The sequence below is a fragment of the Grammomys surdaster genome, unplaced genomic scaffold (genome assembly GCF_004785775.1).
Source record: "Grammomys surdaster isolate TR1022 unplaced genomic scaffold, NIH_TR_1.0 191, whole genome shotgun sequence".
Classification (NCBI taxonomy): Eukaryota; Metazoa; Chordata; class Mammalia; order Rodentia; family Muridae; genus Grammomys; species Grammomys surdaster.
Genome location: NW_021604636.1, coordinates 4,681,577 through 4,753,665, shown reverse-complemented (window position 1 = coordinate 4,753,665; position 72,089 = coordinate 4,681,577). Strand labels below are relative to the sequence as shown.

The window sequence follows — 72,089 nt, the reverse complement described above, 5'->3', positions numbered from 1 at the left end:
AACACCAGTGTCCGAATTTGCCTGGTGTTTCATAGGTTCTGGTGTCATAAGGGAGCAGACTGAGGTTTTGTTTTTTGTTTTTACAGGAAATAGTTATGATACACAAGGTGTCCTCACGTGTCAGGTACCTGTGGTCACAGAAGAATCTGCAAAAGAAACTTCTGGTGAAGTGTCCTCTGTGTTCCAGGTCTCTGTCTCCAGACTTGTCTCATCGACAGCAGGCAGAAGGGGCTCACTAGCTGCAGGCCCATCTCTGTGAGACGAATTATCCAAGTCTGTGAATCGTAAGTATCAGATGTAAATGACAGGATAACACAGGTTTCCACACAATGTGTACAGATGCCATTGGTGTTCTTAAAATACAGCGGGGTCTGTTCCCCAGACACTGTACTTTCTAACTTTGACATTTCCAAAGACTTTGTTATTTCGGTGTAACACAAAGAGACGTATTTTTACTTTTAACGAGACTCCAGTTGAGTATTTGTGTAACAATCACATTTTAGATGGAAAGACAGGCTAGGCAAATACTAATCGAATCACAAGGAAGTGAGATGACTTCCTGTCTGACCGTTGTCTTTGGGAAGTTGCTCACTGACTTGATGACTCCGAACTCTATTTAAGGCTGAATTAATGGAGATGCAAATTGGGTGGCTTTCTTTAGCCTTTACTTGCCATTTTGTTCCTGCCTCCATGTTCATGAGATGTACATCTGCTTTAATGTCAGACTGAACCCATGTGTTCTGGATTCCTGGGATTTCTTATTTTAATTGAAAGGAATCTATTTCCTCCACTTTCCTGTTACCTTTCCTGCTCTTTGGCCTCAGCATACAGGAGTATTTAAGCTGCAACCTGTTGGCCATGTGGACCATCAGCTGCATGAGGGAGCCTATGAATACAGGCCAACACAAACATGTAAACCTACTCAATACATGATGAGATTGTGGGGGTCGATTTATGTTTTCTTTGGAGCTCTAGGTCAGGATCCTCTAGGCCTGTGTTTTGTCAATCACAGTGTGGTGTTACAATGTTAAAAGGCTGGACACTCCAGGGAGGGAGGCCAAGAAGATCAAGTCCTTGTGAAACTTCGATATATCAGAGGAATTTCAAGCCATAAATACAATTCTTAAAAAAAGAAAGAAAAAGAATATGTATATATTATATATGCATATAGTTGTAATTATATATATATATTAAGAATTGTATTTATATATTAAGAATTGAACATGAATATATATGTATATATAAGAACAATATATACACATATAAGAATATATATAACATATATATACACACACACACACACACACACATATATATAATTTTTTGCAGATTATCTCACTCTAAACAGCAAGGGAAAAGAACCCATTCAGACTGGCATGGAGAATTTCCTAAAGAAAATTAATATGGCTTCAGATAAAGCTAAAGTGACAATGTTTATAACTAGCTACTGGCTATTAGAGTACTGCCATGCCCCTTTAAGACACTGGCCACTCTAAAGTGTCAGATCCCACAGCTCAAAGACATCAGGCCACTCTACCAACACCTAATTCATGGTCCTACCCTGTACAATACCTGACTGCTGAGCCTCCTTGCCACAGTGTAGACCTTCCTGCCACCCCCCAACAGCTAGAAAAGTCAGAGGATTTCCTGAAGGCTCTCTTCCCTCTGCCTCTCCCTGTCTCATTCTACCTTTATTCCGACCTTAACCTGCTCTTCTTTTTTTTTTTTTTTAACTTGCTCTTCTTAATGAAACCATTCTATGATTCAAAGGCAAGTGTGTCTTCCCTTTAAAGCCTATGCTGTTTCTCATACACTGGCCTGTTGTCTTCTTACAGTCCCTGACCTCAAGACCCAGTCTTTCTACTTGTAAACCTCACTCCTGAACAGCAATTATGTGTCAATTCCTTTGAGTATCCCACATAGTGAAGAATCTCTTCTTTTTCTTTATTTAACAGTTACTAAGTTTTAAAATTACAACAGTCCTGAACTAGAGAGATGGCTCAGTGATTTAGAATGTTTGCTACTCTTCCAGAGGGCACAGCTTTGATTCCCAGCACCCACATGACAGCTCAGAATTGTCTGTAACACTAGGGTCTGCTGCTTTTTTTTCTGGCCTCCTGGAGTACCAGGGATGCAAATGGGGCACAGACATACACACAGGCCAAACACTCATACAGATTAAAATTAAATAAACAATAAATGAATAATAAATGTAAAATGGTCCATTTACTTTATAGTTACCGCAAATCCATTTACATATATTAAATAATTTACTTCTCAAAATAACCTAGCTGGTAAGTGATACTATTGTACCCATTTCACAGACAAGTAAGGTGAAACTCAAGGAGGTCTAGTAGATGACCAAAGGTGACAGGTCCAGGGAAAGAGCCAGAAGCACATAAACATACGGATCTCAAGCCTGGGGTCCTCTACCATGGCACCATACCGTAGCCTGTGTATTTTAAAAAGAAGAAATTTAGACCTCCCTCACAATTCTCTACGCAGTCGACTGTCATGGTGCTTCCGGTTGATCCCTCTTCTTAGCTTCCTCCCCTTTCTCACTGTGTCCTCAATGATAAGAAAAAAAAAGATGCTTGTTTTTGTTCCTCATCTTAAAAACCCACGATCATAGCATGAGCTAAAATTTCTCCAGATCTTCTGTATTATGAGTAATGACTCTTCATTTTCTTTTTACATCTTACCACAACTGAGCAGAGAGAAACAAAACCACTTCTCTGCCATTCTTATCAATCAACCCAGAAAGGTTGCTACCGGCAGAGACGGTGGATAAAGAACTTGTCAAACAAGTGCGAAGACCTGAGTTCAAATCCCAAAAGCCCACAGGAAGCAAGGAGGAATAGGGCACGTCTGTTATAATGGTACTGTTCGGAGCTAGATGGGACGCAGAGGCAGGAGAATACAGGGAGTCTTTGGGGGCAGCTAGCCTGGTGTATGCAGACAGAATAACAAAGAAAGCCTACCCCAGACCAGGTATGAGAGGACAGACACCCAATGCGGTCCTGTAATCCCTACATGGTTCCTGTGGCACACAGACCCCTGCACACGCAGAGGGATACATAGACAGACACAAGTGAGTCTGCTCCCTACACACAGAGAGGAAGAGAGGAAGAGCGAGAGGGAGAGGGAGAGGAAGGGGGAGACTGACTCAGGAAACTCCTACCTGACTTTTTTCAATTTTTCACATTTTAATTATAGTAATTACATTACTTTTCCTCTTTCCTCCTTCTGACCCTTCCTATGTCTACCGCTTCTAACCCCTCCCACGGCCCCGCCCACTTCCTCTCAAACTCATGACCTCCTTCTCTCTGACTTTTACTGTTACACTTAAACACACACATGCAGCCATATAAAATACTACTTGACCGATGAGCCTACTTGGTTTTGGTTGAGAGTCTGTGATTTCAGAGCTAACTACTTTGTATTAGATAATAAATTTGGGGGTGCATTGCTGGGAGATACAAATTCTCCCTCTCTTAGCAGCCATTAGCTGCTGATAGTTTTTTTCCCCCTGTCAGGAGTGGGACCCCATGAGACCTCTCCCTCCTGTTGGTGTTATCACTGTCTGGGTCTTGTTTAGGCAGCCATATTGTTGGGGTCCCACGGCTGTGACCTCCCTGTCCTTTCTAAGAGACAGTCTCACAGCAGACTTCCTGGTTCTCTACCTCTTACATTCTTCATGTTCCCTGAGCTGAGGAGCAAGAGCTGTAGTTCAGACGTATCCATTGTGACCCTGCTCCCCTCGAGCGGCTGATGTCCGATGACGTGTTGCCCCTTGCAATGCTCTCCGGTGCAAAGAGAAGCTATCATCATCATCATCATCATCATCATCATCATCATCATCAGTAGTCATAGTAGTAGTGTTACTTTTAATTTTTACAGTCCAGTCGTTACTCCCATCCCTGTCTGCCCTCCCACAGTTCCTCCTCCCCACAGTCTCCAAGAAGATGTCCTTACCCACCCCACTCCACACCCCTATCCCACTCCTACCCCACCCCATCCCACCCCTTCAAAATGTTGATTCTAAACCCCCTGATATTTGATACTATATTTTGAGGCCTTGTTGAAATCTCAGTCACATTGCATACAAAATCTTCCCGATAACATGGGAAATACCTGCGTTGTCTTCTGGGCAGCCCACACCTGTCAGCTCTTGGAATAGTGCCTCATTTCCAGTTTGGCGAAGAACATCCAGGAAGGTAGAAAACCAGTTTTCTTTCTGCACGATCCTTCTCAGCAGTTCTCTTACACCTGACTCATTTCCACTGTTTCCCGCAGCAGAAATCTATTATTTCAACAGAAAAGAAGGAAAAGAAAAAAAACCTCTGAACATATTAATAGGAAAAATATTCCAAAGAAAAACCAACGGGTAAGGCATACATGTAAACACAGGCTTACATCCAAATGCTAAAGAATACCACAGTGTTGCATGTAGCTATTTGACAGGCTATCAGGAAAAACAAATCATTGAGCCAAAACAATGTTTTTCAATGCAGAAAAAAAATTGTAAAGTAGGCTGATGAGGTGGCTCTGTGGTTAGGGGTGCTTGCTGCTAAGTCACCATGTGCTGAGTTCAACTCCCAGCCCCCCACATTATGGAAGGAGCAAGCCAGTTCTCACAAGCTGTCCCCTGACCTCTACACACACATCACAGCACATTTCCTCCACAGTTTCCTATTTCAAACTAAAATTCAAAGCAAAAACTTTAATAAAAAGGAAGCACTAAAATAATTGACAGATTAATAAATGCTTGGATGAAGCTCCTATAACCAAAGCCAAGAAAAAGTATCTTCAGTGTGTGTCCCTGTTGTATCGTGTGTGTGTGTGTGTGTGTGTGTGGTGTGTGGATATGTGCATGTGTGCACACAGATGTGCTTGCCTGTGCATGCACATGTAAACATCAGACCTCTGCTGTCTTTGTTTATTCAGTTCTTTCTATTTGGGGGTCGAATTGATCTAGGAACTTGGTATTTTGGCTAAACTGGCTGCTCAGTGAGGCATCAGCTCTGCCTATCTCTGTCCACCAGAATGTAAGACATTTATTTTCAATATATTTTGGGCTTGTTGTTTTCTTTCAACCTCATTGATGAAGTTTATAAATGAGGAACTGGACATTTTGTGTCCTCTTCCTTGACTGTTACCACTCTGGAACTAAGTAGCTATTGATGCAGATTTACCTTCTTGCCTATTTAATATGTGCAATATTTATTATTGCAATGACATAATTTCTCCAACTTTTTGGGCATTCAATATCATTAGAACTCAGTTCCCCTATCCTTTTTAGGTATGTAACCACCATTTGCTTTCTCTTCTATAGTAATCTAAGAAATCATTTTAAAATACACATCATCTGCACAGTCATGATCATAGCACATATCTCCAGATCCTAACAGAGTAATAAACATTTGGAGGAAATGATGACTTAGGCCATGCTACAAAGGTCCCAAAGCTAGAAACTTTCAGACACAGAACTTGATCCTAGGCAACAGAGTTTCTGCAGTGAATGCTGAATTCTTGAGTTATAATTCCAGCTAAAAATGTTCTCCAATTCTAAGTTCACATTCTGGCAAGAAGTGGTTAAAATGACTATCTCATCTGATTCATCTTATCCATTTCAGGCCATCTCCCCCAAAAGTATTTTCTAAGAAGTTTCTTTCTTAACCCTTCTGTTTACTCTAACTTCAGTAATAACACAATAGAATAAAAAAAATCTTTGTCTGTTCTGGAATTTTCAAGATTTTTATTGTTTTCTGGTAATCTGAAACACAATTGCTACACACATACATAAGACTGATGATAGATTCTTATTTTAACTCAACACCCCCATTTTCTATCATTATACCCTTTCATCAGCTTTAACTCTGACAGAAATAACCAGGATTTTTCTAAAGCTTTGTAATTAATATTCTTGTTAGATTCTAAGAGTATCTAATACCCAAATTTCCTTCAACCATTATTCTATCATTCTTATGTTTCACAGCAGAATCTGAGATTTCATACTTTCTGTACTCAGGCATATGAGAAGGTTTTGATGTTGTACTGTCTCCCAAGGGTCTTTGTTATGTGAATGACAAATTACATATACTATCTGTGGTTTTTTGTTTTGTTTCTGATAGCTTCATCGGTGATCTCAGTTTTTAATGTTTTTCTGTTTTGGTGCTGGAAAACACATCATCTGAAATCGTGCCCTGGCTGCTGGTGACCACATTTCTTTGCTTCTCAGCCTCCGTAGTGCCAAAGGTGGGGCAACGTATGAGTGAGTGATGACATTAGAATAGGTCACCATTACAGCAGCTGCCATCATCTCAGTGAACAGCATGGGGAGGCTTGTAATCATATGTGCCCACCTACCTATTCTGATGACTCTGTTTCTTAAAATATTGCAGTGACATTTAGATCTAAGCAGATAAGCCTAATAATTTCAATTGTCAGGAGGTTTGTATCTATTTACAACTCTAACAGTACAATGATTCCATCCCTAACTAGAAGTTTTCCTTGTGAACTGAAAAAAATGTTCATAGATCCCCAAAAAAAGCTAATTTATGGAGTAAAAATCATGGGTGAATTTGTGGGTAGAACAGTTCACTTCTTGAATATTCTGAGTTTGATGTTCTGTTCCTCTTCAACAGAAATCAGTGGAGAAAGCAACACTATTTTCATAAAGTACTGGGATTTCCAAGACAACTGTACAGCTTACTACAAGTTTTTTCTTCCTCTTGTGATAGTTTATGTAGCTATTTAAATATAATAGTGATCTTTTAAATCTAGCAGAGTTCAACTTAGAAAACAAAAAATTAGGAAGCAAAAATTGTGTCCTAAACAAAGAATTTGTTCCTATTTTACTAAGTGAATTGTCAATATTGCTAACATCTTATTCATACCTTTTTACTTTTCGCCCCAATGACCCCTGTTTTTCCTAATTTGCTTAATAATACAATATGTGAAGGGAAAACTTTCTTGGACTTTCAACTTCATATCAGAAGGGCTAGACTCAGTGTCTATCTGGGATATCAAGGTATCTTAGTTCTCTATGTAAATGGAGGGAACATGACCTCCAAGTCTACTCGTGTTCAGTGATGTCATCCAGGGCTTGAATCTCTCTCTCCATAGCTGCTCATGTGGAAATTACTGTGCCGTTGAAGTGTTATGACCTTTGTCTCAGAGATCCATGTGATCGTGATCTGTGTTGATGGATATGCCCAAGTTGGCACTAAGTATCCTAGGGATATTAGGCAATGCAGGAAATTCTGTTACTGTGAGAGATAATTCTAGTTTGATTATCTGTAAAATGACCCTGGTAATGATGTGCTTGTAGGCTTACTAATGCTGCAGACAGTCTGAAACTAGGAAGACTGAAGGCTGGTCAACATTGCAACAGAAACTTTAGGCACACAGTGTCTGTGCTTTTTTTCTTGCCTTCTCACAGGAGCGTGGTGAAGATGTCACCCAAATCATTCATTCTGAAATAATGAATAAATAAGTAAGTTAACTATGTTCTTGGGGTTCATATTCTTAAACCCCTTGGGGCCAGCTAGTGCTGGCAGATACGGGTAAGAAGGAAAAAAATAAAATAACTAATCAAGCAGAAAAAATCTACAAGGTAGCTTCTCAGCCTTTGGCAAAGGCTAACTCAGAAGGTCTACAAAAATAATAGTTACAATAATCCATTTTTAGAAGCCCTGATTAATTAGTTAAGTGAAGTTTAACCTTTAATGTCTGTTTAAAGTTACCAAATTTCAAATCCCCACCAATCATCTCTTTCCCAGCATCTGGCAAAGCAATTCAGCTCATCATACGTTGTCAATTCAATTTTCTTTTTCTTTCTTCTTTTTTTTTTTCAAATAAGTTCAAACACCAATCAAAAGTGATGCATCGGCTAGATTCTAGGTACTCATAAAGTGACAGACAGTTTCTCTTTCAAATCAATTTAATCCAAAGACTTTGAGAAGTGTGCTTTTATGTGGGACATTTACCTAAATCCCTGAAGCTCTACCCTTAGATTACAAAGCTATTAAAGTCCATATAATCTTCATACCAAAAGAACGTTGCTTATTTATGAAACTTTTTCTTTAACACTTCAAAATTAGTATTGAGGTGAGCTTAGAAATTATTGTGTTATTCATTTTCCCAGAGAATCTTAAGATCATGGAACCAAATTTCACAGCAAAATGCAAAGACGGACCCTCATCATCATCAGCATCATCATTACTGATGGTTATCCTTACTATCCTAAATTCTTATGGTTGTGCCATGCCACTTTGTTGTACGTTAAACATTTTGATGAGTCCTGTATCAAAAGAGATTCCTCCTAACATAACACCACCTCTCCACTGTGCTTCATGATTGCATTCAGAGCTGCTCATGTAAGACAGTGCATGAGGAAACCATGACAGACTCCTGCGGCCTCACCACTGCCCCCTGGCTTCAAATCAGTAGCTCTCCCTTCTCTCAGGGATTCCTTAGAAATGTCAAGCTGGGAGGAAGTTTCAGGTTGTTTTTGCTTAACTGCTGCCAGTACACAAAAGTCCTTCTCCCATCCATCTTCTCCTTCGTGTCAAATCCCCTGCATTACTGCTAGCTGCCTCTGAGCTTGCCAGAATCAAGAACTTGGATAAAATGTAGCTGGCAGAAATTCAACCCAGGCAAGACAAAAGTGATGCAGATAGGCAGACGTATTTAGAGTAAATATGGGGAAGTGCTGATTCTCTGGCACTCGGGACATCATACCAGCAAACATAAACAGCTTTGTGGTGTGACTGGACTCTGTTGCTTCTGGACTTCCTAACAGCTACTGTGGCTGGAAATGCCATCTTCCTTCTCCAGCTGGCTTGGAGGCTGCATACTTTCTTCCAAATTACGACTCTGCCACAGTGATGTACACATTTGTCATATCCAGCTGGACCACTATAATACGCTCTAGCCGCTTCTCAATACAAGAAATGATATAAACGCGGCTGACAGCAGTGCAAAGTAATTTACTTGTTAGAGAGACTGGACATCCAAATGCAATGCATAATTTGTCTCTGGATAGCCATAGGTGCTGCTAACTCTGTGAAGTACTGTTGATATCAGTAACTAAAGGCCAAGTCGAATCATATATAGCCAATCAGTCTGATGCCAAGAGTCTACAATGAAGATACAGCCAATGAACCGAACAGAAGAAAACATCAAAATCGTAACAAAGAATACATGAAGCTTTTGACTTACAGTTATGGGACATTTGTCTACATGTTTGTCAAAAAAGACTTTTAAGTTGTATTTAATTTTGTTTTGATTGTGTGTCTATGTGTTGGGGGAGGGGTGGTGGAGGATGTGCATGTGGCTATAGTGTGGGTGGAAGCCATAGGTACCCAATCTCCCTGGATCTCATGAATTTATAGACAGTCGTGTGACACCTGACAGAGCCATTGGGAACTAAATTCTTATCCCCTTCAAGAACAGCACTTACTATTGATCAGAGACATCTCTCCAGCCCCTAAACAAGACTTTCATCTTGCAACACTGGGTAAGCTAGGTACAGAGAGTTCGGTGTTTGCGCCGAACATGGTCAGTCTTCAGTCTTCACAAACTACGAGCATTATGTTAAGTCCCCAGAGAAACTGACACACACAAATGATACTCCGAAAGAGTCACCTGCTCTTTCAACAGTGTGAAAAACTGAGAGGAGTGGCATTTGTTTGTCAGTGGACTGTCTCTGAACTTGAATTCTGGATAATATGAAAACTTTGATCAAAGAAAAGAGAGAAGACATAATTTCTCATCTGGACCAAGACTTAAAGAGTTCAGCAAACTATAAGACATGGAACGGGGACACTGGGAACCTGATAATAAATACTTTAGCTTTAAAGGCTATATTATCCATACCCAACTGTGAAAAGGGAACTATAAAAACATATAAACAATAAGGAAGTGAATTTCAATAAAACTTTATCAACACTTAAAATTGAAAAATCAGACAGCTAAAGACCATTTTTAGCTTCTGGCTCAAAATGCGATACAAGTCTAGATGCAGCGGGTGGGCCATAGCTTACTGACTGATACCCGAGGAATACGGGATCTAAGTCATAAAATTCAGTATCACCTGGAATTGATTAATCATAATTATGACAAGGCCGCTTCTGTTCTTCCTGGGAGACCAAGAGTGAATTAACTTACCTTGTTTTTTCTCATCTGTTAAATGGACTCCCTGTGGGTTTGAACAACAATTCTACAAAATGGGGTGGTTGTGCTGAAAGAAGTCAGAAGCTGCTCTCTATGGAGAAATGCAGAAGCAACCCTGCCTCGCAAAAATCTTCCACAAACCCATCTCCGTCTACAGTGACACCTACCCGATTTCTGTCCTCGACTGTCAGCAGTCCCTTCTCGAAGCAAGCATCCAAGACATCGTTAATCAGAAGCTTGTCCACCAAAGTGGGCTGAAGGAGGTTCAGCAAGTGGAGACACTCATCGTGGGCAGTCTCAGAGGAAGGAGAAGGCAGATCAGTGAGTGTGGGTCTGACATAGCGCGCAGCTAGGGGGTTGCCACTGTGCTCCAGGGCCTCCACAAACACCTGCGTCCATCCCAGGGGCCACTGTCCCTGCTCTAAGGTGCTCAGCAGCAGTTCTGCCGCGCTGGTGTTACCACAGGTGGTGACCTTTTTAAGAATCTGCTCTTTGGTTTCTGCGGGCAGAAAGAGGAGGTAGTCCAGCACCGGCTCCACCTGAATGTACATTTTCACCCTGGGCCTGAAGATTGAGATGAGATTCCTGAAGCTGTCCTCTGCAGAACAGACAATCGACATCGTGAGTTCTCAGGGAAAGAGAGAGAAGTCTCCTGGGCGGGCGGATCCACAGGTGGGAGTGACTGGGTCTTCCGCCTAGCTGCCTGGGAGCCGCAGGTACCAGTTAGCCACCAAGCAGGGGATCGATCGGTGGCACCCGGGAGGTTGCAGATGAGCCAGGAACGCGCTGCAGCTGGCGGGCACAGATCCGGGACCACTCTCCCGCTCTGCCACCGCTGGGACGTTCACCCTCGCAGGGAGCTTTAAGTATTGCCTTCCACCCACAGATCAGTTTCTGTTTCGATTCTCTTCTCTGGACTTTACTGACGTTAACTTCCGGGCCAGAGAATTAGTTTCGTGAGGGTGAAGGAAGCCCGTGGACTCGGCGGGTCAGGTGAGGACTTTGGTCAAGAACACCGTGGGAAAGTGGGAAACAAGAAGGGAAAGCGAATTCTTCTTTGTGTTGAGGAAGCCAGCGTCGCTCTGCACTATTTTATTTGAGGATATCTTTGTCTTCACAGCTGGGTGCTGCTTAGAACAGATTCACTTGTCAGTTAATATGCAGAGGCCAAGGAAGGTCTGGGTGGGGGGGGGGAGCGGGAGGCGGGATGCGGGGCGGGTGATGGTGAAGAATTGCCCTATACCTTGATGTAAATTTGAGTTACTCTCATTTGTGAGGATTGAGGGTAGGGGTTGGGTGGGCCAGATGAAGGGAGGTTTCAGAGTAATGGAGCTCCAGGGGACATTTCTACACCCATCCTGCAGTAGACATCACACCCAGTGGGGTCCCAGGAACTAATTTGTTCTTCCAAGAACTGGGGGTCAAGTATAAAAAAGTGAACTATCCTAAACAGCTTTATTTCCTCATGCTTTGCTTGGTGGTATAATATTTATTCAGCTTTGACCTGGGTCTACCTAGTGACAGATGCATGCTGAATTTAGCCCCACCAACTGTGTTTAGGAGGAAGCCAAGACTGAAGGCTTCCTAGCTCCCAGTATGTAAGGTCCCTGTATTCTTTAGTAGACAGCTCTCTTATAATAAAACAAAACAACAATACAGAACCTTCAACAACTTGTTTTTTTATATAGCTGCCATTCTTTTCTTGGTCTGTACACAGCAAATTTTGGCTGAAGCATCTAGTAACTTAATTAGGAACTAATGCACTGCCTCGTAGTAAACACTAACATTTGTCTATGTCATGAGAGGGAGAAAAGAGGTATTCAGAGTGAGAAGTAAAAACAGCAGCTTTGTTTCAGTTTGAGTCTGTAGATTGCTGTCCACCAAGCAGTCAACTAGACGACCAAATATGGAGGAACACTAACAATTTGAAAAGAACTTCCTGGTCCAGTTATCAGTTAGATGTGTTTAGAAAAGTTAATCTTTCAGAGGAGGCTATTCACTGAAATCTGGGGAGGCCAGGGAGGCCTGGGGATTCTTTGAAAACGATAGGAGAGCTGCAAGATTTCCATAAGCCTCATGACCACATTCAAAATAACCAGAGCCGCACTTTAGGCCACACCCTTGTGTTATCCTCTAGTTACTATTACACAGCTGAGATCCACTCTGAACGACTATAGGCTACATCCTGTAAAATGTTTTATGAGTACCAAGCCACGGTGATTCCTGCCCTGAATAGGAGTTCTGGGATGAATACAGAGGCGGGGCTTTTGTTAAATGTATAGGTGAGGTCGCCCAAGTGATTGGAAATACACCTGGCCTTGCAGGCTTTTCCCATTCTCTTTCTTCATAAAACCCTGATATTTCATTGTTTAATTTATTTAATTTGGGGGATTAATGTGGAGTCCACGTAGAATTCATTTTAGTTATTGAATCTGGAAAAGTTGTCTTTTTCAAGGTATTACCAAAATATAGTATCCAATTCCCCAGCTGCCTATAGATTTTATTTCATACAGTATAACAGAAAATGACCAATAAGCCAAAATCATTTTAGTCTGGGCATTTTTCCCATCTTCTCTTAGTTTCAAACACTCAAGATCCAGAAGCAATTGCTGGTTGGATATGGGGGATGGTGTCATCATTTTAACACCAAAGATCCTGATACATAGAGGGTTCAAGTAGATGGTTCAATGTTGGTATTAAAATGATAGTGGTCATTCATCACATCAAATAGTCACCAAGTATCACCGCATGGCCAGCATTTTTCTAAACAGTGTTAGTAACATGAAGTTCCTACTTTTATTGAGCCCACATACAAAAGGAGAGTGAAGACAGATAACAATAATACTTGTTAAACATCCAATGAGCCAGATCTGGATAACGCTATGAAAAAAAAGCTAAGACCAGGGTGATGGTGCAGGGCTGTGCCACTGCTTAGTTCTGTTTCCTGTGTAGGTGTCAATACCAGTCTCTCGCAATCAACCTCTTATGACATTCATGAAAAGTAATTGTGTGGATGGATAGATGGATGGATGGATAGATAGATGGATAGATAGATATATAGATAGATGGATGATAGATAGATGGATAGATGATAGATAGATAGATGATAGATAGATGATAGATAGATAGATAGATAGATAGATAGATAGATAGATTGATTGATAGATGATAGATAGATGGATAGATGGATGGATAGATAGATGGATGGATGGATAGATTTTTTTTCAAATGAAAGTCACTAGCTGGTTGAAGATTGTGGTATCAGAGGAGAATAGAAAGGGGCCGCTTTTTCTAAGACTCTATCAGTTTTGATAGGACCCCCTTCAAGGAAAAAAGATGGTAAAGAGATAGAACTCCACTCACAATCTCTCCACAGTTATCTTCTTGGACCAGCGAGATAGCTCCATGAGTAAAGGCACATGGTTGGAGGAGAGAGTTGACTCCTGCAAGTCACTGTGGCATGGACACACACACATACACACACACACACACACACACACACACACACAAACACACACGCATTGAATACTTTCTCCACTCATTGTTTTACATGAGGATTTGTCTTCTGCACTGTCTAGCTCACAGGCTTTCCTTTTAACTTTTATTTGATTTCACTTCCTTTGCCACTTCTTTTTGCTCAGTGTTAAGTTTCTTTTTCTTTTCTCCTCTGATCCCTGTTTCCTCTCATCTTGTTCAGAACTGCCTGTTCTTTGGAAAACACCCAAAGATCTATTTCAGCCCCCAATGGTTTCAAGTCACTCTTAAGCATCTTGTCTAAATGATAACACATCATAACACAGGAAGATGCTAGGCTGTAGATTCCTATGATTTCCAGGTTTTCATTCCAATTTTTAACATTAACAAGCAAAGGAAGGAGGGTCAGGATGAATCAGCCAGTGATGGATGGCGCATGGCACCAAGCTCCTGACAACATGGATTTGACGCTGGACCTACATGGCTAAAGAAGATAGCCACTCCCTCTGGCATCTGCATCCTCCTAACTTAACACTCTCTCTCTCTCTCTCTCTCTCTCTCTCTCTCTCTCTCTCTCTCTCTCTCTCACACACACACACACACACGCACACTCACACATTCAATCAATCAATCAATCAATCAACCAATGTAACAAACAAGTGTAGATGGTCATAGCTGCCACAGAATGTAATGGCCGCATAAGACAATAATAATTGTTTTAATTGTTGTTTATTGGTTTTATTTAAAAAATGATATCAAATCCAGTTTTATGAGCCAATCCTCAGTACACTCATCTTCATATTTGTTTATTAAAGAAAGAACCCACTGAGTTAAGTGTTACTCAGTCTTAGCCTAGCAGTATGGGGTCACTGTGTGTGGTGACTGACTTCAGGGTGCCTGAGCTCACATCGCATCATTGTCTTCCTTATTCCTGTGTGATTGGCATATCAGTAAGACGAGGGGCACCAGCACCGTGTCCTGAGGTCGTTCTAAGGTTCTAAGGATGGACTGCAAAGTGCTTACTACTAGGTCTGGAATGTTCATATATCCAGTATCACTCAGTTCTCCAGTGTAAAGTCTATGAAGGAGGTTGTTAACAGACACAGTCATTTAAGTGAGACTTAGCTAGAATCCTGTTGTGTACAGCTCCCGTAGGCTGACTCAGTAGCAGTATTTAGTAAAAGGGATATTGTTCTGTCTTTAAGTTTCCAAAGAAATTAATCTTTGTCAAAGTGTGGTTTCAATTGCTGTGATAAAACACCGTGGGCAAAGGCAGCCTGGGGAGGAATGGGTTGATTTCAGCTTACAGGTCCTGATCAATCTTTCCTGAAAAAATAGTCAGGAGAGGAACCTGAAGGGAGAAGCTGATGCAGAGGCCATGGAGGAATGCTTCTTACTGGCTTGTTCCTCATGGCTTACTTAGTCTGCTTTGTTTTCTTCATTTGTCCTTCCTTCATTTCTTCCTTTCCTGCCCTTCCTTTCCTGCCCTTCCTTTCCTGCCCTTCCTTTCCTGCCCTTCCTTCCTTCCTTTCTTCCTTCCTTTCTTCCTTCCTTTCTTCCTTCCTTCCTTTCTCAATTTTTTCCTTTTTCTTTATTCTTCTCTCATATATATATATACATACATACACAGTTTCCCTCCTTCCCCTCTCTCCAGTGTCTTCCTGCTCTCCCCACCTCCCCTTTCTCTCAGATACATCACCCCTCCATGTCCCCTCAGAAAAGAGCAGGCCTCCTAGGGACATCAACAAAATACACCATAAGAAACTACAGTAAGACCAGGCACAGATTCTCATATAAGGGCTGGATTCAGCAACCCAGTAGGAAGAAAAGGATCCCAAAGGCAGGTAAGAGACAGCTCTTGTTCCTACTGTTGGGGATCACAGAAGAACACAGAGCTACACAACCATAACTCCCATGGCTGGGGATCACACAAGAACACAGTGTTACATAGCCATAACACATATGCAGATGACCTAGGTCAGACCCATACAGGCTCCTTGGTCTCTGTGAGCCCAGGTGAGTAAACAGTTAGTTGATTCTGTGGGTCTTTTTCCTATGCTCTCCTTGAACCCTCTGGCTCCTCCAGTCCTTTCTCCCCTCCTCCACAGGACTTCCCAAGCTCCACCTAATATGAGGCTGTGGGTCTCTGGATCTGCTCCCATCAGTTGCGGGATGAAATCATTCTAATGACAATTATGCTAGGCTCTGGCTCCAGCAAATCCTGAAGGCATGACAAACTATAGGTCAGAGGTTTTGTGGTTGGGTTATACTAACCCTGCCATCTGAAGCCTTGCCTGGTTACAGAGGATGGCCAGTTCAGGCTCCACGTCTAATACTGGGAAAGTCAACTGGAATTGGGAGCATTTGGGGACATGGAGTTTCCCCAAATCTACAAGGGTAACACTAGTGAAGTCTCAGTCAGCTTTCTTATAGAACCCAGGAATAGTTCCTCCCACAATGAAATGGATCTGCCCACAAATCACTAATTAAGAAAAGACTCTACAGGCTTACCTGCTTACTTGGTCTTCTGGAGGCATTTTCTCAGTTGAAGTTCTTCAAATGACTCTAGCTTATGTCCAGTTAACAGAAAAACAGCTACCACAAGCCTCAAAAGAGAAAAAGAAATTCTAGCTAAGTTTATTAGAACTTGATACTCATTACTTAATTATTTTACCATGCAATTGAACTTCTGGTTCATAGTGTGCACATATAAAAAGTTTTCTAGAAAACATTTTTTTTTTTTTGGCAAAGGAATCACATGCCAATGATCTTGTACCAAAGATTCACTTTTCAAATGTGTCCACTACAGCTTTCGGTACCTCTGAAAGCTGTTTCTGTTGAATGTTTCTGTTAAACAGTAGCTGTGCTTCAAATGCTCAGATTGTTTTATCTTAAAGTAAACGCTGAATTGCCTAGAGAGATGGCTCAGTGCTAAAGAACACTGTACTTGCACAGGATGTGAGTTTGGTTCCAGCACCCAGACAGAAGTCCTGGAAGATCTGATGCTCTCTTCTGACATCCATGAGCACCAGGCATGCTTATGTACATATAGGCAAAACACTCATACACATAAAATAAAAGAAAATAATGTATAAATATACAAATATATGCTTACAAGTGAACTGCTATCAAATGTAGTTTGGTTGCCATTAATTTACTCTGTAATACTGGTTAACATTTACCCAATGACACAGCAGGGCTAGATGTTCCAGAATTCATTGACTGAGAAGTAACATTTACCATTGCTTCCTATTTATCCTGTACCAACTGTTGAATATTGCATTTTTATTCACTGCTATTGTCAAAATCTTTAAAGTAAGAGGACTGTAGAATGAGCTACTAAAATATAATGTTTAGATACACTGAACCAACATGCTGAATTCCTAATTCATAATGTTAAGCTGATATTTAAAAAAAAGCACTGTGAGGTGGCGGTGCATGCCTGTTGATCCCAGCAGAGGCAGAGGTAGGAGGATCTCTGTGAGTTTGAGGCCATGCTGGTCTGTACAGTGAGTTCCAGGACAGCCAAGATTATACAGAGAGACTCTTTCTTGAAAAACAAAAACAAAACACCAACAGCAAAAACAAGAAAAAGAAGTAAAAAGAAATAAAGCAGTTAAACATTAGTGTGTTATATATATGAAGAACACTCAAGAACTTGTTGGGGAACTAGGGCTTGGGTTGGTAAAATGCGTGCTACATAAGCATGAAGACCTGAGTTCAGATCCTTTAGAAGCCGTCTAAGATGTCAGGTTTCTCAGTGTGTACCTGTGAGCCCGTACTGGGACAGAGGAGACAGGTGAATCACAGGGGCATCCTTATTGTTTACAGGCCAGCTAACCTAGCCTATTTTGAATAGGAAGACAGTTTTATAGAATTGAAGCACCTTACTTGAACGCTAAAATGAAGGAAGAATTCAAAGAACGCTAGAAATTCATCTCCATTTGTTTCACATATCTGAACATCATACCATTTCTAAGAAAAACGCCCAACAGAGAACTCAGAAGTGCTCCACTCAGTTCCTTCTGGAGTGACACAGTGAGCCAGGGTTCCTAAGCCTATCTTCAGATTGAGCTTTTGTGAACAGATATTCACAATTAACTCTTGCATTCTTCATGACTGGCAGTTCTGTGTTGACCTGCCAATTCCATTGGTGATTCCATTCTCCAGGCAGAGACAAAACCTGGGATTAGAACCTCTTGGGGTTGCCGGGCAGTGGTGGTGCACGCCTTTAATCCCAGCACTTGGGAGGCAGAGGCAGGTGGATTTCTGAGTTCGAGGCCAGCCTGGTCTACAGAGTGAGTTCCAGGACAGCCACGGCTACACAGAGAAACCCTGTCTCGAAAAAAAAAAAAAAAAAAAAAAAAAAAGAACCTCTCGGGGTGAATTAATAACAGAGTTGGCATTTGTGTACCTATATGGGGTGAGGGGAGGTACATGCACATGGGTGGCTGCCAGAGGTCAAGTTCAGATCGTCATTTCTCAGGACTCTCTCCACCTTGCTTCTGCTAGTTGTTTTGAGGCAGAATCTCTTATTTTTTGTTGGAACTTACAGATTTTGCTAGGCTAGACCTGGCTAGTAAAGCCTAGAGAACTGCCCGTTTCAGCTTCCTTGGTACTAGGATTATGTAGTGGGCATAGCGGTATGCCCACTACACAGCAAGTGCTTTTTAACAGAGCCATCACCCAAGCTACTGATACTCATTTTTTAAAAAAGAAAAGAAAACAGAACAGGTAGTTCTGCACCGTTGCTGGCAGCAGAGCATCGTGGGTTCTGAGATACCATCATTCCAGGTAGAAATGTAAGATCACGCACGTGACATTCCTTTGGCCACATCTTTATCAACTTATTAAGGACAGTACTTTGGTTTGTGTGTATTTGTATTTACAGATATTGTATTTAATATGTAATATCGATGTCTAAACATCGAACCATTCATAACCAGCACTCAGTGCTTAGGAATAGGAGATGGAACTCATTTGTATGCTTAAACATTATCCCAAATGGTAAGATCACCAACACAGCACAAAAATGTGCAAAATGGGCTACAAAAAAGATCCTTGTTTATGTTGCATAAAAACTGACACATAGAAGTAGGAATTTGTACTGTATGATGGGTAATTTTCATTTTTTAAATTGAAAACAGAATTTTTTTTGGTTTTACAATATATTCTGGTCAGAGTTCCCCCGCCCACAACTCCTCAAGATCTTCCTCACTTCTCCCCCCACCCAATCCACACCCTAGCTCTCATTAGAAAACAAACAGGCAACTCAAGATAACAAAATAAAACAAAATAAAATAAACTGGAACAAATGGGGAAAAAGGAGTCAAAGAAAAATGCACAATAAACACATACAGATGCTGAGATATACACAGGGCAATTTCAGTCACCAATGAGATTAAGGTAACAAATTCGAAGAACATTAATAAGGTACACATTTGGGTATCTAAAGGGGTTTAACTGAGGAGCAAAGACACTCCTGAATGTAGGCACCAGAGGGGATGGAGCCCCATGTAGACTACAAATGGAGAAGAGGGAGAAAGCCAGCTGATCCCTGTTCTCCCCGATTCTTTGTGTCTTCCCTGGTGCCAACCTCCTCTTACCTCCCTGCCTTCCCTGCAGTGGTGGATGGGATTCTTCTCTACTGTGTGCCAATAGTAAATCCCATTTCTTTTAAGTTGCTTTTTGGTCATGCTTATGGACACAGATGTTTACTCTCAGCTGGGATATTTGGTTGGGGTGACTCAAATGTCTCACAGGGGGCTCATGTTGACAAATGCAAAAACAAGTGTCCAGAGCATTGTTGTTGTGGCATTCAAATCCACTGAGAGAAACCAAAGACTTAGGTCCAATTCTAATTTATTTTAAATTAATTTATTCTTAGTGCTTAGGAATTAGAATAGCCTTGGAGTCAGATAGCATGTGGTGGAGAAGGCAGGGTCTTAAATCAGATACTAGAAAGGTCTGCATTACAACTATTCACAGAATCCACAGCCACAGGTAAGTTTTACAGAAGCAAAGGCAGCTGTTCCTACTGCAGGTCCCATTTTCCTGGACTTATCTCACCTGCAGGCCACTAGGATCTCCCAGGCCTTCCAGAGCTAAAGGTCTGGCCTTAAGGGACGCCCGGCTCCATAGTAAGTGTCCTTAGTCATCAAAAGGACCTGTGTAAATTATCGCAGGTCTAAGCACTTTAATGACTTGAATGAGGTAGATTAAAGCACTTTAATGAGGTAGATTAGTTCCTCTCTGGGCAGGCAGAAACAGAGCTGTCTGGAATAGGGTTGGCTGTCACCTCCCCACATTGATTGGGGGTTGCAGATAAATGTTAGCAAGGGTTGATTCCACAAAAGGAAGTTAATAAGTGATGTGTATTAGATATGATTTGAATACTTAAATCCTCACCAATATTCACAAAAAATACCACATGAAGAGGTAAGTGGGGTATAAAATGGAGTTAGTCGCTTATCAAAGGGTTTAGGGTAAGCTCAGCCCTCTTTACTCTTCAGGTCTGTCTACCACACAAAGTATCAAAACACCATCTAGGAAGCCGAGACTGGGGCTTCTTCAGAAAAGCCTACCAGCTTTATCTTGGATGTCCTAGTATTGCATTAAAAAATGGAGACAAACTAGCCAGGGACTAGTCCTTTAACAGAGGCAGGTAGATCTCTGAGTTCAAGGCTACTCCAGTCAGCAGAGCGAGTTCCAGTACTGCACAGAGACATCCTGTGTCAACAAAACAAATAAGAACAACAGAAGACTGAGACAAACTGTATGTATATATATTCTACACATTCTTTTCTTCATCTTATTTTCTCTGCCTAGCTGATATTATTTGGAAAACTGGGTTGTGCATTTCAGACTTGTTTCTGAATTATATATAGTTAATTTTGACTAACATTATGATTTAAGTGGCTTATATTTTCACTCATTTGTTAATGAACAGGTTGAAGCTTGGAGCTTTCATCTGCCAAACCAATTGGATTAGGCATCACCACACATTTCCTTAGAATAAACAAATCCTTTATATAGGACATAAAATGCATAACTTAATAACAGTCACATCTGGGATACTTGGGAGCGTAAATTCCTTTCTGGCATCTGGGAAAATTAAATCACATATGAATTCTACTGAAAAAGTTACCTAATGTTTAGAAATGGAAGAGAAAGTTGCAAGAGTTAGCAACCTGATTTGACTGGCTATGGAAGAGGACTTCCTGGTATCATGCCTGGATCTTCGTTTCCTCAATCTACTGACTCAGCAAAGAGAATGAACAATGAGCAGCTCAGGTATAGCTCAAAAATGTGCCTCACTTATAGTTAATTAATTCTTATGCCTTCATAATTAATTTTGTTATGCTTTTAGTGATAGTATCAGGACATTGAACTTCCAGAAGAATATAAGGAACAGCCATTCTGTTGCCTGCTTATTGCACCTGAGGTGACCAATATTCCGACCAAAGAGATGCAGCTATGCTTCAGTGGGTGAAGCCTGAGACCCAAACCTCCTCCAAAGAAAACCGGTCACTCTTTTTTTCTTTTTTTTTTAAAGTGTTACACGTTCAGGTTGTATGGTTTTGGAAAAGTGTTTTCAAATTCTGTATGAAAGACCAAATGGAGGATTTTTGTGAAAATGAATTTTTAGATGATCTCACACTTATAAATATATTTACACTCTTCAAAGTAGCAATGTGAGCTTGGCTAGGCAGCTGTCTTTATTCTGTAGGTTTCTCATCGAATCAAGTATTAAGGAATTTGCCAGACACTGAATATGTATGCCACTTGATTGAGGGAAAGGACCCAAGCCCAGGGAGGGATCCAGACACTTTTCAGATGGGTCTTCCCCCCATCAGCTAACTTAATTAACATACCCTCACTGGTATGCTTGGAAGCTTTTCTCTCAGGTGATCCCAGATCAATCTGATGTTTAACATTGCCCATCACATTCTTAGTTTTCTTCTAAATTTCTAACCAGCAATGCATACATTGAGTATTGTTGTAAATATATTTATCTCGGATCTTGCCTAGTTTTTCTTGATTGTCACATGTTCAGATGTTCAAAATCTACTTAAAACTGATAATTTCATTTTATTTATCTTTGCCACAAAATCAGCAAAAACAGTCTCAGGACATGTTTATACTATGTCACCATCCCCCCTCTCCCTTCAGTGATATGGTAATTCTAATTATTTTATGGTCTCAAATTATCTATTTAAAAATACTTGATGATAAAAGATCTATGACTTCGACAGACAACAGTAAACAAGCTGTAGGTGTGGACTGTGAACGAGGTCTGCACAGGCTTCAGGAAGGCTCTGTCCTCTTTATGGACAGCCTCAGCATGCGCATATAAACGTGCTGCATTCGGCTCCCTAGTAATCAAGAGTGTTTACTTTGCATTTATTTTGTGGAATGAACGCAATGAACCAGAGATAAAAGCCTGAAATTTATCTCACACAGTGAATTTAAATGTTCCCAGACCTTCCACAAGGAGGCATGTCCTCCGAGAAGCCGGCAGACACAAAACAACCAATGTCAACTCTTAAGACATTGTCCTGTCCATCCCTTCTCAGTGAGTGAGAACACTTGCCTTCTTATCAGCCTTGCAAGAACTGCTTCTCAGAGATGATGACTCCTCTGCTGCCACCTTGTGGGTCTTCATTATCACATCTTAAAGACACTGAATGGGATTAAGCAAAGCTAACTATATACAGCATAGATTACATTCAGCTAGCTAATAGAAAAAGCAGGTAATTCATGTTTCCTAATAGGACTTAAAGCCATAGTTATGATTTAAAGTGTTATTATTATTATTCTTTTTATAAAAGTCAGTGTAACCTTCTCCTTACTCATATTGTCAATGTTCTGCCCAGTCTTGGAAAAGTACACCTAAATGAAGCTGCTCAGGGCTCAGGTCCTGCTGCTACAGACTCATAAGAAGAAAGGCACTTGTGTGTAAGGGACAGGATGGTAGGTGCTAAGGACGATTTAAGGAGAGATTATTTTAGGATGGACTAAGCCACTGTATTTCTCCCCACACCAGTTATGATTGCAATCGTGGACTTTACTCTAGGCTGATCACCCATCTCCTTGGGATGGGGTAGAGTTCTGTTTACATGCCATTCCTGATTTTATATATATATATATATATATATATATATATATATATATATATATATATATTCTTTTCCAGACATTAGCACTTTAGTTTTCACAACTACCAAGTCTAATCATGAATGAGCCTTCCTTTTTTTTTTCTGCTCAGTAATTATTTTTATGGTTTTGGTAAAACTGCACCAGAATTCCTTAGCCAAAACAACCATTCTCCCTACCCTATCCTCAAACTTTATTCTGTATGATTCATCTGTTTCCCATAAAATAGGAATTTGTAGATCTAGAGCCATGGCTTTCAATCTGTAGGTCGCAATTTCTTTGGTGTCAATTGACCTTTTCACCCGGGTTGCCTATGAAAAACACATTAGGATTCATAACAGTAGCAAAATTACAGTTATGTGCAAGCAACAGAAATAATCTTATGGTTGGGTGTAATCAAGGAACTGTATTAAAGGGTCGAAGTATCAGGATGGTTAAGAACCACTGGTCTAGAGCTTGATTGGTTCAAGCTCTTCCACATGCTCCCCTACCTCCATCCCAGCACTTTAGCTATAGTGATCAGATGAGGTTGGGACCAGAATCCAGTTAGAACCAGAGATAAGAACGAAATTTTCTTGTAGTTATTTTTGACAGTGGGCTGATGCTCAATCAAAACTTGAGAGAGGATTTTTGGGAGGGCCCTGTTGTGTATCTACTGAATGGAGGCAGCAGGGACTTCTGGAGTGATATTCGTATTGGGACAACCGAATATCTGATAGTATAAATAAAGCTTGGGTCAGAAGCCAGTATTTGGACTGGGCTTACATGAGTTATTAAATTTGCTTGTTTATACACACCAAGCTGAACTTTTTGTTACAGCATGAAAGGGACTAGTTAGTCTCCTCATAGCAGTTATCCTCATTTTGCAAAAGCAGAAGCTTAGCTTCAAGGAAGTTGCATGATGTTTCATATCCAGCAGCTGAGCCTGTGCTCAATGGCCAAGTTTCTTAAGTAGTTCTGCAATGTTCCTTCCAGAGTTTGTATAGGAACTGCTGAGAAAACCAATGGACACTTTCTCTTGTCATCAGAATGGGAGTGACTTGACGAAATAAGTATTGAGAAGGATGTAAAATAATCAGCAAAGAAAGAATACTGACACCAAGGGATTGGTGCAAGGTTATTTTCTGTGTGGTATGGCTAACATATCAATTGAGAAAATGGTTTCTATCTTGTTCCTTTCTTAACTTACCCAAGATTCATCTAAAATAATGCTCAGAAAGATAGCTTACATAGAAAATAGACATATAAGTCTTCAATATTTCTTGTCTTTATATCTCTTTTTCATATCTTCCCATTATAACACACACTTGTATCTTCTTTTCATGTAATTGTATTTTCTGATATTACCCAGTTTGGTTTTATTAGACACTTTATGGGCATACTCTCAGATGTTCTGTTGCTAGGTAACATCTTTTTATCTTCCATTTCTTTCCCTCTGTTTGTCCTGAACTGGTTACCATAGTTTTCCATGTAACAGGTGGACCATGTCTTTACTGTAATTTTGTTAGTTGAAATAAGTGTTGGGTTCATTTATTCTCTCTCTCTCTCTCTCTCTCTCTCTCTCTCTCTCTCTCTCTCCATCTCTCTCAACTCTCTTCACTCTCTGTCTCTCCACACCAATTTATAACCTGTTTGCTCAAATCATGCATTTGTATTTAATTCAAATCAGATAGATACAGTAAAAAAACAAAACACCAAACCAGATGCACAGTTCTTACCTTCTGTAATTTATCTGGGCTCTCCCTCATTTCTTACATCCTCACACAATAATCACATAGGCTGAGGCTCTAATTTAAGAATTAGTAAGTTGGGGTAGCATGTTACATTTTAGAAGTTGTTTTTCTTCAGCATTTGACAAGGTCTGGTTGCACCTGAAGGTTACTCTTCCTCATTCTCCGAATTGTTCTAGGTCTAGGACGCTGACCCTGATTGGCTGCTTCCATGAATTTCTTATTCACCTGCCTTCTGATTACAGATCATTGGCCAAAGATCAGAGCAGGAAATGGAATAAAATTTGAGTATCTGTTTAACTAAGGTCACCAATCTGTGTGCCCTCTTCATGCAGAATCTGTAACTCAGTTTTCAGTAACTGCACTCTGGTCTTGTCTTATATCTTCAGCCCAAGGATGGAAGTGGTTTAATGATGCTTAGAGCAAGATATTGGACTATCTCTTACTGTGTCTCTTATTTTTGTAAAAACCTTTGTAATCAGAACGTCATTACAGTCCCTTAATGTGCTTGCCATAGATTTTGTTCTAGCAGAAGGGATAGCAGCTGAGCCTTATGGTTAGAGGCTAGAAAGCAAAGTAAATATCCGAGGTAAGCTAAACTCAGTGTGTGTGGGTTACCATTTTACTGGTACCCCTCAGGGTCCTGTCACCAGCTCTGCATCTGGTTCCTTCGCTACATCAGTACATAAGCCTGCATTTGTAAGAGAAGAACCTAGTTTTTTTCTTTTTATTTAGTTTCAAGTTTTAACTTTAGGCAATTTGAACAATAGGTATCTTATCACGCTATTATCGTAGTTTAAGTCTTTTTAAGAGATCTAAGAATGGGACACTCCACTTAACTAGTCAAAACGTCAGAAGCTCTGTGGGCTGTCATCTTCTTCCCATGAGGAATAATCAAGCCATATCTTGTTAAACAACAACAACAACAAAACAAATAAAAAAAAACCAAACAAAAAAAAACCCAAAACCAAACCAAACCAAACCAACCAACCAAAAAACCCACCAACAACTGGCTAACAGTTCTGATCTGTGTCTTCCTCAGCAAGCCACTTATTAACAGCCCAATTCCTCTCTACAATGTCACTAGGGCTGCTCATTTCATAAGACAGTTATAAAGGTCAAACATGGTAAAACACACAAAGCTGTAGTGTGAACTGAGTGCTATATTAATAGGTGGATAGGAATTTATTCATTCTTACTACCTGGCTATTCCCATAAATGATTGTATAAAGTTGGAGTCATCTTATTTCACATATTCACACATGGCACATGAAGACATTGAAGACCCAGTCTATAATCCATTAAACAATCAGAGCACTTTTTTTTTTGCTGATACCATTTTTAATGCTTTTGTATAGATGCATGAACTTGTTCACTTATATGTAATCAACTCGCTAACAAATGAGCATAAGTACTTGGGAACAAAATGTTTAGCGTACATGGTTCTGCAGATTCAGTTTTGCAAATGGAGGAAACTACAGCATCTGTATACAATGTATTCTCTCAAGCGTGTACTTGGAGTTAAAAGTTACCACAGACATGTTTCCAGCAAGAGCCCAAGCAGCAGATCACTTTCTGATGGTTACTAATTATGGTGTTATAGTTCATGCTAAGCCTTAGTAGTGTACACATATTGTGATCAATATTTCTCAAGAGTTTGCATTGAATCCAAATTGCTTAACAGGGCTAAATAACCAAGGCAAGATGTGTGTATTCAGAAGCCTCATGAAGAGCCCTGTTGACACTTCTCATATGTGCACGATTTGCTAAATTGGCTTAAAGTTTGTGCCTCTGCCAACACAGTACTTAATATTACTAGAATTAGAAGCTGGAAACTGTTGTTGAAAGCTTAGCTTGAGAAAGGTCAGTTTTTCAAACGGCTGACTGGTATAATAAATGGCAAATAGAACTTGTTTTTTGTTATTGTTTTTTTCCCTTTCTCTCTATCTTTAATGGTAGACAATAACCTTTATTTAGCTGCTGAAAAAGAGCCATTGTAAGCTTATGATAAAATTGCAGCTGAGTGGCTTCATTTTATACCATTGTTTGTATTTTCCAGTAGCACATAAAATATACAGATTAATTTTTGGAGAAAGTATGCATAATTGTATCCATACATACATATTTAAGAAATTCATGTGAGTGCACTATAGCAAAATGTAAGTAAATAAATAGCACAGTGGATCCAAGGTGACAATATAATAGTAGACATTATGATTAAGGGCCTCTTCCTCAACCTTCAGATTTTGTATGCCTCAGATTTAAACGTAGGCCCTTTCAAATTCATATGTTTACGTCTTATGCCCTAATGTATTTGGAGACTGAGTCTTTAGGGGTAACTATTTAGTTTTTTCAAGGAGGATTCAGTCCTCCTGTTGGGTTGTTATTGTTATAAGAAGAAGATTTATAGAACTTTCCCCTTCTCTCTCCACTCTCACTCACCAAATAAGCATGGTGTTAGGACACAGTGGCATGTAATTTAAAAAAAAAAAAAACATGCTAAGACTTGGCCAGCCGCTAGCCTCACTTCCTACTTGCCCAGGAGCTACGACCCTGGCTGGCACTGATACCCTGGAGCTGCTGCCCATGCTCTGTCAGCTCCTAGCTTCCTCTTGTTCTCCTAGCTTAACTTCACCAAGCCACCATAGCTGACACAGTTTCTCTCTCTCTCTCTCTCTCTCTCTCTCTCTCTCTCTCTCTCTCTCTCTCTCTCTCTTCACCTTTGATCCATGGATAAAAAACACCCAGACAGCTTTCTTACTTTAGAACTTGCCAGTTAGCACAATTGCTGGGCACAGAATCTCCTGTCTTAGACTTATCAGTTAGCCTGTATCAGCTAGGCTGTATCAGTAAGCCTCCACCAACCTCCTTGGCTATCCTCAGTGGTGGAGCCCACTGGTTCTAGCTTTCCTGAAATCTTACATGATTGTTTCATGCCTCTCATTCTGAAGTCTAGCCAGAAAAAGCCCCACCTCTTTTCCTGTGTCTCTTTTTCCTCCAGGGATCTGGAAGTTCTATGTGTCCCTTCCACCCAGCAATTGGCTCCCAGCCTCCTTTACTGACCGAAATTGGTTCCTTTAGAACCAATTAGGGAACCAGACTTTAGTATCAGCACCTCCCCCTACTGGACACAGAAAGCAGCTGCTGCAACTCAAGGATCAATCCTTCACAAACCGTTGTCCTCAGAGCATCTTGATCAATGCCAGTTTCGAGAATTATCTACTAAGGCTGGAACCTATTTCCTCAGAAACTGGGCTCATAGATCCGCTGTGTGTGTAATCTCTCAAGTGCTACACAGATTTAAAGGTTCACAGAATTACTTTACATAAATGATAGGCTATGCTTCCAATCTACTAAGTCATAGTGCTGTATCCCTTATTGGTTATGTTTATGGGAAATAATGCCAAAAAAGTCATTAATTTTATAGATCACTTTCATTTCTATGATACAATTAATAACACATTTTCATCTTAGGGTCATTTTAGGGTAGTCCTCTACCCTTAAAAATAAGTTGTTGTTATTATTATTATTATGCCTCTTCTCGTAGGAGCCATATCTGAAGAGGAGAATAACATAGTTTATTAAGAGGCTACCACCTTAATGTTACCAGCTAAATTGTCATTCCAAGCAGTCTAAACTCAACAATATATCTGACAATGTATATTTTTGTTCTCACAGATGCTCAGATCTGATAATTCCAGTATTGACTTGGCCCCATCTAAAATAATTGGCTCATTCTTCCATTCTTCAATCTTCAGTGCAGGAAATTCAAAATGATCAGCAGTAAACCCTGCCCCCCCCCTCTCGGCACCAGCGCTGCCATGGTACTGAGCTCTGGTGTAGGCCTGGGGATTAAAGGAAGACACAGACTTGGGTCATTCATTATGAGAGAATGCCAAAGCTTTTACTGAGCAGGTTCAATATATACACCAAGCCAGGGAAGGAAAAACACAAACAGGAACTCAACTGGGGGCCAATGGGCTGTCAAGAGTAAGTTCCCTTCCTGGGGCACCATGCCTACATCAGAATGTTTTGATCTTAGAAAAATAGCAGACTGTTACCTGTTAGACAGCAGCACACAGAAAGTCTCAGCCAGGGCATGGCAGCCCTTTAGGGTCCTACAGGTCTCCCGTTTTTATTTTATAGGCGAATAGCATCTGTCTTAAGTCACCTTCCATCAATATAAATTACCCCATCATTGGGAATCCCTACCAGCCTCAGGGCCCCTGTCTTAGGTAGGTAAGGACTGCGAAGGAGTTGCCTGTCATTGACTAACTATTCTCAGTAAAGGCTGAGCCAAACCTGGGCAGAAGGGTTCTCCTGTGCCAGCAATACGAGCACCTGCTTAGTAACTGCCTGGGACTGGATCTGCTGTCTGCGAAAGTGGCAAAGAAATATTAATTCCACTGTGGCTGCCCCAAAGGCTCGGACTTCCAAAGACAAGGACCTCTAGTGCACCCTTTAAGGAGCCTTCCGGCCAGCTTGAGTCCTGCTAAAAACTTCTCTCCATAGAGAGGCTGCACACAAGTATCATTAATCTTCTGAATATATAAAGATAACTGTTGAGAAACATTAGGAAATTGTTGATTTTTCAAAATTAACTGTAGCTTTTCCAGCAGTCTTGTTGGTGGAAACTATGACCAGTCAGGTCAAGGCACTCATCCCCAATGACATCAGAACTGGGGAGTTCCTCACAAGGCTCCAATAGATCTCCACCTGGGCAAGACTTCATAGTGACAGGGCACACACAATGCTTAGGAATCCAAATAGGACTTTCAGCATCTTCAGGAAAAACATAAACAGAACCTCTCACCTGACTAACACAGGGTCAGGGCCTTTCCATACACCTGATGACAATTCTTTCCATTTCACTAGTCCCAGTACCTTCAGGGCTCCTTTACAATGTCTGTCTGCTGCAGACAATGCATCCTTATCCACTAATAAAAAATTCAAAATATATAAAATAAAGGATAATCTTGCATGAGGTGAGGCAAACTCTTCCTTTTTTGTTTTTTCAAGATAATTTTTCAAAGTTAAATGTGCTCTTCCCACTATAGCCTGGCCTTGTGAATTATAAGGAACCCCAGTCTTATGGATAATATTATAATCATCACAAAATTTACTAATGGACCCACTACCATAGGCTGGGCCATTATCAGTCTTTATTTGGCGGGGAACCCCCAAATATGCAAATATCTGCAGGCAATGGTTCTTAACATCTTTTAATTTTTCCCCACTGTGAGCCGAGGCAAAAATCATACCAGAAAAGGTATCAATGGTAACATGAACGAAGCGTAATTTCCCAAACGAGGAAATATGTGTAACATCCATTTGCCAAACATCATTGGGTGCAAGACCTTGGGGATTCACTCCCAAATTAGGGGAGGAGATAAACTGAGCAGAGTGAGGGCAGTGAGTAATGATTTGAACAGCCTGTTCTCTGGTAATGTCACAGTGAAATTTCAAGGAATTTGGATCAAGATTAAATTTATTATGAATAGCAACAGCCTTATCATAATCAGTGACTAAATTTAAGGCAAGCAAAATTTGTTTGGTATGAAAATCAGCCTCACTATTACCTTGGGCCAAGGGGCCTGGCAACAATGAATGTCCCTAAATAGGACCCACAAACACAGACAAATTTCGCTGCCATAAAAGAGCTTACACCTGCAATAGGCAAGAGCAAATCGAAGACACAGGTGCCACATACGATGCAGTCTCCAAAGGGTTCCATAATTTGAGAAACATATACACTATCAGTATATATATTACAAGCTTCATTTGGGAACAAAGAAAGTGCCAATTGTTCAGCCTTTTGCTCTGCTAATCGTGCAGAGCAATTGGTCATCTGTAAGGTCTCAATTCTACCTTGGGAAACAACTGCAGCTCTACCATTGGAAGATCCATCAGTAGATACTAGGTGAGCCTGATTCAAGGGCTGATTGTAAATAATTTTTGGAAAAACCACTGGGTAGAACTTAAAAAAGTGACACAACTTATTATCTGGATAATTATTATCAAATTGGCTATTAATGGTACAAACAAGGTCCAATCAATGCAATTTTGAGATAAAATTTGGATCTGATACTTATTATAGGGAGTAATAAACATGTCCGATTCTTTACCAAACATTTGTAGGCTTACTTTATGGGCTTTAAACAACAAGGAAACTACTGCCTTTGGGTAAGATAAAACAATCTTGGAGGGTGAAGCTTGCAAATGAACCCATAAAACAGGGCCCTCCTGCCAAAAGGCACTCGTTGGAGAATGCTTTGAGGCAAAAACCACAAATAACCTTTTCCTTGAATAGTCTACATAATTTAAATGAGCCTGTTCAAGAGTTTCTTGTACCATTTTCAAGCATTCCCTATCCTCTTCATTTATTTGTCTGGGGGAAGTGGGTGATGCATCTCCCTTAAGAATAGCAAAGAGAAGTTTTAACTGTCCTGTGCTTAATTGTAAGGAAGGTCTCAACCAATTTATGTCTCCGAACAATGTTTGATAATTATTTACAGTTCTCAGAGTATCTATTCCAATCTGTAACTTCTGAGGATGAATCCCCATTTGTAATAATTCATGTCCTTCCTCATCTCTCCATTTAAGATCTTACTGCTTTTGAGGGGTGCAGCAGCTGTTCCCACTCCTTGTAAGGTGGAAGAGGATCTATCCAGGGGCCAGCTACTAGGCTAAGATGTTTTAGATATCGCAGTAGTATCTGCACCAGTATCCAGAATTCCTTGCATCGGCTTTCCATCAACCCATAGGGTAAGGGTAGGGCAGTCCTCGAGGGTGGAAACCCAGAAGGCAGCAGTCCCTGTGGATCGAAATCCTTCATCACCTCTAGTGTCCTTAATTGTAACATGTTTTGTGGGTAACTGCTGAAAGAGAACTAGCCAAGCAATTCTATCTCCCTGGGGAATAACTATGACTCCCCTATCCACAGTAACCATAATTTTAATTTCTCCAGTATAATCTGAGTCTATCACTCCCAGAAGGATCCTAATTCCCTTCAACAAGGCACTGCTGCATCCTAGGAGAAGGCCTACCTACACTCCCTGAAGGGATAGTGTCATACACTCCAATACCTAATGCTTGAGGGCCCATTTGAGGTGTCAATACTGCTCTGGAAGAGGAGTAGAGGTCCAATCCTGTGCTTCCTGGGTTACCTCTGACAAGGTCTTTGACATAAAGGGGTTGGTTTGAGGCACAAGCGGAACTGGAGAGGGGTAATAGTGATATTCATGGCTCCATATACTTTGGTTTGTGGGCCCTGGAACAAGCCCCGCTGCCAGTTTCCCTGGAATGGGGAGAGGGCGGCCGTCAACTTCTGATTTTGACCTGCATTCATTACCCCAATGATGGCCTTTTCGGCATTGATGGCACAGGCCAGGACCCATAATCCCCTTGTTCCTTGGGCAATCCCTCTTAAAATGTCCAGCTTGGCCACATCCATAGCAAGTTTTATTCTTGCTAGATCTTTTTTGCATGGCAGCTGTGAGTACTTGTCTGATAACAAAATTTCCATTAATTTCCTTGCAAACTCTAATGTAATCATTTAACGTTTTTGATCCATGTGACCTAATGGCTTCTTTGCATCATTTATTAGCATTTTCAAAGGCTAACTGTTTTACTACGAGCATGGCTGTAAGATTTCGGTGCTCAGCTTAGAACAGACCACATTAGACCAGCTGGTTCCACGGGAGGTGTTTATTCAGGGTGGAGGGTGGGAGAGAAGTGGGAGAAGATGGCGGGGGTTAGGGGGAAGAAGAGGAGTGAGCAAGGTAGAGTAGTTCCGCCTATTTGTATTAGTGATGACGTAGCTTTTTTCCCCAGGTACAGGTGAGGTAGCCAGGTGAATTGTGGGAGTGTATATCGGTTGCCTTGGCAAAGATGTAGAAGTCGCCTGTCGCCTGAATTTGACATCACTGAGTTCAAATTATACTAACAATTGCGGTATTAACATCCCCAAACAATTTTTCTGCTAACTGGAGTAGTCTATTCACAAAATCTTGGAAGGGCTCAGAGGGTCCTTGAACCACCTTAGATAATTGACCTCCAGCTGCCTTATTAGGCAGAGTTTTCCAGGCTTTAATGGCTGCAGCAGCAATTTGGGCATAAACAGCAGGATTATAATGAATCTGCTGATGGAGAGCAGCATATTGTCCTGATCCAGTTAGCATTTCCAGATTTCTCTGGGGCTGCTCTGCCTGTGCATTTAATCTTGCTAAGGTAACACATTGCTCCTGATATTCTCCCCTCCACAGTAAATAGCCTCTTCCACTCAATGTCTTGTGGCATAGTTGTTGCCAATCTCCTGGTGTTAAATTAAAGGTTCTATAGGATTCAAAAATTGCCAAAGTAAAGGTTGTCAAAGCCCCATAGGAGGAAACTGCTTCTTTAAGGCTCTTTAATTCCTTAAAAAACAAAGGCACATGCTGCCTAAGCATTTGCCCAGGGTTATTAGGGTGAGGGACTTCCATTATAGGATAAGCATGATTGGAACCTGCTTTAGAAAAAATCACCCCCTTCTTAGGGATGGGCTCCTCTACCCACCAATCCATCAGGGAGCATCCATCATATGCCAGAGAAACAGTGGCCTCTGTAGAATCCACAAAAGTGTTTTTACTAGATGGTTGCTCCCCTTTCCAATCCACTCCCTTTAGGACCTTGCATTTCTTCAACTTTTCCTTTAAATAGGCTATTTCTTTTTCTAAAGTTTCTTCCTCATCCTCAGAGCTGGAACTATTCTCCACTTTATACAAAAATTTTTTAGATGCATCATCCTGTGCTACTACTCCTAGGTGGAACTTACAATCCCCATGGGGTTATCAAAACTCGCATAGCGCTACCTTCAGTTTGATCCTGCACCGCTTCTCCAATATGTTCCACTCACTGTGCTGGCCGGCTTCCTTCAGGAACCATCCAGTCAGGTTCTCTTCACTTTCCCGATCTCAGTGGGACCTCCACTTGACAGCATCAGCGCTGCCACAGTACCTAGGCCTGGGGGATTAAAGGAAGATGCAGACACTGGTCATTTGTTATGAGAGAATGTTATTTGTTATGAGAGAATGCCAAAGCTTTTACTGAGCAGGTTCAATATATACACCAAGCCAGGGAAGGAAAAACACAAACAGGAACTCAACTGGGAGGCAATGGTCTGTCAAGTGTAAGTTCCCTTCCTGGGGCACCATGCCTACATCAGGATGTTTTGATCTTATAAAAACAGCAGACTGTTACCTGTTAGACAGCAGCACACAGAAAGTCTCAGCCAGGGCATGGCAGCCCTTCAGGGTCCTACACTCATCCAGGTTGCTATAATCATGTAAACTTCATTGCCTCCAGAAAATATGTATCCTTTGGGAGGCAGAGGCAGTCGGATTTCTGAGTTTGAGGCCAGCCTGGTCTACAGAGTGAGTTCCAGGACAGCCAGGACTATACAGAGAAACCCTGTCTCGAAGAAACCAAAGAGAGAGAGAGAGAGAGAGAGAGAGAGAGAGAGAGAGAGAGAGAGATAGAGAGAGAGAGAGAGAGAGAGAAGGAAAGAAAATACGTATCCTGTATTGGAAAAATGGATACATTGATTATTTGAGGACTGATTTTTCTTTGTCAAAGCAAGATGCTTTCTTTTCTGTTTGCCTAATTAATTTTTTCTACTGTCATTCTTTATATTCTTTAAATATTTTATTTTTTAGTAATGTAAATAATTTATTATATTTTGAAATTGTATAATTGGAGGTAGAGAGGGAAGGGAAAAATTAAAAGACAATATATAGACAAACTATCTGAATTCTGCCTTCATCTCTGATGCCTTCTGTGTAACTGTGGTTAAGTGAAATTACAAACAACCTCCCTTTTCACTCTAGTAAGACAGAAAAATGACAGTACATGCCTGATGTTGTCCTATATTGAAGAACAACACTTTACAACTTACAGTGTCTGTTACCTGGTGTTCAATCTACTCAGAAAGCCATGTTGCTGAGTAATAAACAGCTTATGAAAAGAAAAGCATGTGATTTAGGGAACATACATACACACATATGTATATTCAGTGGATATGTATACTTAGTAGTTACCAGAAAATATGGAATATTCTTCATAATGTTATAAATAATATTTCATATTAATATGGAATATTCCATAATAATATGGAATAGTCTTCATAAGATACTATTGCCTATACAATGCTAACTGAATCACAAAGACAAGTTATTACTATTTAAAAACACCCATGGGCTTAAGTGACATTTTCAAAACACAGTTTATAATGCTGCAAAATTTGTACTTTAAATTTTGGAATTAAAAAGCCTGCTATAGGCTGTGAATTTGAAAACCATTTCTGTATCTACCTCCACCTCCTTTTCTCCAAGGAAGATACATTGTCAGTATTTGGTATTTTGTCCTACTTGCAAGCTAACAACAAGCTTACCAGTTTTCATACAAGTTGGCAGAAGCATAGGATTCCTGGGTCAGAAACAAAGGGCTTCATTACTGAAAGTACAATAGGGGCCTGGGCAAAGCTCCCTTGGGCCAGTGGGAGTGTCCCTGAGAGCACTCAATTATGTAAGCATTGGGTTTTCTATCAAACTGGAGGAAGTCTATGTTTGGGTAAGTTTAGTTTCTAAAAGCTGTTAGCAAAGGAGTCCAAATTTTGTCCTGGAGGGAAAATACTGTCTTTGAAAGTGGACATCTAGACATGTAATGGATCTATGGAGATCTGGCTTCCAGGATACAGAAAGGCAATGTCTCAGTGAAAGTGTTTTGATAAAAAGAAGGTATAGAATTCTGATCTTAAATTTGGATTAGTATTGCAATTACAAACAACCCTTCCGAAGCACTTTGAATATGCAGTTTGTCAATTAGAATACAACTTGGCATAGATTTCTTCTGCTAATAGAATCACCTGGTATCTACTGAGTTACACTCTCATTCATTTTATCAAGCAGGTTTTTATTCTTCTTTTTTTAATAGGTCCCAATAGTAGCTAAAGAAGTAGCTACTGCTGCAGAAACTGGCACTTTCTCAATAGTAGGGTGGATATTAGCAACTTACTTCTTTCTGCCTCTTCTGATAAAATTGTTTCACAAGGTCCAGAACGTTCTTCCGGCTGTAGTACAGTAAAGCGATTGTTAAATTACTCAGCGCTGCAAGGCTGATTTCCTCTGTTAATACTTAATATTCTTTTGATAGTCCTATTTCTTTTTAACGTTAGGCCTTTTCTTTTTCAGAAAGAAATCAAAATGCTATCCCTTTTGTTTATAAGCTAATTCTAAAGCTGCCCTGTTCTTCTGAATTCTAGACTTCGAGAAACAAAATTCACGAATTTCAGAGGAAAGTAGGCTTGTCGTTCTTTTTTTTTTTTTTTTTTTTTTTGGCCAAATGATAAAAACCAAGATGTTCTCTTGATGTTTATAATCAGATAGCATGTATTAAGAGTTTTCTCAAAAGTTGAATCACTGGTGTAAAGTTACTAAATAATATGGAGGACGCCATGTAACCAATGTAAACAATATTCTAAAAAAATAGAAGTGTATTTTTGTGCAGTATTCGGGACATACAAATATTTTTAAATCTATTAAAAAACCAAATTCGATACCCTGTATTTTTATTTGCTACTTTTGGCAACTATGGCCACCATTTATCTACAAAACTTCAAATAACCTTTCTCACATTAGGCATCAAGTGCGGCATAGGTACGGTCACGGTTTCAAAGCTCTGACGCTGTATCCACACTATATAAAACCGTGAGTAACTACAAAGTTGCAACTATCTGGTCCAAAGAATATACGCATAGGTTAAAAGACGTCATCACCTGGTCGGTTTGGGGTTTCTACGGAGAAAAGAAACTCTAGGAGTTGATGGCCTGGAGAAGCTTTCCTCAGAGGGTGGGGAAATAACTCTGGAGGAGGCTTCTGGTAAGAACTTGAAAGAACCAGTAAGAGAGATGGACTAGAATCCATGAGACAGGCTGCAGCCAATCACAGGTGAGAGGGGCGGGGCTTGCTCAGACAGGGGCGGGCTCGGGGTCGGGGGTGGGATTCCGGGCGGGGCGGAGCAGAGGTGCGCAGCACTGCGCTCGGACCTTCCGCACCTGTCGCACACTTGCAGTTTCCTCGCAGCAGCGCTGACGCTGACTTACTGGTGACGCGTGACTTTCGATCGCCTGGTCATGGCCTACCCGGGATATGGAGGGGCGGTAAGTCCTCGCGAGCTGTGGCGACCCCGCGGGCCGCATCAGCGTGCGGAGTTCACCCTGTGGCCCTGGCAGTGCCCTCTGGTACCAGGCGTCGCTCGGACACAGTGAGGTGCTAAAAGTTGGGGCTGGGCGGGGCCCTGCACCCAGGGGAGAACCGCGAGCTGGAGTCTGGTCCAGAGCCTCAAGAAACGTCCTTGTCCAGCGGGTGGTGTGAAGTGTTTGTGTTTTCTAGATGTAAAAACATCTAAATTCTAAATTCTAAAAAGAATGGAGGAGCAAAATACCACGTCTTGTTCCAGTTACCTTTTGTGATTTATTCCCCCAACTTAAGTAGTTTTTCCTAGCTATCTTCATCCTGAGTTGAGTTTTTATTTATTTGTTTTTATAACCATATCTTGTCTTTTAAATTGCTTATGAAAAACAATTGAGATGTACTTTAAGTGCCTTCTAAACTTTTCTATAGTACCAGATTTTCTAGACTTTGCTTTTGGAGGGGGACGGGTTGTTCTCTCTTCTGTAACGTTATCCCCAGTAACTCACAGGGTTACAAGTAATGATTGCAACCTGTGGGTAGACCTTTCCTCTTTCGAAAGAAGCTAAACCTTTCACTCCTCTCAATGATCTGCACAGTGAGGCGGGCTATCAAGTGTGGCTGTACAGTGGTCACTGCAGTGCCGACCGAAGAGAGCAGATTTCCTAGGCCTTTTGCTCCTTGTTGTACCCTGAAAAGAGAAATTAATGTTTTGTTACAGATAGGGGTAGACATTGGCATGTGATTATGGGCTTCGAAAAGTAATTCCTGTCCCTGGGAGTAAGTAATTAGTTTTAAAAGTAATTTTTAGTTCTAGGCCTTTAGCTTCAACACACACATGACTGAGACTGGTTTGCTTGTGGTTACTTGCTTGAATTCCAGCTAACATCATGTACTTTACAATTTATATTCCTCATTAGTCATTTAAATGTAGAGAATGTCTGTAAGGTAATGTTATCACTCCACCTTTTAATACCTGTTATATTTAAAAAAAATAGTAAGTGGTTTCTGCTAGGAAATACACTTTATCTAATAAAGTATATATTTCATGAGATGCATTTTCAATAAATTTTCATTTGTTTAATGACTATTTATCAAAGATAGCTGAGGATGTAGCTTGGCTGGTAGAGTGCTTCCTTAACATACTTAGGGCCCTAGGTTGGATCCTCAGAACCACATAAATTGGACATGTTAGTCTGGTCTGAAATCCCAGCACTTGAGAGGTTGGGGCAGGAATACCAGGAGTTCAAGGTCATTTTCAGCTTGAGGCTAATCTGAGCTACAGGAGACCTTGTATAAATTAGTAAACAAGGAATCAAATCCAGCTAGAACCAGCTGAGCATGGTAGCTCACTATGTCACCCTAATAATTTGCAGTCTAAGGCAGAATTGTTGAGAGTTTTAAGGCCAGCCTGTGTCTGCAGTGGGGTCTAGGCTATTTTGTCCCCCAAATGTACAAAGACTAAAATAAAATAAGAATCCTTAAGTTGTATGCTTTTGTATTTTATTATTTCTGTACTAATAAAATTATATCTTGATGTAAAGGAATTTTCTTTCTCATTTTGGTCATAAGAAAGAAAACAAAATAACATATGCATATTGTAGTATGAGAGGAACATCTGTGTTTTTTGTAAATTTTAAGGATTAAGTTACACAGAAAGGTAAGAGATCAAAATCGTTACAATTTTTATATATATTTTTATTTGGGGAAACTATGTTTCTTCAAGAAAAGGTACTAGACCACTGCCTCTAAAGTTTCAGTTCTCTTCTTAATGTATGAGTACACTTGGATATGAAATTTATTTTAAAAACACATATACATAAGTTCTCTGTAGAAGTATAAACACATAAATTTGTTTTATAAACAGTATTTTAAACTGACAAACCTCAGAGGAAAGTATATTACTTGGTGAAAATACGATGAATATCTGAAATAGTTTCTATCGCACATTCAAGCACTGTAATTTTTTTCTATCTTTGCCTTTCATTTCTTAGTTGATTCCTACACATTTGCTAATTATAGACACAGATTTTACCTCAAATCTAGTTCTGAGATTGAGTGCCAGGAAAAGCAAAAGTCCAAATTTTTATGTTGACATTACAGTTTTAATTTTAAAAATTGGTTTAAAATACAATGCCCAGCAAAATGGGGCAATGGTACAAACCAACCCATCAATCAGCCAAACAGAATAACCCAAGCAGCATCATGTATTATATGTGATAATTATTCATCATATGAGAGGTTTATTTTAGGGTGATATCTAGGATAGAGTTGCTCTGTGAGTTCTCTCAATAAAATATACAAAAGTGATTTAAACATATACTACTACCAAAAATAAGAGTACTTCATAAGGGGCACGCAAGTACAGTTTTGCTAGCTTTAAAAGCTGAGAGAAAAATAAAATAGTATAAAACAGTACACCCACCTCTCACATAATTTCCAGGGAACTACCGATGGCATCTATGCAGTATGCCTCTTTTCCTAAGTGCATTAGCTACCTGACAACAGAGGAAGGATGATACTAAAAGTAACGGTACTGAACAGCGTTGTTTGAGACCGGTACACCAGATACGGGAAAAATGCATGGAGTTCAGCAGACAGAGAGCACAGTGTGAAGACACTGTGCTTAGACACAGACACTCCAGAGCAGAAAGATATCCACAAGGAGGGTCAATGTATAAAACCATGGCACACGGATAATAATGTCTAGACACACATATACTGCGGTCTTTAAAGAAAGATGTTCATCTATCTCATTGAACAAGGATAGGGAGAAGTCATTAAAGTTACCTATCATGGTTTACGATAGCACACACACACACACACACACACAAAATTGTAGATACGTGTATTGAATGAGTGTTTAGGTGGAATTATTTGTCATATTTCTCAAGTCAAATTTCTGTGGAGCTGCAACTTCCAGGAAAGAAAAAAGAAAAAGAAAAGAAAAAGCCCTTTTCTCTGTAAGAAAACATATTTTACTAGGAAATGTTTCACTTCCTCCATCCCCAAGATTCATTTCAGACATTCTGTTCTATAGTTCATCTGATGATTTAATTAATAGAATTTTCTATTTCTGAGTGTGTATTTTCAGCTTGCCAGTTGTTTCAACAAACAAACAAGTATCTTTTAGTATTTAAACTAGTGGCTGCAAAATATTTAAGAGAGGATTTAAACTCCAGATCTGAATGATTAAACAGCAAATCAAAACAAGAAAAAAAAATTCCAGGGATTTATTCCCACTGTAAACATAGGTAAAATTTAAATTTCAGATTTCAAGCCAAGTTAAGGAAAGATTCGATCCTCAGGGTCCATTCTTCTATAAAGATCTGGCAATTGATAAGGAGAAAATGTATGTGAATGGTTGCAAGAAAAATGGCTTATTTTTCTAACAGAAACATATCTAACATATTCTTCTTCGTCCCTTAAATTTAATAACTTCATAATTTTCTGCTAAAATTTTAAATAGACAGGAATATCAGATTACACAACAGAAAAATATACATCAAAATTTACCAAAAAACCACTTCTAAGCTATTTTGTTTAAATATTTATTTATTCACTTTACATCTTGTTTACTGTCCCGCCTCCCAGTCATCCCTTCCCCTAACTCTTCCCCCAATCCCCTTTTTCTCTGGGATAGTGGAGGCCCAACCTATGTATCCTCCCTACCTTGGCACATCAAGTGTCTGTGGGGCTGGGTGCATCCTCTCCCACTGAGGCCATACAAGGCAGCTCAAGTAGAAGAACATATCCCACACACAGGCAACAGCTTTTGGGATAGTCCCCACTCCAGTTGTTCAGGATCCACCTGAAGAACAAGCTGCACATCTGCTGCATATGTGCCCATGTCGTGGGGGAGGTATAAGCTATTATTTTAATGGTTAAAGAAATATAAATGGTTGATACCTCTATTAGCATAAACTACGAAAACAATATTTACAAATCTACTATGTATAAATATGTACATAAATAGATAGAGAATGTAGATATGAAAGACTGATTACACAATCTGCTTTTGAACCATGTGTGGGACCAGCAGTTTGTTTCAGGTCTCGATTCAATATGGCCCCTGCATCTTTAAGAACTGAATAATAAAGAAGACCATCCAACGGCAATTTGAGGTGGAAGGTGACTGAGGGGATAGTCCTCAGTTCTTATGATTGAAAGCTTGCTGCAGAGAGCCAGCTCAAAGGGAAGGCTGTGCATGTTGGGGTTGTCATTCAAATGCAGTTCCAGGTTCTCCAGGGTACCAGTTTCTTCAGGAAGAGGAGGAGTGGGTCCTCTCCAATGGTGACAGGATGTGCAAGTGTTAAGGTGATTAATACCACTGGGAAGAGTGGTCCAGTACTTGTTTTCAAAAACAATTTCTGTAAATTCTTAAGCAGTTTCATTGGTCAAGAGTTCCGATTTGTTCTCCCATAGACCCAATTCTCTGAATTTCCTAAGGTTTCCAAGATTGTGGGGAAGCATCTTTGGAAAATTGTTTGATAATACTAGACCCTCATGCAAGACAAGTTTAGACACATCTCCTGAAAACTTGGTGAGCCAATTAGTGCCCAAATTCAGTTCTAACATAATTGTTCAAGTTCCCAAATCTAAAAGAAGTGATTTTAACTGCTTGTCTTCATATTCAACTTAATTAATTTATGATTTACCTCTGGAGAGAATTCCAAAATGAGATCCTGTTGATTTGATTGTGTTTTATGTTGAAGGAATAAATTGTGGAAAACTGAGATGAATCCACTGGATATAATTGGGAGTGATTTCTACCTAAGATCTAACTACTCAATTTTATAAGACTCTTTAGTGAAGAAATGTTATTATTTTTTAATTCAAATTCTTAGATTTACAGCATTTTGCTGATGATCTGGGTATGCCTGACAGTCTATTGTATCTCAGGCCAAGATGGTTTAAACTGGACAGATTTCCTATTGTATGTGGGAGGTCTATTTGTTCATTGTGCTGCAAGTCAAGGTTGGTTATCTGGGTGCAGTTTCCAATCTCCTCTGGAAAGTTTTCAAGTTGATCGTGAGCTACATCCAGCATAAAGAAGTTACGTAACTTGCCAATTTCAACTGTTAGTTTAAAATTCTGTTCTCTTGAGTGCTGAGTTACTGAGTTGAGGCAGGTTTTTCATGTCCTTTCCCAAAGGTATAGAGTGAGGGGCAAATCAAGCCTTTCACCATTGAAGGAATTCCCCTCCGTTTATTATGCTGTAAATCAAGCATCCACAGCTTCTTCAAGAATCAGGCAAACTGGTCAGTGACCTTCCAGTGAGAGGCAAGTGTCCGGAGATTTACTAGACAGCCCATCTCTGCTGGAGGAGCTTGCAATTTGTTACTGTATTAATAATAATAAAGCTGTTAATTGACTCAGCCCTTTGATTGATGGCAGTATATGTATAAATCCCTTGATGTTTCCTCCAGGCAATTGTTAAGCTCCTTTAGGGCTGAATTGCTTTTTTAAGTCCCAGGTGCTGAATTTGGCTGTTTGATGATATTGTTCACTGAAAAAGCCGCTCCTGCCTGGGCAGCACTGAAATCCTTCATCCTCCTGTCCACCTTTCCCTTTGGTTTTAGATTCTTTTTCTTTGTTTTCTCAAAACCTCTCCAGGCTTTTGCCTCTTCTTCTTTCCTTGGTGGATGGTACTTGGGATATTTCTTTGTAGTCTTTTTCTTTGCCTAATGTATCACACATGGTGACTCAAACTGAGGCAAAATACTACATGAGCTTATTTTATTTGTGAGAAATCCAGATGAAGAGACAAAAAAGTCTTACAACCAAAAAAAAAAAAAAAAGCAAGCCTTGGTGGGACTGGAGGGTTCGATTCCCAGCATCCACAAGGATGCTCTCAATTGTCTGTAATTCTAGTTCCTGTGTATCTGAAGCTCACTCTGACTTCTTCAAGCACTGTAGGTGTAGTTCCAGCATACAAGCAGGCAAAAACACATAAAATAAAAATAAATAAATCCAAAAAAGAAGTGTTAGCACGAGGAAAGAATCATCTTGGAGACATGCCCATCGGTGGTGTGTTATATCTCATAGTGCTATGGTCAGTTCTGATAACTCACGACAACGGGTACCATGGTGCTGGAGGTCAGAGATTCATGACCCCTTTCTGAATGTATTTCCTACAGTTACTCCTCCTTCCTTCATGCCTTCCGCTTTGCCACAGCCCGGAGGCACCCAAACGGTCTACCAACAAGTTCCTGAGTCTCGTGTCTGTTTCTCCCTCATTCTTGTAATTCTTTTCTCTTTCTGCCCTCCGGAAGTCTTTGCTGCTCCTGCTGCTAAGATCCAGGGCAAGGCCTCTCTCTCTCTCTCTCTCTCTCTCTCTCTCTCTCTCTCTCTCTCTCTCTCTCTCTCTCTGTTCAGAATTGAGTAATGAACAGTCTTAATGCTTCTTTCTTCTGGACTCGTAAAAATGTGACACAGTGATTTTCCAAGTATTCAACTATATTTCAAATAAAAGAATAGACTATGGCCATCACAAAAGTTAAGTACATGGCCAGCTTCAATAGTGAGACTATGTTTGAACACGTGACCCATTCCAGAATCCTTGAAGTTTCAGATCCTCAAAGGACAGACTATTTTCCTATCTCACAGACAGATAGAAACCAGCATAAAAGATAGGAAGTGCTTAGAATGGGGCCAGACAGCACTGACACCCCCAGTGGTTGTTAGCAGTCCACCAGATTTTCATTTTGTAGATTTTCATGCTGGTTTGGAAGAGGACTTTGATTGGAATCATCTTTTTATTTTCTCCTGGTCACTATACTTTTTGGAATAAAACACAACGAACATTTCATATGGTGAAGGGTGCTTCAGCTCTGTGATGTCCCATGTTTAGGTTACGGTTTCACTGTATATTCCAGATTTCCTACTACGTACATGTCTGAAAATGTACTTGCTAGCTTACTATAGGTGAACCCCTTAGGTTTTACTTTCTGTTTGTGTCTGCTTTTTGTTTTGCTTAAAATCACACTTAAATTCTTCTTTTTAAGCAGTGGTCCTCAACATGTGGATTATGACCTTCTTAGGGGAAATGATCCTTTCACTGGGGTAGCCTAAGACTGTCTCATACCACATACATTTACATAGAAATTCATAACAGTAGCAAAGTTACAATTATGAAGTTGCAATGAAAATAATTTTATAGTGGGATGTCATCCCAATACGAGGCACTGTATTGAAGGATCATAGCGTTGGGAAAGTTGGGAACCACTGTTTTAAAGGTTCTTGGAGGTTGGAGGCTGAAGGGAAGGCTCAGTGGTTAAGAGCACATACTGCTCATGTAGAGGACCCAAGTTCAGTTCCCAGGCAGCTCCCAACTTGTAACTCTAGCTCCAGGGGAATCAAACATTTTTTTTTTTTTTTTGCCTTCTGTAGGTACCTAGTCACGTGTCCAACTCGCTCTCTTACATACATTCCCCAAATTAGAGGCTTGAAACTTCTCTTTTATAGCTTTTTGAAATGTCAAGTAACATGTTGATGAACTGTGTTTTAATACGAGGCTCCTGGTATCTTGAAGTTTAAGCTTTTGTGGTAGATATGTTTGCAAGATTTGGTCACTGGATTTTTAGGTGATCTCTAATAACTTATTTTTTTTTTAATCACTAACCTCTTCTTCTCACTCAACAGTTTGGAAACTTCAGCGGTCAGATTCCAGGGATGCAAATGCAAATGGGCCAGCCAATGCCAGGGGCAGCTCCTAATATGTTCTCTGGTGGCTACCCTGGATACCTGGCATACTCTGACAGCTACTCCCCTGCCGATGACTCCATGTGGACGTATTTCACAGCTGTTGCTGGACAGGTGAGGTGATAAATCTTTTATCAAATACTAGTCAATAAATGATCACTATCCACTTAGTGTATGATTTAAATGTCTATAAAGTTTATGTCTTAAACTTATGTAGAATAATACTGTTCTTATCGAAGATAAGGGTTGTCGTAACTGCTTTATTTTTAAAATTATATTGAGTTTGCTCTTGACAATTTCACGTGAGTAATGTGCATTCTTATCATTATAATCTCTTCCCATTAGTGTCCCATCTCGCCTACAAGCCCTCTTCCACAGGCATGACCTTTGTTGTTGTTACTGTTATTGTTTGTTTGTTTTTGAGACCCACTCAGTTTCAATGTGAGAAGCCTATAAACACCATGGCTAGTATGTTGTTCATTTGACTGAAAGGGGCAACGTTCTCAAAGGAGGGGAATCTGATTCTTCCTGAAGGTGTGATTTCTGTGGTGAGTGGATATCATTTGTCCCTTTCAAGCTCAGGCTAAAGTGCAATTGCAAACAACAGAGCCCTTGAGAGGTAATTGGAGCATAAGGGTCCCATCCTCTTGGAAGGATGAGTATGACTCCTCTCAATAGTTTGAAAGCAAGTCAATCACGTCCCCTCTTTCTTTTTGGACATATGCTTTTATTCTTCAAACACTACCTGGCCTTTTATGCTCATGTGCTACTCACAGAAAGCAGGGGGTCCTCTCTAGAAACAGCCATACCCTTCCTGGCTTCTAAAACTGTAAGCCAAAATATATTTTTTTTAAATAAAAGTACCAATTTCAGGTGTATGGTTATAGCCATAGACAGTGAAATATAAATTAAATATTCACTAGTTGTCTTCTCTGGAATTATATTTATTTTTAAGTCTGTGCGTGTGCATGTGCGTGTGCATGTGCGTGTGCTTGTGTGTGTCTGTGGGTGGACATGACTGGTCATCAAACTTCAGTCTTTAGAAAAGCAGGAAGAGCTTTTAACCATTGAGCCGTCTCTCATGTCTGCTGAATTATATTTATATTTTGAAAGAATTTTTTCATTATGTTTCACATGGAGAAACACTCTACTCTCCTTAAATGACTTTTAAATACAAAACCAAGTCGACTTATGAAAGACAAGAGTGAATACTCACAATTTTCTTGAATACAAAAAAGTTTTAGGACTGTAACTTAATAAGGATGGGAATAATATTCTCGACTTTGGCATCAATTCCATTAACTGTAAGTAAACATATTGCAGTTAAGATATGTCAGATGATGTGGTTCGGGAATCACTTCTGCTGTCAGACATTAATTCAAGTTGAGAAACTGCATGTGTTATCACAGACAAATTTATATCATTTTTAGTTATTAATGGTTTAAGGTGATGGTACATTGCTATGGAGATTATCAGAATGATCATGTTGAGACTTTTCTGTTTTTTAATACAAAAATGAAAGCGAAATGGTGTGCTGTGGTCTTAGCAATTAGTCTCTACTGCTTTGAATACACATGTAGGCCAGCTAGTTATGACCAGCAGATCAGTTTGGGCCTGCCAATTCAGGTCTCTGAATTATTGTTATTGATAGTATGTGATCACAGTGGCTTTGCCTTTACTTTAACTATTAATATATTAATTTATCATAATTAAGTAATTTTATACATACTAGCCTGTAAAATTGGAAGTGAAATTATAAACATCTGCATCTGTTGTTCTTTGAATGTCAACACCCTACAGGCTTGAGTTTCTGTACATTTGGCTAGGGGCTCGTAGTGCTGTTTTGAAGATTGTGGACATAGGACTCAGATAAAGGACCATAGGAATGGGGTTTGAAAGCTACAGACTGGGTCTATGGCCCAGAGCTTTGTGCTTCTTGATTTGTTAAGATATAACAAGCCACATGACAGCCTCCTCCGCTTTGGACACAGCTCAAGTCACCATGTCTTCTTCACCATGATGACCCTGTCCATTTAAACTGTCAATAAAACCTCTAGTTTTTAAAAATAGCTTCTAAAAAGTATTGGGCCATAGTAATAAAGTAATTTATATAGTGTTATACTTATTTGTGTTGGTTTTCACTGCATTTGGTATGAAGGAAATATTATTTATTCATTGAAATATTGTTTCAGTATCACAATTATGATTTTGTAAATATGTATAGCATGGACCTATTTACATATGTATAAAATCTCAATTATATTTTATATATGGATGCAAGCATGTATATAAAAACACATCTATATTGTATGTGTTTATACCCATGTTTCCTAGCTCATAAATCCTTCCCCTAGTCAGGGCATAGAAATAAGAATTTCTCATTTGTAAGGTAAAGTGTAGAAGCTCAGTCTCACCCTGCTTTCTGGTTGTCATAAAGAAATTTCATACCTTATTTTGTATGGTGACTTGTTAGAAGGCCCTCAGTGCAGAACAGTTCTGTGTCCTGTGTATGCTGTGTGAGATGTGGATGCTGTGGACTGTGTGTGAGAACAGAGGAATATGTCTCTCTAAACTGTGATGCAAAATATTAAGAGATGTCTATTTCTTCCTAATATCATTTGGATCAAATTTCTATATTTTTATTGCCTATTTTTTCTTTTGTTGTCCTTTTCAAAATGAATCAAAAGTTATCTGGTAGACTATTTCATTGAGAATAAGTATTACAATATGAAACATTATAGTAATATATTTTGTTTATGTAAGTGGGTCTAAAAATTATAAATTTACAATCAAGCCTTATTTGACACCAGTATTGTGCTCTGGAATATTAGGCAGTAGAAAGAACACAGAGGATGAGACCATTTGCCCACAGTCACCTTTGAATGAATCTCACAACAACCAAGGACCTTACTGTAGGTCCACCTCCTATTTTCATCTGCCAGGGGACCAGCACATTAGCAATTCACCTCTGGTAGACATTTAACCTGAATACAATACATACTAGTTGGTAGGAATTTTTCAAACTCCATTTTAATCTTTTGGACTAAATCTGTGGTCCATTCTTGACTGAAACTGTGTTGTGGCAAAAGACTACATCAATTTAGTAGTATGGCCCTTCTTTAAAAAAAAAATAAGCATTTGAAATGAAAGATCAAGAGATCCAAAAACTGATTCTTAAATTCAGGATATAGTAAAGATGGTTGTGCTGTCTAGTTTTATGTCACTTTGACACAACCTAGAAAGGCAGGTACCTCTAATGCCTCCATAAAACCCGGCAGGAGGATACTCTCTTAATTAGTGATTAATATGGGAAGGCCCAACCCATGGTAGAAGCATCAGCTTCTACCTCCAGCTTCCTACCCTGCTTGAGTTCTTATACTAACTTCCTTCAATGATGAACAGTGAAATGGAAGTGTAAGTCAAATAAACTTTCCTCAACTTGCTCTGGTCATGTTGCTCTGTCACAGCAGTCATAACCCTAAGACAGTGGTGTGTGTGTGTGTGTGTGTGTGTGTGTGTGTGTGTGTGTGTGTGAGAGAGAGAGAGAGAGAGAGAGAGAGAGGATCAAGTGAACCCATGGTATTATATGTGTATTATACAAGAATAACACACACACACACACACACACACACACACACACGTTATATACCATCTTTATGTTTAACAATTATTGGGGTGAGAGATGTAACATTTGTGTCTATGGGGTATAACAAGATGTTAATCCAGACTATAGGGTAGAATTTCAAGTAGAAAAGTATGTTTAAATCTGGGGCAGGGTATCAATTGGTGACTTATAAATTGTGATTGTTTCTGGGAGAGGTTTGGGGATGAAAAGGCTTGAGAACATGAAAGAAAACAGTGGACTGGAAATTCAGACCGACGAGAAGGAGAGACTCTCCCGTGGTTTTAGCTGCAGTCTGTCACCATCGTTTTATAGCAGTGGAGGATGTACTGAAGTGGATAGCATTTCACAGAACACAGACAACATCTTACACTCTGTTCTTCCTTGAGTGCTCTTCAGGACTCATTGCTTTTCTAAGAACAGTGGCTTTGTACAGAATTACCATATATGACCCATGACTGGCTACTCAAGCCCAATAGACAACTTTCTCTCAGTATCAGTATCTCATAGAAGCTGGAAAATCATAGCTATAGAAAGTATCCATTTTCTATAAGATAGAACGAAGTCATGTGGATAGAATTTCTTTGGAATGCTTTTTCCAAATAAAGGCATTGCTAGGGTACTGATAAGATGAAAGGGTATTTCATGATCTGAATTCAAATCCTGAGACCCACATGATAGGAGGACGGCAGACTCTCATCCAGAAGATGTCCTCTGGCATCCATGTGTCCTCCACATACCATCACAAAATAAGAACATTACCTGTAATAATAATATGAAAGCCTTGTTAGAAGACAGCCTTGTTTCCTTTGCCTCATTAGTCTTTCTACCTGGAGAGGGAACTTGATGCTTGAAGATGCAGCAGCCATCTGTGGCTTCAGAGCAGTTTGTATGAGATAAAGGCCTGTGGCTGGAGAATGTGAGAGACCTGTTGGTACATGGGACAGTTAAGCTGTCATGTAGTCTTATTGTCCCCAGCCACAGACTTTTATGAAACAATCAACCCTTATCAATCTATCCATATATCCATCCACCCATCCATCCATCCATCCATCCACCCATCTATCTACTTTAGACAGGGTCTCACTGTGTATCCTTGATGACCTTGAACTCGGAGAGCTCCACTTGCCTCTGTCTTAAGTCATTTTTATAATGCTGCTCTGCACAACAGAATATCATTGACATAAGAACTAGTGAAACATTTTACTTGTAATTTTTTTTTGTCTTTGAGTCTAGCAGGTGCCTTACATCTACAGAACATTTGAACTCATAGTAGCCATATTTTAGGGGCTCATTGGCAACTCCAGCCAGAAGCTACTGTCATGGCAGCTAAGAACTGCTCTACTCTTTGCTCAGGGGCCTGCTTTTCTTTTCTAAGTCACCTATGCTGTGACATAGAAATGTCCCCTAGCCTTTATTGTCACCTGATGTAGTCTTTGCTTCACTGTTCTGCCTTCTACCACGGAAGTGCAAGCATTATAAAGACAAGGAAGGTATATTGTACGCTGTTTGATACCTGGTATATTGAAAGGGATTCATATGCAGTGGGTTCCTCAGTTAATGTATGTTAAATGAAAGTATGTACCTACGAGTCATTTGATCAAGTTTGTACATTTGCATAGCAATTATTTTAATGATTGTTCCATGAAAGTAATTTTATCTAATAAGGATTTTTTGAAAACTTTACCTTTACAGGCTTTTGCACACATAAATTTTACATCTAGCTTGAAATTTTGACTTGTAAATTTGAGCTGAAGTTTGTCATTCCTTCTTCCCTCTTACTTCCTTCTGCGTCCTTTGTTCCATCCCACCACCACCTTTTGCCAGTCTTCTTTTCCTCTTAGTTTTGTGACATCATCACTTGAATTCTGTCATGAATGAGTTCTCAGCTTGGTCAGGGATGTACCCAGGATGATATTGAAGATTCCATCCCAAATGAGGTGTACCTAGCTTACAACCTAGTCCTTCTCTGTAGGCACCAATTACTCCTCCTTAGTGGTGTATTTTTTTTTTTTTGTGGGGGATATTTTGGAGAGAGTTGGGGATGAAAGTGATGAAGAATGTGGAAGAAAACAGTACACTGGAAATTCAGACCGATGAGAAGGAGAGAGTCTCCCTTGGTTTTAGCTGCAGTCTGTCACCATCCTCCCCTCGTTTTATAGCAGTGGAGGAGATACTGAAGTGGATAGCATTTCACAGAACATCCATAACATCTTACATTCTGTTCTTCCCTTGAGTGTTCTTCATGTCCCATTGCTTTTCTAAGAAGAGAGGCTTTGTACAGAATTACCCATCACTCTTCCTAGATTCAAGGCATAAGACAATCATATCCCAATGACATATGAAACTGTGTTTACTTCTATGTACTGTACTAAGGTCTAATTTAGAATTGGAATTATATGTGTATATGACTGTGTGTGTGTATACACTGTGTATATATGTGTATTTCCATCTCATATACTTTGAAAACATAACATCATAGACACTGAGCATAGTTAATAAAGGAATTACACACACACCTATTGTCTCATTGTCACTCCTTTCAGTTGCCGTAACAGTCCCCTAATGTAAACACCTGGTGTTACCTTTAATTTTTGCTGTATTGCTAAGTGGCTTAGGGTCAGGCTGGGTTAAGACATGAGAGATTTTTGTCTTGAATGCCCAACTTAAATGTGTTTTAAACTTTGTTAAATAAATGGAGCTTTAATGTGTGTGTGTGTGTGTGTGTGTGTGTGTGTGTGTGTGTGTGTGTGTTTAATTAAGAACAGTGGGATGGGCAAAAGCTCATTTTTCTCAGCTTTTAAGACAGGTGTGGCCCTGTGTCTGCACATAGCTCTCATTTGCCTCTCTTTCATGTTGACTGTGCTTATGTGTACAGAGCCCTTTCAACCTGTCTGACGATTTCACTTTTGTAAGACATTAAAATATAGACCAATCTATTTGACATGGATAAACTTGCTTGCTTTTAGAAGATAATTGGGTAGAGTAATGTAGCTGGAAAGAAAGAAAGGATTATCCATGTAAATGAATGTTCTTATATCTCTTCCAAAGTTTCTTCTTAAGATGGAGAGTTTGTGAATGGTCATCAGGATACAGTGGAGTGTGTGCCTGCAGTTCCATCTGTCCAGGAGGCTGGGAGAGGAGGATCACTTGTGCCCAGGAATTTGAGACCAGCCTGGGCATACTAAGATTCCCATCTCAAGTAAAATAAAAATCAAAACAAATAGTCTCAAAAATGTTGAAAAAGTTAATGGACAGATTTCTGCAGTTTATAGCCTTGAGTTTTTCAAGTGGGTAAAGCAATATCAGAGAACAGGTTTCTGATTATAAAATGCAAACTCCTTTTGGTCTACATTGTATCTGTGCACAACAGTGAGTGAAGAAAGCAGGGGCTACAGGTGCAGTGAGTACTATGTGCAGCTCTCAAAGTTCAGGGTTATTTACCAAGATGTCATAAAATATTTCTATGTTCTTTAACTTAAATTCACAATACTTTTTTCTAGGTTTCTTTTTCTACTAGTATTGCTACAAAATAACTCCGTATCCTTCAAAGTTTGTCTTCTATGTTTAGAAGTATAAAATAACCTACTGTGTGACAATAATTGAACTTGTGCCTGAATGTTGCAAAAGAGGGTGCTACTCGGGCCGAAAACATCGGTCTGTACAGGATTTATTTTTTATAATTTTAATTACACTGGTGGAAAATTTCCATAGATTCATGTGTTTTCTTGAAAGTTTTAATTTTATGTTGTCTCTTCATTAAATTCTGTGTATCATTGTGTTGTCTAAATATTCTATTGATTTGTTAGTGGGAAGAAACTGGCAAGCCTTAGAAATTCTTGTTAATTTCATTCTTAACTAGAATAGCATTTTCCCACTTAAGAGCTAAAGAGAAAAGCAATTTATAATTGTTATTGTCAGTATGTGAGAGGACGGTATTTAAAATCAAAAGGCGGGGAGGGAAAGTTATTTTCTAATCCCTTATTTGTAAAAAGCCTTTTCCTGTGCAGCAGTTGACCATACCTGATGTTCATTTTGCCCTCTGGAAGCAGTAGCTTGGCTTTAGAGCTGTCTATACTTGGGTATAGAGCATGATACTGCGTATTTCCACTTAGAATGCATCAAGCAACTATTATAATTTAGGTTTCTCGAAACATACTATTGTCTTGAAACAGTTACTTTGGAATAGGTAATTATTGGTAATGTTTACTTGAGTGGGATGTGACAGAGGCCTTCTCTGATGTCTGTGACATTCGAGAATTTATTTATTTTTTCTAAAGCAGCCTCACTCATCAAACTATACTAATTTTTCTTAAACCCTAGTTTTAAAAATAACTAAGGAGTTTGTAATTTTCCTCCAAACACAGTGAGGGAAGGAAGGGGAGCACTTAGGTGCCTTCCGGGAGCATGACAAGGGTGAACAGGAGTAAGGTGACAAAGTATTTTGCGTTGTTCTGGCCCCTGAGAAGACAAGGGAATCATATTGCATCTCAAACTGGTGGACAAGGTTCACCAGGTTCCACAGTCTGGGGTGTGCTTTTGCTGGCAATGTTTATTGTGCAGATTCTGTGGTTTGTACTGGTTTGAAAGTTGAGTATTTCTGGGTTGCCCCAGAGTAGCACTCATTAAGATTTTAATGTCCTTGGGTACCATTGCACTCTCAAGCCTGTGGCCATTCTCTTTTACAGGATGGTGAGGTGGATGCTGAGGAACTGCAGAGATGCTTGACACAGTCTGGAATTAGTGGAACTTATGCTCGTGAGATCACGTTTTCTCTTGTTTCTTCTTTCTTGTTGCATAGGCAATTAGGATAGCAAATTCATTTCTAGCAGTTTAGTCCCACACCTAAAATAGTAAACACTCTCTATATAGCAGGTTTAAAGAATCAGATAGTTCTGTACATATTAGTACAAAAACAACTGTTTATTTACACTCCTGACTTTCAGCGTTAACTACTCAGGAGACACATTTTTTTAAAAATGGTTATAAGTGGCTTTGTTCAAAATTTGATTCCAGACCTCAAAGTGTCATAGCTTTAGCACTATACGGCTGTAGCTTTGTGATTATCAACTGATGTCCTGCTATGGAAAATGAGTATTTAACTCCTTTCCGACCTTAAAAATCACTTCATACTTCAATGTGAAGTTTCCATCGTTTGTCCTGCTGATGGATGTATAATCATTTGGAGCCTATCAGCAGTATTTACCTTAATTCTGTGTCTACATGTTGCTTATAGCTGTGGCTCGTGACAGTGTGTGGTGACCTTTCTTTGTTAAGTAGCCCTTTGTCTTTCCCAGAATACACAGTAGTTAGTATACGGGAATAAAGAAACTGCTGAAATGACTACTCCATTAGGGGAAGATATTTACTGTGAATAAGAGAGAGAAAATAGCCAGAGGCATCTGGAAGAGTCCAGCGCAAAGAGAAAAAGATGCTGAACATTGCCAGGGCTGTCTGCAAGAGGAGGGAGAGTAGGAGGACATAGCAAGAGACGGGACAGTACAGAATAGCAGGGGTGGGGAGGTCGGGGTGGTAGTGAGGATATCAGGATAGGGGCAGGAGGAAACTCTTGTTATATAGAGAACAGATGGATATCTGAGAGGGGGGAAGCCTGAGGTGAGAAGGACCAGAATGTTAGTTTGAAGGTCTTAGAGAGATATAAAAGGTACTTGTGAATAGGCAACCACAGGAATATGTCCATGGAGAACCATATGCCCTTCTGCCAGAAACAAGCGAAATGTCTCCTTTTGTCAGATGGGAACCGGCTTCCAAAGTTCCTGAGGCATGCTGGTTTTTATCTAATGGTCAGAAATCTGTCTGTAGTCCAGCTTGAGCTAAGTCAAATCTGTCATTTCTGGACATGTGCACTGCCTTTTAGAGTTTGGGGAATTGGTGATTGCTTTGGACCTAACAGCTAGGGATTGCATCCCTCTGGCTGTCCCAGACTTTCTGGGATGCTCTGTGTTTTACAGGAGGGTCTCAGTCTTCCATTCTACACTTCTTTCCCACTCTTGAGTTGCATCTTTTGTTTTATTCTCCCTCCGTTGTCTAGTATTTTTTTTAAGATCAATTATTCCATTGAAATACCTCATTAAGTAGCTTTTATCAAATTTTGAGACTTTAAGTGTCTGGAGATACTTTCATTTTTGTCTCAGTCATTGGTGGAGTTCTCCGTGACAACCCATTTCCACATATAATTCACAAAGAATGTTTTATAGAGCAGTGTGCAGCATCCAGCTAGAAGAGGCAAGGGGCCGGGGGTTTAAATGCTCCTTCCAAAGACAGTTTCACACACATTTTCAGAAGAACGTCTGGTCTACAGGTCTGTCATCTAAATTTCTATCTCACCTGCATGAGGTTTGCTTTTCCTCTCTGGACGGATCATTCTGTTCCTCACAGGCCCCTGATGCTCTGGCATGTCAGAGTGTAGTGTCTTGTGGTCTTGCATGGGAGAACTGAGTGGGTGTGTTCAGTCTGGAATCTCTTGTACTTTTTTGTTCTGGGAAATCTTCTTCAGTGGTGTTTCCTCTTTCTGTAATATGTGCTATTTGGACCGAGTCATCTGTTCTCCTTTTTGTAAAATGTTCTCAACTTTTTTCTCATAAACCTTCTATGTCTTTCATTTTGGGTGGTAGTTTTGTAAGATCTAAGAGCCTCTGCTCTTTTTCCCAAATGCTATGCTTTCTGTTTCTATTATCCCTCTGAAAATATTAATATGCTTATTGCATGGCCTCTCCTTCCTCAAAATTACCTTTATTTTCTATCTTGTTTGGCTATTTTTCCTGTCAGTTCTTTAGTGTCTGACACTTCATTACTCATGTCTCATAAAAAGCTGGGTATAAGCCCTGGTCTGTAGACTCTGGTCTTCCTTGTAAGGTGAAGCTGGACAGTTTTCACTGTGGTTTGCCGGCTTCAGTGTCATGACAGATTTTCTTTGTTGCCTTTGGGCTGCCTTTTCTCTTGTTCTCCTTAGGGGAGAAAGCATATTTCTGCAGTTCTCAACTCTGTAAATTTTTAGTTAATTGGCTTGTTGTTTTTTTTTTTTTTTTTGTAGTTATTTTATTCCCATTGTGCCTAGTGTCCTACAGTCCAGAAACATCTCCAGAAAGCTCCTGCTGAGAGAGAGTAGGTGTGCCAACCATCCAACTGAGGAAAGACAGAGAGGAGATTGGGTCTTTGCAGGCTCTTAAAATAGCCCTTCGCTCAGTTCTGTTTTTAGCCCCACCTTCACACACACATGTTCCGAAGCTGCCAATTCTTCAACAGGTGGCATCTTTCCCAAGGTATCCAGGTTGTTTCTCAGCATTTCTCTTTATGCATAAAACATCAAATACCCACATCTCTCGAGTTTCTAACTTGCAAAATAATTTTTTGTTATTTCTTTTTCTTCTAAGGGTTGAAGTACGCCCCACCCCCACCCCCATCAAAACCAAAGGATGAAGTAAAATCTATCATTTTCCGGATGAAAAGTCTGTCTTTCTACTATATAAAAATATTTGATCTTTAAATTTCTATCCTGAGATTGAAGATATGCTTACCTGTTTATGTAATTTTTAAAAAAGATTTTATTTATTTATTTATTTATTTATATGAGTACACTGTAGCTGTCTTAAGACACACCAAAGAGTGCATCAGAGGCCATTACAGATGATTGTGAGCCACCATGTGGTTGTTGGAAATTGAACTCAGGACCTCTGGCACAGCAGTCAGTGCTCTTAACTGCTGAGCTATCTCTCCAGCCCTGTTTATGTAGTTTTTAATTTCTGTTTTAATCTGGTTAGGTTCCTCGACTTCTTAAATGTGAACCAAGCTACACTGTCAAAAAGATGTCACAAAACAATTTATTCATCATGGAACTCTCCCAACTTCCAGTAGTTTATCTATGGAGGAGCATAAGGTCTCAGTGTTGGTGCTTCTGTCAACTTAGAAACCCATCTTTCTGGGCTCACACTGCTTTATTTGTAAGATTAGGACTGCCATCTATCTATCTATCTATCTATCTATCTATCTATCCATCCATCCATTTGATATACTTGTGTTATAGTATGTAATCCACTGTAATGGTTACTCTTTATCATAGGCACAACTGGACTTGGGATCACCTAGGATATACCAGTGGTTGTGTTTATCAGAGCATTTCTAGGAAGACTCACCCTGAGCGTGAATGACACCATCTCCTGGGCTAGGGTCTGAGTAAAAAGGGAAGAGGAGAAAGCATTCATTTCAATTTGCTTCTGACTGCAGACAAATCATGAGCACCCACCACGTGCTCCATTCCTTAGGTCTTTTATACAATAATGAAAAAAGTAGTACACCCACACCTCACTGTTCCTAGCAGAGTGTTTTATCATTTTTCTTTAGGTATTTTGAAATTCATCTCATTTAATTGGTTTGAAGGATTTCAAAATGCTATCAAGCAGTATAAAATACAGTGAAACTAAATTATCTATTCACTCATTAGTATCAAGGATCTAAATAAAAGAATATTGTGAGCTTCCTTGAAATTTGCTAATATCTCTATCTCTTTTATTTTAGAAAAGTCAGCCCAACTAGTTGAATGTAATTGTGATAAAAATTTTGCAAATTTGAATTATTTTTAGTGGCTTGGCTTCACTGTAAATAAATACAAATGTTAATATTTCTTACAATGCCTTTATTTATAATATAATTGCAACATTTTCACGCTCTCTTTTCTCTCGCCACCCCCTTGTACCTCCTTGCTTTCTCTCTCTTTCAAATTCATACCCTCTTTTTTCGTTAATTATCACACACACACACACACACACACATACACACACACACAAATATATACATATGCATTTATATTCTTAAATACATGAATGCACTCACCTCAGTCTATATAATGTGACTTGTATGTGTGTTTTCAGGGCTGACCGTTTGTACTGTATAACCAAATGGTATGTTCTTCCCGTGGGAAAGCTATTTCTCCTGTTATCTGCATTCATTAATTGCCTGTAGTACAGTTCAGAGATCATCGCAGAAAAATGGGGGACAGATAGTAAGGGCCAGAGGATTAGAGAGTTTGCTGTGAGATGGTGTCTCTTAGGAATGTAGACACTAACCCCAGAACTACTTTCTTAAGATGGTTTGTGTTGGTCTTCCTTTCTTCCCTTTCTTAAGAGAAGACAGTTACTTCTGCTCAGAGGATCACCATTTCTGACTAGACCTATCTTCCTTTCCTGTCCTGTCCTGTCCTGTCCTGTTCTGTCCTGTCCTATCCTAAATGCTGCTCTCTTTCAATTCTCCCCTCACAAAGTCCCTCTTTCCATCCCCCTCCCCTTCTTCTCTGAGAAGGTAGGGCCCACCCTGTCTCCTCTCCTCTTGGCTCATCAAGTCTCTGCAGGATCAGGCGCATCCTTTCCCACTGAGAGAAGACAAGGCAGCCCTGTTGGGGATCAGATTCCCTGGTCAGCCTACAGCTTTAGGAACCGCCCCTGCCCCTCGCTCCCACCACCACTCCTGGTCCAGTTGTTGGAGGACCTACATGGAGACTGAGCTGCACATCTGCTACCTATGTGCCAGTCCCAGATGATGCATGCTGTTGGCTGTGTGGCTCGGTCTCTGAGAGCCCTCAGGGGTCCAGCTTAGTTGACTCTGTTGGTCTTTCTGTGGCATTTCTGTCCCCTGGAGGGCCTGCAATCCTTCCCTAAGATTCCCAGAATAGATGTAGATCCACCCTCACTGGATCTCTTTACTAAGCCAGCACAGTTCACCTACCCCCAGTCTCCTCTCACCTATAATCCTTTTGTTGTAAACTAGAGTTCACATTGAGGAAATATTCATCTTTCTTTTCTGCTGTGTCACCACAGGGATGTTCATTGGTCTAAAGTATACTATTAATAATGTCCTGGTGTGACCTTTCTTTGCCCGTCAGATGTCCTCTTGCCTTTCCCCCCACGTGTTCTCTAAGTGCTGCACATGTTGTAACTTCTGGGTACACAGCAGATATCTGGGTAAACCTCCCATCTCCCTGCCTCTCCTGTTGTGAAGACTGAAGCCTGCTTTCTTCCCAGGCTCCTGGCAAAGCCTGGACGTGTGTAATGTATCCATCTCAGTAACTTTCAGTTTCTCTGTAACTGGCTTCATGAAGTGTGAGTAATTTGAAGACAGTAGTATATTATTTAATATATTTTATTTTTATTTTTCTAAATGTGTAGCAGTCAACAAATATTTATCACCTATAGTGATTTTGTGTTATTTGCTTGTGAATATTTTTATAAAGTGAAGAACATCCTGTTACATAGATAAAACTGAGAAGAGTATGATATTCAAATATTGAATATGTTTTACAGCTTTCAGTTTGGAAACCTGCAGAATTATGATTGCCATGTTGGATGTATCCTTGAATGAAAATAGAAAATGCGAAAATATAGAGTTACTTCTTTCTTAACATTAAACCAGATGTTAATTTTAGAGCTAACTGTATTTTGTAAGATCCTGTTTAAAGTCCATTTCACATGTTTCATTTTCGCATGGAAATCTATTCATAGGCTCTGTCAGGCTAACTGCAAAAGAATATGTACTTTTCAGTCAGTGATTTGGGGTATAGGATCAGATACATTGTTTCAGGTACCCAAACTTATTTTTGTTAATAAAACTGTTAGAGAGACTACACAGGAAAAATGGGATTCAACGAATTTAAGGAGCTCTGGGCAGCTCTTAATGCCTGGAAGCAGAACTTCATGACCATTGACCAAGATCAAAGTGGCAGCGTAGAGCATCATGAGCTGAGTCAAGCCATCGCTCTTATGGGTAAGACTGCTCACATCCTGTACAATCTTCTTGACTCTTTGATAAAGTTTTTTATATTTATTTATATTTATATTTATATTATTTTATATTTATTTTATCGTATGAGTTTGAGTGTTTTCCTGAAAGTCTGTATTTGTATGATATATGTGGCTGGTGCTCGAGGAACTCACAAGAGGGCATCAGATTCCCTGGAACTGGAGCTACCATGTGCATGCTGGTAACCAAACCCAGGTCCTGTGCAAGAGCAGAAAGTGTTCTTAGCCACTGAACCATCTTGTCCACTCACAAAATTATGTTTGTTATATGCATTAATTAATAAAGGACTCTCTTCTGTTAGTGTGTCCCTTAATTTTGGCTCACAACTGTAGGTAAGTCCTAATCAAAGATACGAACACAATCTTTATTACTGTTTTACCTTCACTTTTCTTTCTTTCTTTTTCTTTTTTCTTTTCCTTCCTTCCTCATTCCCTCCCTCCCTCCCTCCCTTCCTTCTTTCTTTTTGTAATAGCATTGAAAAAAGTCAACAAAACAAAACAAACAAATAAAAACAAAACACCCCCTCCCCCACCCAACCAAACAAATAAAATCTGAAAAGGTTTCTGTGCTGAAGCTGAAGCAGCATCTGAATGTAAGAAAGGGTTGGCTCTGGGCCTGCAAGAAGGCTTATGGCTAAAAGCCTATTGCTAAGAGTGATGGCCTGAATTTGATTCCCAGGGCCCACGTGGTGGAAGGAGAGAGCTGACTCCTGTCAAGCTGTCTTCTGACCTACAAACAATTGCTGTGTCCTGTGTGCCCCTCACACTGTAGTTAAATGTTTAAGTTAGTCTGGGCCTTTCAGTCTTAACACTTTCCAATATCTGTGAAGTCCTTGAAGTTATGGAAAAGTTTTAGGAGTTATGTTCATTCCACATCCAGGTCACAACTCACTAGACGGATGCTTAAATGCATCTGCACATAGATGAGTTACTGTGTGTTTTGGTAGGACTTTAATTTATATTTACTTTAAGCATGTTTTTTGGATATATAGATATGAATACATACATATATACATATGAATATATATGTATGTATATGTGATCATCATGTATTCTATATACATGATTTATTTTGTTTTGTAGTGTTGGGGATTGAACTGGGTAAGTGCTTTGTCCCTGGCTCCTCCTAACCCTATGGGTTATATTTTGTTATAACTATAGATGTAGTTTTCCTTCTGGTACTGATTTTTATCTTTGCCCGGATTAGTGCCCTTTTTTTCTAAATCTACTGATTAATTAATATGCAAACCAAAATTCATCATTCTCCCAAGTTATGTGTACATGTCTCATTAAATATGCTAGGATCATGCTAGAAGTGTCGCAAATAGAATCCCTGAATTTTTATTTCTATTATTGGATATTCATTCGTTATAACCTTCCAGTTTTTCAGAGAATATATTTTCAAATGAAAGCAATCGAGCAGTCATTTCGGTAGAACTTAGAACTGATATAAAGGACTTAACACTGGAAGTGCATGATCAGAAGCCATTCAGGGACAGGGGTACACACTTAATTTTAGTAACAATGGAGCTTAAAGAGGGAACTATTGAAGTAACAAATAGGTGTGAAAAAAAAACTTGAAGAAGAAATCACATTTTCCGGTTTCCACCACTTTTAAGCAGGTTAATTTTCAGATGTTCTTTAGAATAAAACAGACATTCCATCAGAAATACAGCATTCAAATGATAACAAAGACTAATAATGATTCTTTTAGTACTGCAATACTGGAGTGTTAAAATCTCTATTAAATACCCACAGTAGTAATTTCAGGATAAATATATATTTTAAATGCCAAAGAAGATAATTATTGTCTTTCTTAAGAATTGATTTTATCACAGAGTTAGAATTGTGTCGGCTATCTACCCCTTGCTGGAATTATTAATGAATATGGAATGAATATGGAATATGAAATTATTAATGAATGGTCTTACCATTTTTGATACGAGTGTATTTCTAATATATACTTTCAAGTGCTTTGGTTCAGTGGTACAGTGCCCATGTATACACTGTTATATAGTCACTCTTCAGTCCTGCCCAAAATAAATTGAATATTTTTTGTGTAGAAAGAATTTTGAAAGTTAATCTGTTTCATGACTTTATTAATAATAGCAATGGTTATGGTACTTTATGGCACTTAACTTTGAAGGTTTTAATGTGTCACTCTTCATTCTTAGGCTACAGGTTGAGCCCGCAGACATTAGCTGCAATTGTTAGACGCTATAGCAAGAATGGCCGGATTTTCTTCGATGACTATGTTGCCTGCTGTGTGAAGCTGCGCGCCCTGACAGGTACTCTGCGTTTAAAAGTGGACTCCATTTATGTGGCTTATTTTTGTGAATTGTGTATTTGTTTCTTTCAGGAAATTTATAGTAGCATTTCCCCATCTTTTTTCACTATGATAAAATAATATCTAAATAGTCTTATATTTTTAAAATATGAATGTAAATAGAGAAAATTGAGATTGCTCAGCTTTATGTTTTCATATTTCAGTTTCTTAGAATATTAAAACACTTAAGATACTGTCAGCCTTAGTATCATAGATATCATTGGGAGTTGGGAATGAATGGGTTTTCAATTATAATTCTAAAACATAATTTTTGTGTGTAAAGATTTCTTTAGGCGAAGAGACCACTTGCAACAAGGAATTGTGAACTTCATGTATGAAGATGTAAGTATTCTGAACACACCATAATGTTTGTTCTTTGTTGTTAGTTATTTAAAAAAATTAAGTGATGGAACCACAAAGTGGTGTAGTCTGCAGACTTTTGTCACCCACCAGTCAGATAAGCTGAGTTCTAGTCCAGGCATCCATTTGGTGGAAAGAGAAAACATTCTCCAAAAAGTTTTCTCTGACCTCCACATATGCTCCATGACATGAGGTCATAAACATGTGTGAATGTGGTGCACACACACACACACACACACACACACACACACACACACTCTTTCTCTCTAAATGAATCAATGAATATATAAATGCAATAAAATGTGGAAAAACATTAGCTGATCCAGAACACAAACACTGAAAATAATCTATTTGGTGGCTACCTTACTTTCTATACATTTCATTAATGCAAACATAAGGTTAATGAGTCATATGACAGGTGAAAATCATATAGAATCACATGACACGTGTTTGGTAGTTTATTTTTCCAATCATTTTTTTTTCATGGTAACTACAAACATGGTTTATTAAATGGTAAGCTAATTTTTCTGAGGAGCTGTTAACTTGTAGTTATCCTTTCTAAGAGAGAGAAGAGAGTATTTTCAGTCAGTGACGAAATACGAAGCTGCTATCTCTACATTTCAAATACTCTCCATGAACCCAGTTCCAGTTGTTGTAAACTGAAGCCATAGCAAGTAGTATGTCTTATGTACTTTCACACTATAGAGGTTTTGGGTCGGATTTGTTCTGTTTCTCAATGGAAGGTATGGGATAGACAATACTTTATATATACAGGTTTGAATTATAAGTCTTGAGCACTTTCATCTTCTTACAATAAAAGCTCTCGCGAAATATAGTTAATTTAAAACAAATACAAACCATTTCTTTTTGCCATGTGATAATGTTCCTCATGTCTTAGTTCTTGCAGGGCACTATGACAATTTGAAAGCCTAGCATTCCAAACATGGAGACAGACTGCGAATCCTTCTGCTTCATTGAAACAGACTGGACTACCTAAAATTAAAGCTCGCGGAACTTTTCTGTATACTTTCCTGTGAAAGCTCCCCACTTTCTGTTATTTAACCTTAATGCACAGTTCAATGCAATAACTTTTTTTACTTGGGATATGTTATTTTTGGAAAAGTTGTGACATTGCAGATATATGCACGCTCTCTTGAAATGTTGCTAATGGTATGTAGCTAACTGATACCAGCATACCTGAGCCTTAGTTCTTAACAATAAAGCATATCAGAATGTAGTCACATGACAGATTGTCTATGAAGCCAAATAACGAAAGTCTAGATAAAACTTTTATATTATCTAAAAGCTCAAAGTTATACTTTTGATTTTGTTCGTGGCTGTGAGTGTTTCTGGAAGTGTGTCAGAGGGGACATCTGCACTTTGTGCTGTCTCTGGGTATTGATTATACCATCAGAGGACATAGCACATGTTTTTGGCCTGTGAGTGAGAGATCTGTAGCCCCTAAGACTTTATCCTTCTTAGGTTCTGTCAGCCTGTAGTAGTAGGTACCCTTTTGATTGTCTCATTTATTTTTCTACAGTATGTTTTGTCTTCCACTATTGTTTTTGTTTTAAACTTCTCTGTTTTTGTTTAGCTGTGTTTTGTGTGACAGTGTCTTTCTCCATAGCCCAGTGGGACACAAACTCGTGGACCTCCTATCTTGTGCCCTATTGTTTGCAGAGATTCAAGACTTGCACACCCTTGACTATACTAAAAATTTAAAGTGAAGATGCCTTTCTCTTTCATTAGTGAAGGCATAGATAATTTAAAATGTCAACTGTCTCTGAATCAAGCAGTTTTGAGGAGTGGTACATTGTAGTGATGAGTTAGCACTCATTCATGGTTGTTTGGTTAAAGCCAGGTGCTGTTCCTAGTTAATGGCAACAGTTTATAAAGAAAATCAAGTAATCTGCCTCTGTTTAACTGTTCAGAAATTCTATGTTGAATTGGTAGTATGGACTAATTTGTGTGCGTGTGTGTGTGTGTGTATACCAGGAAGTGTTTTGTTTTTCCTTTTTTCTTTTATAATTTTCCTCCTCCTCTCATCTTCCCCTTCCTCCTCCTTCCTTTCTTCTTCCTCCTTTCCTCCTCCCCCTGTTATCCCTCATCTTTCTCTTTCTCCTCTTCTTCTTTCTCCTTCTTCTCCTCCTCCTCCTTCTTGGTCCATAAGCAGGATTTCTGGTGAAATTTTCTATAAAGATTTTGAGTACTTACCAGGTTCTTTGCATTAAGTTCTCTGGTCTAGAATGTCAAACTTAATTTGGTTTCTGAATTTTCATATATTTTAACTGAATATATTCTAGCTGAATTCAGATGCAAATAGATACAATTTTAGTTTAGCTAGTGACCAAATTAAATATTGAAAAAAGAACTCCATGATTCTTAAAAGTATTTTAAAAAGAAAACTCCACAAAAGTGCGACCTCTTTTATAAATACAGAAAACTGAAAATCAGCTTTTACTTCAAAAGATCCTGGAAAAGGGAATGATGTGTAATCACCATGACATTGATTACTGTTAACTTGCTATCAAATCCACTTTGTCAATTTTATAAGAATAGGTCAATGAATAATCCATATACACTGTCCTCTCTTCGTTCATGACCACATATTTTGTAGCCTGAAGGAATACTAATGGAACCATTGAATGTACAGCATCTGAAGCTATTACAGAAAACAGAAGCCACATTAGGATGTTGTAAGACATTGAGCAATGTACACTCTTAATGTATAAGTGCTTTTATTTATACAGTAAACATGTTTCCATGTCATTTTGAGAATTTTTTAATAAACATTCAAATAGCTTGCTGTAAAGTTTTTGTATCATACAAAATTTGTTACATATATACTGTAATGAGATGCTTCAGTTCAAACAACGGTGCATTGATTCAGCTATTATCTAAAAGATTGCCAAATGGTTAAATGTCAGGTATTGCACTTCTAGTTTGAGTGGCAGTTTACACATTTTTAAATTACATCAATACTATGGGAATCTTGATTTGGTCCACTTTAAATGTATTTTAAGGACTGTGCTCATTAACCTATTGTAGGCATGCATTCAGAAAAAAAGAAAGTTAACAAATACATATTCAAGTTATATATTTATTTCCAGAAAAGGCATTTAGCCTGGAAGAAAGTAGAATTTATCAAGGTAGTTTAAACTCTGTGCAATTAAAAAAATAACAAAATCAATTTGTGATAGTTCTTTAATTAAAATATACAAATCAAGCTCATTTGTAATCTTATGATGTTACTAATTGAACAAACAAAAATAAATACTATTTGTGAGAAATGTGCTTTTTAAAATGTTCTTTTCTTTTTGACAAACTAACGTGGATATGTTTTGTCTTGTTTCATTAACAACTTTCTGTAAATTTGATAGGAATACAGATTTTTTCAAAGGTTGTAAATTGAACCCACTGCTCAGATTCCCAGACTGCTTTCAGTTGGCACATCTTTTGCTTAACGGGGAAAACAAAACCAGAGCTCTCTTATCACTTTGGTACTTGCTTGAAAAACAACCTCTCATTTGTTTGTTTTAGTGAATCATTTATGTAGGGAGTTGAGCATCCTCAAATAAATGCCTAAGGCTCAGGAATCATCTAAAATAGGTCTGCAGAGTGAGTCTATAATATCGGAGGATACAAATGCAAATATTTAGAATGTCTTGAGGTGGCGAATGGAGACGTTATTTTAAATGAACAAATACAAGTCTTATCATTTCAAGATATCTCTCCATATATTAAACTAAAATTTTCGTGTAATTTAGAACACAGGGAAGAAAACTTTCTTGCAAAAACAATTGGAGAAATCTGGAAGCTTTTGTGATTCAAGACTATCTATCATTTGAATGCTAGGAACCCCGTGCTTTGAATCCCTCTTGTTGCATTTCCTTCTACTTATTTTTAAGCATGCTTTCCCCCATCTCACAAAGAAGAGAGCATAGGTTATAATCGTTCCTTTTATCCAAGTAGCTTCATAATATGCAGCTCAGTTTATGAAAGCACAGGCTTGCCTCTCTCAATCTGAATGTGTGGTAAGTAGACAAAGCACTTCTATCTGATTACCATACACCACAATCAGAAAACACACAGGGTTTTTGCCCATGTGGTGGTCTTGTTATCGAGTGTGCCTCCTCATTAACATCAAGAAGTTATCAAGAAGTTATAGCATCATTTAATAGCTAATTGGAAAGACATGTGAATCAGGAATGATGGGTTTCCAATTCCGATGTACTTGGGTCTGAAGTTTAATCTTTTCTCTAAGTACAAACGTTTAAATATATAGATACATGCATATAACCATTTCGATTTAATTGTCTGTGTTGCTTATTTAGTTGTCTTATTTTTCTATGATTACTGAAATTTCAAAAGGTAACTTGAGCAGTGGATGTCACTGTTCTAGAAATACACTAATTAAATACTCAGATTATTTTGGAAATTAAATGCCATTTAAACATGATTTTAGGATTTACTGGACTTTCTCATGCATATTTAAATTCCCACAGTTGTGTAAATACAGGGCCCTCAAATATGTCTTAGGACAAGGGATAATTATATTATGGAATATTTCCAGGTACTTTGCCTTCTCTGCTTTGATTCTGATTTCACAGTCTGTTTCACTTACAGGTGGCAATTTAATGTGTTCTACTATCTGTATCAGGTTGGTTTTACATTTGTCACATGGGGAGATATGCCCTTAGCTTCTTATATCATTAAAACGAAGCATGAAGAATCTGCGCCACTACACCGGCGATGCTGCACTTGGACTTGCCGTACCAGAGCGGCGATGCTGCGCTTAGACATGCCGTGCCAGAGCCAACAAACTCTGTTTAAAAGTTTCTTCGAAAGATAGTATGAATTTTCTTAAATAACAAAGAAACAGCTAGGGGAGAAACTAAGCCTGTGTGGAACTGAAGCAGGAGGAAATAATAGCCCCACACTTTCATTCTTGAATGAAAAGGTGAGCTAAGCTTTCATTACAAATGAGCTATTTTGAATGTACATTAACGGCCATTTGTCCTTCAGCAAATTTTAGCAAACAATAAATATTTCAGTCATTTACTGCCATAGTTCTGATGGGGCAATGAGTTAAGATTTTTTAGTTTCTTTAATGCTTTTTTTTTTTTTAATCGCTTAGTGGAGCTTGCTAGCGGTCTACTGGAATGCAGTAAAACTGTAGCACTGTTACGATGATGTGAATTTCAAAGTGATGAGCACCACCATGCCTATAGTGTGTCTAGTACTGTACCAAATAAAATGGTGGATCTTGTTCGATTTTTTATTAAAAGTACACTAGCTAGCTAATAGAATTTACTTCCTTTTTTTCCTCCAAAATAAATTCTTTTACAAATTCTTGAATTTTTCATGTATAAATAGATCAGAAATTATATGTCTCATTCTTAAATTAGGTATATATATATGTGTGTGTATATATATACATATACTATATTTTCAATACAGCTTGTATATTTCTTTCAGCTACCAAAAATTCACAACCATTTTTACATGAAATTTACATTTTTCCTATGTACAGTTATTTGTAGAAGGTTATTGCAAAACTAGCTGTGCAAATAGATTACACTGTCAACACCACATACCAATCTTTGAGGAAAATAGTGGCTAAAAAATAAATATTTCTGCACAGATTATTTCAAAAGCATCATGATTCCATGCTACATTATGTGCATAAAGACTACAGAGTAGTATGTGTTTTGGTCGATTGTTTCATTTAGTTTAAAGCATTCCAGAGTTTTATGTAACAGCATGTGAGTGAGCTTCCTTACATCAGATGACTGACATTTTCAAGTGATCACACACACATTTCTTTTCTAAAATACATTATTCATTGACTGGCAAGCCTTCTGGGATAATATATTTTCTCATCAGAATTATAAAATGAAAATTTCAGTTATAAAGAGGTCATGTGCCTTTTGTTCCAATCAGTAGGATCCTCAGAGCAAAGTAGGGATTTTCTGGATATCTTTTGTGTGTGTGTGGTGTGTGTGTATGTGTGTGTGTGTGTGTGGTGTGTGTGTATGTGTGTGTGTGTGTGTGTGTTTAACCACTTAGGAGAAGGGTACCATTCCATTTCATTGCTGTTGTGGCTCTGTGAGCATCTGAGGAGAATATAGGAAGAGCTCATCATAACTTTATCCATCCTTCAATTTTCCACATAATTAGTGATAAGTGATAAGGGGTATGGGTTGAACATTTTTATGCACTCAAACGGAGTACAAATTAAAATGAAAGCTAGTATCATTAAAATGCTCACAGTTGTGGTTATTCACAACTGTGAGTTTTTAAGTGACATCATCATATACCAGAGGACGACCAAAGAACATGAATTAAATATATAAAGCTTTGAAATCACAGGTGCACCAAATTATTTTAAATCTTTCAAAGTATGTTAACTTGTGGAAGCCACAGATGACAGGAGTATAGTTTACGAATTAAACTAAGTTCTGGCATTAATTATAAAGGAATGACCATGTTCTCATTGCTACCTCTCATAAATAGGAGTATTTAGCTGGCATCTCTACTGCAGCCGTTCTTGCTGTGTATGTTTAAAAGTCCAATCATGTCTGGTAGAGTAAGTGATCCGGTCAACTGAGTATACAGTTTTTGATACATTCCATTTCTATGAATGTTTTATTCTCATATAGTAATAACATGGTGGTTTTAAATAACTTCCAATTGGTCATCTCTCAACTTCCATGTACTAGTTAGGAAAACAATCTTTGTGATAGTTTCCTTTCATGCTGTCATGCCAAGTCATGCCTTCTGTGAGTTTCCTTTTTTGATACTGGACATTGAAATGAAACACCTTTTTTTTTTTTCTTTAAACCAGAGAAGACTCTAATGACATTCTAAGCACAGGCCCTGCTCAATCACGATACTCACTATTTTATAAAACATTGAAAATATCCTTTTAGTTTTTAAAATGTTAATATCCCCTTAAGAACCCCAAGCAAAGAGGTGACCCCCAACCTTAACACTGTTTCCTTTTAGCAAGCCCATCTTTGGCAGGTGCATGAAAACCACTTTGTAGATTTCTGTTACACACTGAGTGTCTGTGTGGAGAGTCGGTGGAGGGAAGAATGGTGGAGATGTTTTCACACGATAGTCAATCACAACTGATCAGTGCTACCTGTGCCACAGCCATAGCACTACTCTGACAATGTGCATGTTCCAGGATGAGCTTATGTCTTCAAACAATGCATGGCTCACACACTTCCACTGTACACTGCATTTCAGAGAGAGATTTCAGAAATCATTTCTATTTACACGTTTTGGAATCCTGGGGTTTACTTTAGGGTTTTCCCTCAGTCATAAGTGGAAAAGGTAGGATTTGATTTCAGGTTTACTACACCGAATAGTTTGTCATTTCCAGCATTCCACATGAGAACTTTGGTGTTTAAGATCTATAGAATGTATTTGCACAATGAGGGAAAGGATCTGGGGGCCTGAAAGCGCCATTACCACCAAGCTCTAGTCTCTGTAAAACCAGTAACTATTTACTTTCCAAGTTGAATTTTGTAAATGGTTTCCAATGTCCATCTGGGAACTACATCACATCCAAGGAGACGGTGTACAGTGCACAAGCCTTTATAGAATATAATTTAGTAGCTTTGAGTTGGACAGGTCACCCTGCAGAATTTAACATCAATTTAAAGCAAGTGTGTGCGTGTGTGTGTGTGTGTGTGTGTGTGTGTGTGTGTGTGAGAGAGAGAGAGAGAGAGAGAGAGAGAGAGAGAGAGAGAGAGAGAGAGTTTTGTCAGTGAAAGTCCTATCTCACCACCATTATTGTCAATATTATTACTTTAAAGCTGTAGTGACAGTAGCACAGCATTAAGGAAAGCTTGTAGCTACAGTTAAGTTTTTCTGAGTCAAAAGCCTCAGTCATGGAAGCAACGACATAGCTACTTAGCACTTGTGCAAAAGAAAATTGTCTTCCTGGTTGTTTTTAATGTCATGTTCAGGGAGTGGGGGTAGATTTTAGGAGTTTTAAAAAAGCACCTCCTCTGTACCAGGCACTTTTCTTTATTTGATTTTGTTTCTTCTCAAACTTTAGTGAGGCAAGGACTATAATCTCATTTTTACAGAATCAGAGAAAAACTCAAAAAGTGGGTAATTCACTCAGGGCCATATAGAATGTGAGTAAAATAGTTACTGTTAGGATCGAGTTGGCCTGATTACAGGGTGTACATTGTGGACCTAAGTGTTTTAGTGTGCATACAGACTCTGTGAAAGACTGCTCATTGAAGGATCAATGCTGGGGCCCTGTCTTCACATTTCCGACTTAATAGCTCTGGGATGAGGCCCAGAACCATTTGTTTCTAAGTTCTTGGATGAGCCAAGCATTGCTAACTTCAGGACCACAGTTTGGGGACACTCCCCAGCAACCTGTCTTCCAAGGGCCTCTCTGAATGACCAGGATTGACATATATATGTTACTGCAAAAATGTGACCACAAATGAGATAACAACTGATTTTCTGACCTGAAAGTTTCTAATATTAAATAAAAAGCCCATTAACATGTCAAGACCATGGGTGATTCATGTTGCTTCACCCATGAATAAACAATATAGAGTCCCTTATGTTAAATTATAGCCAGAGTTATAGTTCATTTCTAATAACTGATTAACTTACTGAATTTCTCTTTTCTGACTATAAAATAATATTACTTATTATTAATTACTCTTTTGTATGAACTCAAGAGGTGGTACATTTTATCCTTATCTATGTTGTGTAAGTTAGAATTTGAAGTTGACATTTGGATACAAATGCTCTCTCCTAGGTGTTTTTGAGGCATTGTACAAGTGCAAGCCCACACACTCCTGAGCTCTAGAATGCACATAGTACACCTGATTCCCAGTGTCAGTGTTGGCCTCTTCCCTGACAACAAGAGTACAGAACTTAAATCTCACGGCCAGTCCATTATAATAAACTTGAAGTCTACACTGCCTCAAATTGGCCCCCTGCTTTTTCCTGTTTGTCGAATTAGTGACTATTATATTAAAAACATCACTTCTGCATTTTTTATTCCTGGTTTTCTCATCAGCTAATTAAAGTATGGGGCTCCCCTCTGGGATAAAACGATAAGTCTTAGAGGCAATTCTCTGTCCTGCAATTAATAGCAGCAGGAGAACATCTCATCTAAATAAACTTTAAGATAGCATTTTTTTTTTAAGGACATGGGACCAGACACTAATTTTGGGTTAACAGCAAATGCTGTTACATCAATACTTCTAATTTCCTCTAAGGAAAGCAATTGCTATACGTAGGTTTGCAGAAGTTAGCCCTGGCCTTGGGCAGGACTCCAAGGCGGAGGTGACAGATTGTTCTGCTATAGATGATAGGTAGGGTAATGCTATTTTAAAGCTATTTTTAGGGTATATATTGTAATCAAGATAATTGCTTTTATTACCCATAAGTCAGTTAAACTCTTTCATCTGACATTTATGACTATATATATATCTTTATGTTGCTTGGGAACTTTTAAAACTAATATTCTATAGAAAAACCAAAAAATGATCTGTGTATATTCCTACTCAGCCCCCTGAGACTTACAATTTAAACAGCAATTTACTGTATGAATTAAGAAGGGAATGGATTCGTGTTGTGCTAGAATTTAAACCAGGTGTATGCTCGTACACGGCTCATCGTCTTCCTTTCCTTACGTGCCCAGTTTCTATAAAGAAGTATACAAACTGAGGCTTTCAACAGGCTGAATTGTATGCACATCATATCCAATACTGCAGTGGAAGTATTCACTAATCAAACAATTAGACTTCTGTTCCTTACCTGCCAAATCTCCTCTCCTTACGAAGCAAGCTCTCGTGAATTAATTCTGAATGCTCACAGAGCTTAGGCAGAATAGTCCTTAGGAAATTTGTTGCAGCTGCAGAAATGTGTGCTGCTATGGAAATACAGTCCCTAAATCCATATCTACATTGTTCGCTACTTATAGGATCCTCTCTCTTGTGTGTGCCACCTCGTTCAAATATCTGTCGAATGAATGATTAAAAGTGCCCTTTAGTCTACATTTGTATCTGTACTGTAGCAAACGATCTGGGAAGCCCATTCTAATTTTCTATAGTTTTGTTGACTTGACCAGTCTTTTGCTACAAGTATGAAACCACCTATGATTACTTTCCTTAAATTAAGTGAGAGTAAGACCATTCCCTATGTACAGATTCCCTCCCACCCAGGAGAATAGCAAATTCTGTGACTGCTTAAAAATATATAGAGAAAAATGTAAGATCACTCTATAACCACATTTTAAATACAGTAGCATTGTTATGCCTATTTAATAAACTGCTTGCATTTGAAGTGGATTGACAGGTTAGTCAAAGTGTTCATTGATCAAGTGAAGGAAAATTCAACCATTTAATAATGTACAGATAAAATACTATCTAAAAGTCTATGGGGAGCATAAGAATTAGTAGAAAAACTAAGAAACCTTTAAAAGATTTCTGAATGTTTGTCCAGAAGAAAACAACACAA

At 39.1% G+C, this 72,089-nt stretch overlaps 2 protein-coding genes and 1 pseudogene across 2 annotated transcripts in view; 1 reads left to right on the top strand and 2 right to left on the bottom strand.

Annotated features, from left to right (window-relative positions):
* The window catches only part of Ifih1 (interferon induced with helicase C domain 1), a 48,718-nt gene extending 37,606 nt beyond the window's left edge, over nt 1-11,112 (bottom strand). Inside the window, exons 1-3 of the mRNA XM_028769211.1 lie at nt 10,347-11,112; nt 4,135-4,303; nt 129-275 (exon numbers count right to left, since the gene is read on the bottom strand). Coding sequence (XP_028625044.1) covers nt 129-275; nt 4,135-4,303; nt 10,347-10,799 — 769 coding nt within the window. The 5' untranslated portion in view covers nt 10,800-11,112. The remainder of the gene's footprint in view (nt 1-128; nt 276-4,134; nt 4,304-10,346) is intronic.
* Nucleotides 11,113-36,627: 25,515 nt separating this feature from the next.
* Gca (grancalcin) lies at nt 36,628-62,888 on the top strand. Its single transcript, XM_028769292.1, has 8 exons — nt 36,628-36,732; nt 44,408-44,581; nt 52,778-52,847; nt 58,403-58,446; nt 58,715-58,862; nt 61,072-61,185; nt 61,507-61,565; nt 62,482-62,888. The coding sequence occupies exons 1-8, from the start codon at nt 36,706-36,708 to the stop codon at nt 62,506-62,508; spliced, it is 663 nt and encodes a 220-aa protein (XP_028625125.1). The 5' UTR covers nt 36,628-36,705; the 3' UTR covers nt 62,509-62,888.
* Nucleotides 40,824-42,463, bottom strand: LOC114622787 (annotated as a pseudogene).
* Nucleotides 62,889-72,089: the final 9,201 nt, after the last annotated feature.

Excerpts from the sequence above, each read along its gene's own strand:
- Gca (XM_028769292.1), top strand. The coding sequence starts at position 36,706 with ATGGCCTACCCGGGATATGGAGGGGCG. Across the intron at positions 44,582-52,777 it reads TCACAGCTGTTGCTGGACAG|GATGGTGAGGTGGATGCTGA; the intron begins GTGAGGTGATAA and ends TCTCTTTTACAG. Across the intron at positions 58,863-61,071 it reads TCAAGCCATCGCTCTTATGG|GCTACAGGTTGAGCCCGCAG; the intron begins GTAAGACTGCTC and ends CTTCATTCTTAG.